Source organism: Schistocerca cancellata, chromosome 10, assembly GCF_023864275.1.
Source record: "Schistocerca cancellata isolate TAMUIC-IGC-003103 chromosome 10, iqSchCanc2.1, whole genome shotgun sequence".
NCBI classification, from domain to species: Eukaryota; Metazoa; Arthropoda; class Insecta; order Orthoptera; family Acrididae; genus Schistocerca; species Schistocerca cancellata.
Window position 1 is genome coordinate 85,899,912 of NC_064635.1, and position 60,948 is coordinate 85,960,859.

The 60,948-nt window shown below is 42.0% G+C and overlaps 1 protein-coding gene across 1 annotated transcript; it reads right to left on the reverse strand.

The window, feature by feature from the left end:
* Positions 1–27,983: 27,983 nt before the first annotated feature.
* On the reverse strand, positions 27,984–59,971 carry LOC126106562 (serine/threonine-protein phosphatase 6 regulatory ankyrin repeat subunit B-like). The gene is made up of 2 exons (XM_049912905.1): positions 59,839–59,971; positions 27,984–29,460 (listed from the first exon to the last, which is right to left on the reverse strand). Exon 2 carries the CDS (start codon positions 29,429–29,431, stop codon positions 28,433–28,435), a length of 999 nt encoding a protein of 332 aa, XP_049768862.1. The 5' UTR covers positions 29,432–29,460; positions 59,839–59,971; the 3' UTR covers positions 27,984–28,432.
* Positions 59,972–60,948: the final 977 nt, after the last annotated feature.

A 60,948-nucleotide genomic window follows, 5' to 3' on the forward strand; every position in this document is an offset into this window, starting at 1 on the left:
TTTGAGGTTCGTGTGGTTGCCTTCTCAAAGGGGCACGCTGGACAGAGAAAAGGCTGGCGGGAGTATAAAATGTCAGTAGGTAATGTAATGTTTAGAGATAATTTTTCTTTTCGTGTTTATTTATTTGCCGTTTGTAACTTTTAGTTATCTATAATTATCTTATCTGAAATGTGCACGTGTTAAATGTGTCTAAATCTTGTACATGAATCTGTTGTGTAATCCAAATTCCATGACCAGAGAAATTAAAAACAAAGTATAATACGCGGGACTGGTGCAGGGATGATAGGTGTGTGTGGAAGAACGTGTAATACCGTTTTTTAGGGCTGATTAGTGATCTATTCACCACAGAAGCAAAAAATATCATACGGGCTGGTCAGTCTGAATAGCTAGTAATAGTGGTACACGGCAGGTTATGCTGAGAGAGAAGTGTTAAGAAAAAAATTCGATACCTTGCTCCGTTTCCGAGTTAATTAGCATTGAAGTTAGCCAACCAGGCCAATGCGCACGCAAATTCAAGCGGCCTGCCAGATTTAGAGTCGATTGTTCTCATAGCGTAGAAGATGGGGCACAGGACTGGTGTATCTTTGGCCCGGGTTCAGTCCTTACTCCCGTCCCATGTGCAATTTTTGTATTGTTCTCTTGTTCGGTTTTAGGAATCCAAGCGGAGAACACGTTTTGCGACACCATCTCTGGCCGGCGCCATGGACTAATTGGCTAACTTCGATGCTAATTATCTGGCAAACGGCGCAACGTATCGAATTTTTTTCTCGTGATTGTTTTTCAACAGCAGCTGCGCAGCAACACCCTTTCAAGCTATTCAGACTTTTTCTGACACCCTGTAGAAACGGACACTAAGATTTATCTATGCCCAACATAGTTTAAAGTGAGTGTTCCCTGTAGGAGTAACGTTTAACAGGAACTGCTGAAGTGGGAAGAACGTTATTTAAAACGGGTGATTATTCGAGGGTGAGTCAAATTAAAACCTTAAATATTTTTTAAAATATTATTTATTGTGCAGAAGTGGTACAACGCTGTATCACTTTTCAATATAATGTCCCCCACGCTCAATGAAAGTCCTCGAGCGCTTACAAAGTGTATAAATTCCTTTAGAAAAAAATTCTTTTCGTAGTCCGCGCAACCACTCATGCACCGCATGGCGTACCTCTTCATCAGAACGGAACTTCTTTCCTCCCATTGCGTCTCTGAGTGGTCCAAACATATGGAAATCACTTGGGGCAAGGTCTGGTGAGTATGGTGGATGAGAAAGACACTCAAAATGCAGGTCTGTGATTGTTGCAACTGTTGTACGGGCAGTGTAGGGCCGTGCATTGTCATGTTGCAAAAGGACACCTAATGACCGCAATCCACGTCGCTTTGATTTCATTGCAGGCCGCAGACTATTTTTTAGGAGATCTGTGTATGATGCACTGGTGACAGGGGTCCCTCTAGGCATGTAATGCTCCAAAATGACGCCTTTTTCGTCCCAAAAGAGAGTCAGCATGACCTTCCCTGCTGATGGTTCTGTTCGAAATTTCTTTGGTTTTGGTGATGAGGAATGGCGCGATTCCTTGCTCGGTCTCTTCGTTTCCGGTTGGTGGAAGTGAACCCAGGTTTCGTCCCGAGTAACGATTCTTACAAGGGAGCCATCACCTTCTCGTTCAAAGCACCGAAGAAGTTCTTCACAAGCATCAACACGTCGTTCTCTCATTTCAGGAGTCAGCTGCCGTGGCACCCATCTTGCAAACACTTTGTGAAACTGGAGCACATCATGCACAATGTGATGTGCTGACCCATGACTAATCTGTAAATATGCTGCAATGTCATTCAGTGTCACTCGGCGGTTTTCCTTCACTATGGCTTCAACTGCTGCAATGTTCTGTGAAGTCACAACCCGTTGTGCCTGACCTGGACGAGGAGCATCTTCCACTGAAGTCACACCATTTGCGAACCTCCTACTCCATTCGTAAACTTGCTGCTGTGACAAACATGCATCACCGTACTGAACCTTCATTCGTCGATAAATTTCAATAGGTTTCACACCTTCACTACGCAAAAACCGAATAACAGAACGCTCTTCTTCCCTGGTGCAAGACGCAAATGAGGCGGCCATCTTTATACTGATGCTGCGACGGTATATGTGCATCTGCACTATGCTGCCACCTGCAAGCCACTCTGCACACTGTTTGTAGCACGCTTTCCAAATTACAGGATAACGGCACAAAATTTCGATTTGTTATTACAAATTTAAGGTTTTCATTTGACTCACCCTCCTACAAGCAGTATTATGGAGCGAAAACCATGCACGAGAAGTCAAAGTATGTCGAATTTAGAGGGATTTGTAATAACTGATTTGGTGAAATAACGGCTGAATGAGTCATGTATAGAAACCAAGCCGGTGTTTGGGTGAATGTAACTGCCATATACTGTGCTTTGTGAAATAATTCTATATAACTCACCGCGCTTATCGTAAATCCGTAAACGATTGCGTCCAATCGATCTATTACAAGCCGTTTGCTTCAAATGAAAACTGCTTTGTTCGTCATAACTTAAATTCTGATTAATATAACTTGGGACTAACGTAACATAACAGACACTTCAGCCACTACGCAGAACTGTTAGAAACTATCCGGTGGTTATCACAATGATCTTTTTTATTTATATTTGAAAAAAAAAAACTAGGTTGAAACAGGCCTCGGAAAGCCCAACGTACCGACCGACCGCCGTGTCATTCTTAGCCGATAGGCATCACTGGATGCGGGCGTGGAGAGGCATACGGTCAGCACGCCATTCCGCCGGTCGTTGTCAGTTTTCGTGACCAGAGCCGCTACTTCTAAGTATCTCCTCTACTGGCCCCAAGAGTGGCTAAGTGCACCCCACTTGCCAACAACGCCTGCCTAACCCAGAGGGACACCCAACCAATTGCTAGGCAGGCCCGACAGCGCTTAACTTCGGTGATCTGACAGGAACTGGTGTTGGCTGTACTTACATTTAGTTCGTCAGACTTCTTCATGTGCTTCAAATTTTTCTATTTGTTTTCTCTTTAAGAAACTAGCTCCAGATTTGCAAACACGTATTGGAAATCAAGACCTGTGACACAATACTTTTTGTGGGGGATGGTTTCCGGCAATTCATCCTGCCTTTTGAAGCAGGTTATGTACACCAATAAAATCTGGTCTGAGGATAAAAAATATCACGAATCTGACAATTACAGTGTTGGTGAAAATTAACTCCCTGTTATAACTGTTTATAACTTTTTTAATACAAGGTGTACAGCTTTGCTTCCGCCGTTTTTTCCCCAACATTTGAGGCTTTACTGAAACAAACTGGTTACACATGTATCATTCGAAGTGTTTTCCGTCGCTGGCCACTACTCTCTCCCATCTTTCGGGCAGTGTACGAATCTCGCGTCGAGAAAATTGTTCAACTTTTGAAGCGATCCACGAGTAGATCCAAATTCTGACTTCTTCATGAGATCGGAAATTGTGGTCAGCCAGGCCATGTGCCATTGATCTAAACAGGTGATAGTCGGAGGGAGCAATGTCTGGAGAATACGGCGGGTGGGGTATTGCTTCCCATTTTAACGTTTCCAAGTACGTTTTGACCTCTTTTGCAATATGGGGTCGAGCGTTGTCGTGCTGTAAAATCACTTTATCGTGCCTCTGGCTGTATTGAGGCCGTTTGTCAAACGCATTAATTGCTTTCGATAACGAGCACCTGTGATTTTTTAAAAATGGTTCAAATGGCTCTAAGCACTATGCGACTTAACATCTGAGGTCATCAGTCCCCTAGAATAACTTAAGGATATCACACACATCCATGCCCGAGGCAGGATTCGAACCTGCAACCATAGCAGCAGCGCAGTTCCGGACTGAAACGCCTAGAACCGCTCGGCCACAGCGGCCGGCTGTGATTCTTCACTTGGTTTTAACACCTCATAGTACATGACGACGAGCTGGTCGCATCAAATGCAAAGCATGGTCTTGGAGCCGTGAATATTAGGTTTGGCTGTCGACGTGGAAGCATGGGCGGGATATCCCCACGATTTTCTGCGTTAGGGTTATCGTAATGAACCCATTTTTCGTCCCCGGTCACAATGCGATGCTGAAATCCCTTCCGCTGTTCCCTCTGAAGCAATTGTTCACAAACACACAAACGCCGTTCAGCGTGTCTTGGTTTCAGCTCACACGGGACCCAAGTTCCTTCCTTTTGAATCATGCCCATAGCCCTGACACGTTTTGAAATGGCTTTCTGTGTCACTCCCACTAATCGTGCCAATTCTTCTTGAGTTTGACGCGAGTCTTCACTCAGCAATGTGTCCAATTCATCATCCTCGAAAACATTTTCTCTTCCACCACTATGCCGGTCTACGACGTTAAAATCACCGTTCTTGAAGCGTTGAAATCACTCACAACACGTTAATTCACTAATAACGTTCTTACCATGCGTACTTGAGAGCATTCGATGAGACTCAGCCGCTGTTTTCTTCATACTGACATAAAACAGTAGCACCTCCCGCAAAGGACGAGAATTAGGATCGTAAACTGACATTTTCAATCAAGAACAACTTTATGATGCAGACACAAATCGACTAATCTTTGAATGAGGTTATGTCGACCGAAGTCCAAGCTAACTGCCTGAAGTCTGCGATCTGTTTCTTTCGACCGCTACTTACCGTTGTCGCCACCCATCGGCAAACGGGGGAAGCAAAGTTGTACACCTTTTAATTAACCAGTTTTCATGAAACAAGAAAGATTTAGCCCCTTACACTCGTAGAGTTGTTATGCACTGGTAAAATTCAACGTAAGCACCCACATTATCTACCAGTTTCCGTAAACAAATGTGGAGGTTTGCGACAGACATTGTTCGACAATAACTTTGGATCCTCTGCTGCCCACTAGTGACAATAGTGCCGTCAACAACCCCTCCCCCCGCCCCTCCCCCACCCAACATGAAACACGCCTTCGTAAGGTATCATTGTATCAGTGAATATTTTTATTTTTTATAATTATATATTATATAAGAGCAGTTGAATGGAATGGACAGTGTCTTGAAAGGAGGATATAAGATGAACATCAACAAAAGCAAAACGAGGATAATGGAATGTAGTCAAATTAAGTCGGGTGATGCTGAGGGAATTAGATTAGGAAATGAGACACTTAAAGTAGTAAAGGAGTTTTGCTATTTAGGGAGTAAAATAACCGATGATGGTCGAAGTAGAGAGGATATAAAATGTAGACTGGCAATGGCAAGGAAAGCGTTTCTCAAGAAGAGGAATTTGTTAACATCGAGTATAGATTTAAGTGTCAGGAAGTCGTTTCTGAAAGTATTTGTATGGAGTGTAGCCATGTATGGAAGTGAAACATGGACGATAACTAGTTTGGACAAGAAGCGAATAGAAGCTTTCGAAATGTGGTGCTACAGAAGAATGATGAAGATAAGGTGGGTAGATCACGTAACTAATGAGGAGATGTTGAATAGGATTGGGGAGAAGAGAAGTTTGTGGCACAACTTGACTAGAAGAAGGGATCAGTTGGTAGGACATGTTTTGAGGCATCGAGGGATCACAAATTTAGCATTGGAGGGCAGCGTGGAGGGTAAAAATCGTAGAGGGAGACCAAGAGATGAATACACTAAGCAGATTTAGAAGGATGTAGGTTGCAGTAGATACTGGGAGATGAAGAAGCTTGCACAGGATAGAGTAGCATGGAGAGCTGCATCAAACCAGTCTCAGGACTGAAGACCACAACAACAACATATATTTTATGATTTTGGTTGGGGTGGCTTTAAATATTGTGGGCTAGCATGAGACTTTTAATTAACTTATACCGCGATAACACTCGTACGGACATCGGCTGCCCCAAAGTACGCACGTTATAATATTTTTTTAACACAGCTCGCAACTCACCGCCTTCTAATAAATAGTTTGCGTGAGCGCTGCTATTTAGAAAAGAAAATATGCGTATTCTTACGCAAACTGTAATTGTTAATATGGGTCTCAGGAGCTACTGGTTATTCATGTACCAAATTACACAAAGATTAACTGAGATATTGCGTAATTTAGTGATTTTAAATATTTCTTTTTCATTATTTGCAAGGCAAAACTGGAGAGAATCTCGTCTGGCGTTATGCAGCCAAAATGAAACATACTGAACTCACTCAGTATTCTAAATATTAATAAATTAATAAACCGAATCAATTAGACTCTTTTTAACTTTGAAATCAATGAAAGATAAAAACTGAGAAGTCTCTCGCATTTACATTTAATATTATGACATGATATTTTAATTAAATAATACAGTCAGCGTAATGGCCGACTAAATCCTGCTAGGGGAGATGAACTCCCGGCACTACGAAGTTTTGTAAAAATTTTGTTAATTATAATTAATGGTTGCAATCATGAGAGGTGACAACTAAGTCAATAATACACACTTTATAATGACAATTTCTATTATATTTTTCAAAATACAGATATAACTTACGTTAATTATCAGAGAGCACTACAATGGCGGCCTACCGCTAGACGAAACAAAACAGGAGAGCTGTTCGATCAAAGCATTGTCTCTGATCTTCATGGCCTATGTTACACAGAGATTATACCAAAAACCTGTGTTTTGTTAATTACGTCGATATTTGTGTTTTGACAATAATAACTTACGTTCTTTACTATTTGTTATACATCACGCGCACGTACACAGTCTTAAAATAATTTATAATTCACACGTCTCATAACATAAACTTCCTTTCCCTTCCTCCAAATGTCCATTTATGTGACGTACCGTCACAAAGGCCACAAGATATTTCCGTAAATATGGGACCAGACTTCATACCATTCCCCATATTCCGACGAAGTTCGCAGTCTCGCGGCGATATTTCCCGGCAGTAATGTGGTTCCCTTCGACGAAAATTCAGCAGTTCGGATAGCTTTCGCGAGATGCCTGTCTATGTGACTGCCGAGGACTGCGAGTCAACGTTTCCTGAACCACTTGTACATTTCCTCCGTCCTCGGTGTTAAGGGTCGACCACTTCTCCTAATACATGATACAGCACCAGTCTCCATTGGTTTAGAGAGGCAATTCCTTATGGTCTTTGCGTATACCGAGACACGAGGTCCTTTCACGTGTCGCTGCTTGTACCGCAGATCACCATACTTCGTTGCGGGATGGCAGTTGCATCAGCTCAGGCAGAGTTCGCCACTGCTATTTGCGGTGACATGAATGACATATAATGTTTTAAATTCTACCATTTTAGGCAACACAATGTCTATTGTTTCATGAACATTAGTTAATTATTAAAAGAGGTATGAATAATTTCAGTAAGGAGTTAATTCTCGCCCACCCAGTAGTTGCACTTAAAAGACGATTTTTTTAAAATTCTTGCTCATTAGTCGAATTATCGATAAAGTTGTATCCACAACTTTCGTAATAGACTTTGTAAGTAGGCTGTTTAGGTTTTTATATTGGTAACGACATGTAGCACTGTATATGAAAATCAAATCACTGGCTGTGCTGTGTACAGTCTGTGGCTGGGTGGCATTGTTGTAATATTCGCCATTGTAGTGTTGGGCTGTTGGCTCTTAACAGCGCGTAGCGTTGCGCAGTTGGAGGTGAGCCGCCAGCAGTGGTGGATGTGGGGACAGAAATGGCGGAGTTTTGAAATTTTTAAGACTGGATGTCATGAACTGCTATATATATTATGACTTTTGAACACTAGTAAAGTAAATACATTGCTTGTTCTCTATCAAAATCTTTCATTTGCTAACTATGCCTATTAGTAGTTAGTGCCTTCCGTAGTTTGAATCTTTTATTTAGCTGGCAGTGACGCTCGCTGTATTGCAGTGGTTCGAGTAACCAAGATTTTTGTGAGGTAAGTGATTTGTGAAACGTATAGGTTAATGTTAGTCAGAGCCATTCCAGTTCCATCCACAAAAAAACAAGTCCGCCGTTTTCTAGGTCTCGTAAATTTTTACCGTCGTTTTCTGAATATGCAAATTCTAGTTACAGCAAAACTTTGTTCTCTCACTGGAAAAAATACTATTTGGAACTGGGACGAACAAGCACAGTTGGAATTCAATTCTTTGAAAGAATCGCTACTTAACGCGCCAATACTAGCACATCCAGTCTTACAAATTTCAAAACTCCGCCATTTCTCTCCCCATATCCACTTCTGCTGGCGGCTCACCTCCAACTGCGCAACGCTACGCGCTGTTAACATCCAGCTGCCCAACACTACAATGGCAGACAACAATGCAAACTAGCCACAGACTGCACACAGCACAGCCAGTGATTTTCATACAGAGCGCTACGTAACGTTGCCAATAAGAAAACGTAAACAGCCTACTTACAACTTTAACACAAAAGACGACGTATCGTGTAGGAATTTACCGAATGGAGCGGGAATCGGTAGATAAGACTTCAATGTGTAGACAAACGACTACAATTTCACTAAAATTCGATGATTTACTCAATAGAAATAGCTTCCGAAACTGAGCAAGTCCATAACCCGTTCGTACACTTCTGACACTTATGCAACCATTTATTCGGCTTCGCGTTGAGGGGTGATTCTGTCCACCTGGCGCTTCAGATCGCCAGGATCACGGGCTGGTTGGAGGGTCCTGCCCGAAATGCTCCAAACGTTCTCGATTGGGGAGAGATCTGGCGACATTACTGTGGATGGGCACAGTACTGCCCGACACAGAAAAGATGTACAACAACATACTTTGTTGTTCTTGTCAGAACAGTTGTTTTGTAGAATAACACCATTTTATTTAATACACCGAAGCTGGATGCCAATGTAGGAGAGAAGGGCAATTTGTATGTTTAATTATTCAGATGTGCACTTCCTTAAAATAGATCCCTGAATCCAGTTTAGTAATGCTTGTGAATTGAATGAATGGTTGGTCGTCTGCTGACCACAGATAGTGAAGGTGAATTCTATAATCATCTTTGAGACGGTTCTCTGGTCACCTTTGGCCGAACCAAAGAGAGGAAGTATACCAGAGCACCAGAGGGCCTGGAATGTAGCTGACCAATACGGTGGCAAGGTCCTCCCCCACTTCTGCGCAAGCGCGGGATGTCCGGATGAACGGTCATGTTTCAGCACTCTGTCGCTGGTTCCTGAGGTGTGAAGACGTACTCTATGTGTGCTCCAGAAAAACAAATTGAAATGAAAATGGTAGGCATGTGGAATATTTAGGAGTCGATGAACTAATAATTTCTCTTTTCAGAAACTATTGGTGGGAGGCTCATATAAATTGTTCGGGAAAAGGTAGGCACGTAAAAAAATTCATAGGGAACATAGGATTCTTCGGAAGTGACAAAGAAACCGCGTGTTGTAATTATACTAGCGTGTGGTAGTATTAAGATGAAATATTTGAGTGTGTAAATCTAAGTTGAAAATAATTAAGATTTCCGTGTGCAGAACTTGATTTAGAGACAAGCACTTCCACGTGGTGAGTACGGTGTGAGTCTCAACCTATGAGACAATAAAAAGAATTAGAAGAGCTTGTCCTAGCATTCGGTTGAGGATCCGTGTATGAGACAGATAAGATACCAAAACTTCCATTATGAAATACATTCGTGTGACGCCAGCTTGATATTTAGGTACTCTGAGAGTGAATTAACGTGAGTCAGCCATCTACCCGGCAATTCCATGCATTGCACAGGGAGATGTGCATAAATCCTCCAGAGTCTGGGGTACGAAAATTATTACGTGGGTCAGTGACGTGTGAATCTGGGATGACTATTGTTTGATGTGGGAAAGCAGAACGAGTAGAAAACCAAACATTTTGTTTTTAGAGATGTGTTTTGTACTGTCAGTTTGTAAGTAGGCTGTTTATATTTTCTTATTGGCAACGTTACGTAGCGCTCTGTATGAAAATCACTGGCTGTGCTGTGTGCAGTCTGTGGCTAGTTTGCGTTGTTGTCTGCCATTGTAGTGTTGGGCAGCGGCAGCTGGATGTGAACAGCGCGTAGCGTTGCGCAGTTGGAGGTGAGCCGCCAGCAGTGGTGGATGTTGGGAGAGAGATGGCGGGGTTTTGTAATTTGTCATGAACTGCTATATATATTATGACTATTAAGGTAAATACATTGTTTGTTCTCTATTAAAATCTTTCATTTTCTAACTATCCCTATCAGTAGTTAGTGACTTCCGTAGTTTGAATCTTTTATTTAGCTGGCAGTAGTGGCGCTAGCTGTATTGCAGTAGTTCGAGTAATGAAGATTTTTGTGAGGTACGTGATTTCTGAAAGGTATAGTTTAATGTTACTCAGGGCCATTCTTTTGCAGGGATCTTTGATAGTCAGATTGCGTTGCGCTAAAAACATTGTGTGTAAGTTTAAGCACAGTCTTGTACAATTGTTCAAAGGGGACGTTTCATATGTCGATCCTTAGCCGAGGATACCTCACTGGAATCTTCTGATTTTTTCTTGTAGTTTGTGTAATTAGTGTAGCTTTTGTTTATTGCTAGCGCGTAATTATAGAGAGAATTTCCTTGGTAGTTGTGGTTTTTCATTGTTGCACAGTAAAACAGTTGTGGCATGCATGTAGATTTGCACCAAGTATTTCGCAGCTGCAATTAACTAGATATTATTTTCAGCGCTATGTTAATGTGTTCTCTTATTTTTGCTCTTCAAATTGTGTTTTTCTGTGTTATCGTGTGAAATATTGTCACAATAATGGCGTGTGAAAAACGTAACACTAGGCTGCAAAGTAAACTGAGAAATAATAGTGACGACGAGCGTAGCTTATCAGCACCACTGTGTAGTGAATTAACAGACATTCCAAGTAGTAATTTGGTAATTGTGCATAGGGAAATGGAGCGGGCGGCAAACAATGGCGTAGGCAGTGAAACAATTAGTGAACAGGGAAGCATTATCGATCGATCGGTCGGCAACAGCTGGCCTCAGGAATCCTAAATGACAGGACACAATTTTACAAATACTGTAGATTCCGGTTTTGCGTCCTCACCGTTTTCTCAAATAAGTCAAGCCACATTTTCAGCTTGTCAAAATGTGAATGTTGCCGGTGCAAATGCACTGCCGAAAAGCGTAGAGGAACAGATTCCAGACACTAATGCATTGTTATTACAACTAATGCAACAAATGGAACAAAATCAGAGACAAACACAGCAAAAGCTTCAAAAGTTAGACACAATGGAACAAAATCTTCAAAAGTTAGACACAATGGAACAACACCAGAGACAAACACAGCAACAATTAGACGCAATGGAACAAAATCTTCAAAAGTTAGACACCACGCTTGAACAAACACGTGAAGATTTAACTACTGAGTTACATAACATTGAATCGAAATGTCAAAAAGTCTGTAATGACGTAAAAAAACAAATTTGTGAGCATTTTCAACCTATTTTTTCGCGGCATGAAAATGCATTACAGAATCACGAAGCAGCCATAAAGGAACTGCAAACTATTGTTCATGAAAATCATGAGACCTTGCAAGCTAAAATGGACTCAGTTGCATCTACCAATTCGGTTACGCAACTTGCAAAAACTCAGGAAAACTTAAAGGACACAGTAGATACTCTGAAAATTGGTTCAGAAAGACACATGGGGGAAATTAGTTCATTATCAGAGAAAGTAGTTGAACTTTCGGATCAGCTAAATAATTTGTCTACGAAGGTAGATGATAAACTGAATGACACAAAACCGGTAGTCTTTAATAACACAGAAGAGTGCGAACAAATTAGGAAACTGAAACAAAATCTGAATCAAATTAATACGCAACACCAAACAGAAATCCGGGAAGTACAAGATCAGCTGACACAGGTAATACAAGAATTACGTATTTCAGAGGACACTCGCGCTCCAATACGGGAAGAGGGACATAGAAATACGGAACAGCCACAAAATAATAACACAGGGCATTTCGGAAGTTATGAAAGAAATTGCCAATGTGCACCGAATTTTGAGATCGAACCGCCGACACGACGTAACAGTGATCGACATGCTACTCGCCGACACGATGATTTTGACTATAAGCTGTTCATTACTACACGTAAATTCAAAATGTTTAAGAATTCTGCCAACGACATTCATCCACAAGCGTGGCTCCATCAATTCTCGTATTGTTTTCCTCCCAACTGGTCATTGGAGCACAGGTTAGAATTTATGTGTGGCTACTTGGAGAATGAACCAGCAGTAAGAATGCGATTGGTTATTCACGATTGTCACAGTGAAGGAGAATTTTACCATGCATTCCTCTCAGCATATTGGTCACAAGCTACACAAGACCGAGTAAAACATAGCATCATGATGATGAAACACTTTGAACAATCTGAATTTTCCAGTCTTGTCAAATATTTTGAAGACATGTTGTACAAGAATCAGTACCTGTCAAACCCATACAGCCCCTCAGAACTCATCCGCATTTGCTTAATCAAATTACCTGAACATTTACGGCATATTATTTTGGCAGGACGTTACAAAGACGACATTGAAGCTTTTCAGGGACTCTTACAAGAATTAGAAATTGACACAGACAGTCGCGGGATGCGAAAACGGGAAAACAATCACTACAGGGCACATCCGTCACAATTCCGTGACGACAGAAACAATAACAGGACACGACAAGTCTATTCTTACAACGCAAATCGTGACCAAAACAGACACCACCCATATGACAACCAGTGGCAGAGTAATAGTTACAGAGAAAAATCGCATTTCCGTAGTAATGAATATGACAGAGACAATCATAGAAACAGACAATATGGCAACCAGAACTATTATTATCACGGGAGACAGAATAACTTCGGACGCAACGGTCCACCGTGCAGTGATAATTCAGGGAGAAATTCTCCACCACTTAACCGACAAGAAAGAAACTATGGAACCTACCGACATGACGACAGACGATATGATCGTAATGACAGACCTGAACTGCATCAGAACTGGCGGGATTCTCGTCACGGTGAATTTGTAGAAGTTAGGTCTCCAAATCCCAGTAACGGCGCGCGCCAACAAAGAAACAGACAATGACTCGCACCGCAGGCAGCCACCTGCGCCCGCTGGCTCGGGGAAAAATAACATTGACGCTAACCTTGAGCAAAATTCCAGTATTCTTTACGGACGAATACCGCATGATAATTGCATTCAAGTTGGAATTCTGCGTACTAGGAAGAGTAAAGGTTTACACCACATTTCACATGTAAAACCATTTATTGACAGATAATCTGCTTTTTAACTTAGTCTTTGCAATTTTCACTTTATGCTACTTGTACAATTTGTCACATTGAGAAACTGTTAACATGCAACAATGTTTGAAGTTCAATATCCACTCAAGAACCAAGAGAACTTATTTAAATAGAAATTACGAATGCATTATTATTGCGAACAGACGACACAGTGTTCTTGTGTGTGTACATTCTTGCCTGTTAGTTGCACGATTACGTAACGAGTATAAGGTTCACATACTTAGAACATATACTGGTACTGCTAATGAGATTCTAATGCAACATTTTGGTACCTTTGTTATTGTATTTTTATGTTATAAAATTGTAATTGATACCAGTTCATCATATTATTAACTTGTTAGTTACATTTCACCGCACACTTCTCTGTTGGTCATAGTATATGGACAATATGTGAGAAGTAGGGACTGTTAGTGTTTGCATGTGTGTTAATAATTCAGCAAGGGACTGGATAACAGCATTGCTGGTTCTAAGGACAATTCCAAAAACTTTGTGAGTGCACAAGTGGTGGTTTAGGGACTTGCTATATTGTCTGCAAGACTCTTCAATGGTGATTGTGCACCTGCACAGTCACAACAGATGGCTGCTGGCCATCTCTACAAGGACTGCAGTGGGTCTGCATCTTTGATGACCCACCAATGCCATTATTTCTACAAGGACTACAGTGGGTCTGCATCTTTGATGACCCACCAATACCATTATTTCTACAAGCACTGCAGTGGGTCTGCACCTCTGGTGGCCCACCAATACTGTAATCTCTACCAGGACTACAGTGGGTCTGCTCTGTGATGACCTACCTACCAATCTTCTTCAAAACGTCGAATGACTCTGCTGTGGGTTTGCTCTGTTGTGGCCCATTACCTGTCTGCATGTCAAGAGTCAGCACAGTCTTTCCGTTGGAAGGACAACACTACTTCTTCACGACTGCATGGAAATCCACTACTTCCGTGTACATTGTGTTTTACTGCTCAGACTTTGAGAAAACAAACTGCAGGTTGACTCTTATGATGAATGATCAGGACTATCTTTATGGACTGTGAGAAAATTTTAGCTTTTGACCAACATTGTATCAATAAGTGTGTGCATTTGATTTCTTTGTTATTGTATTTATGAAAAATTTTATCAAATCATTATTGGCCACTGGCCAAACCAATTTGTAAAAACTTTTTTTGTGGGGAGCATGGGGGCTATGTAAGTAGGCTGTTTAGATTTTTATATTGGCAACGTTACGTAGCGCTCTGTATGAAAATCACTGGCTGTGCTGTGTGCAGTCTGTGGCTAGTTTGCATTGTTGTCTGCCATTGTAGTGTTGGGCATAAAGTACTTTCTGTGAGATACCAGATGAGACAATGGTTAGTTTATGTGACAGCTACACGATTTTATCATGACACTACTAATGAGTGACAATTTACAATGTTGCTTTTGCGGAGTATCTGTTTTATATCTGCACGGTTTTTCTGAATTCTTCTGGAAAGCAAAACATGGTTTAGTAGTAACTTTTGTGGTATAGCTACAAGGAGACAGCCTTTTCTGTAGCACAACAATACGTTACAGCACAGTACTTTCTTCATCACAGCAATAAGCGTAATAAGTATGATATCTACACGCAAAGCATTTCACTTTTGTTTATCATGTCAGTACATTGACTTCTGCAGAACTTAGCTTTTGGAGGACGATAACTACGACACTTCCACAGAGATTATCTTACAGCAAGACGCACATTTAGCGCTACAGGACACGTATTTGAGTGATTAATTTTGTACTTAAAACATTTATTTTTAAAAATTTTTGAATTACAAAGAAAGTTTTCCGTGATACATTTCATTCCATTGCTGTAATCTGTAACACCTGAGGGTATAATTACATTAATCCTCAGGGGGGTACATGCTTACTTTGTGTATCATGTGTTTGGCAAGCACAAGCAGCCCTAGCTAATATGGTATTTGCTTATACAACTTTACACATCGGTACCATATTTCTCTAACACACAAATTACACAGCTATCTGATCATTTAACTGAGAGATAAACATTTTTTTTACTACGTCAGTGACAGATGTTTACGCAATTACACCGTAGGATAACTTCACACTTACGAAATTGTATTTTGTCTGTACTTTGTGAACTGTTCATGTTTTTTTGGAACCATTGTGATACTATGAGAGCTTTGAATGATGTATTTGGTATGAGATCATGATTTTTAAAGTACGTTTGAGGTAGATGACACTACTGAAATGAGCAGAGAATCTTCTTTATGTTTTGAAATTATTGTAGAAAGCTACTACGTTTTTGAGATTTGACTGAGGTGTTATGATGTTATTTTTACGACGACGATGTGTATTATGCTGCTGAGGTATGTTTATGATTAATAGGTTGAGGCTATATGAGTTATTTGATTATGCTTCATATTTATAATGATGAAATACTGAAGAGTGTCGATGAATACGTATATGTGTAATAAGGTAAGGAGTAATGAATAGTGGGTAGGGACTCTTGACTTGTGAAAAAAGGATGTTCAAAACCAAGAAACGTACTTTAAGAGTTATGAAATGTGTGTAAATGTGTGAATGTATCACAATGCTGGCGAAAATTTTTTGGACACTGGTATATTTATAGGATTTTGTTTCTACAGATTTGTAACACAAATTCTTGACCTGTGAAATATTTTTATATGAGACTGCCACTGTAGCAGAAACTGCTGTCGTAAATATTTCAGTAAGAAAGGTAAGTGACCACCTGCACGTAATGCGTTTTGGGCGCCCAGCTGAGAGGTAGTCGTCTGACAAAAGAAAGCCATTAGTGTGTGCGCCTTTCAGAGGCAGAGGTGAAGAAAAAAAAAAGAGACCATTAACCTCGCTATTGACATTCCTTTGCAGAAAGCATCGCAAATATTACACGCTCATTACTTGAAAACATATGATTACTCGTACTTTGTGCTAATTACTGAAATGCTTATGAATTGATGGGAAATATTCGTACATCTGCACACCTGATTATGACAAGTGTCTTTCTACGAGAGTTGAGAGCTACTGACTTACGAAATGCCACATAGCTATTGAATGATGTTTTTATGCTTTGGTTTGCATAATTGCTTATTTCATTTGATACCTGTTTTCCAGCTGTGTTGCAGCATTGGTTTTATAAAATAAATTTAAATGCATCTGCTAATGTGAACACTTTCTGTCAACAGATCTATTAAATAATAATTTTGTAATCCACATTCTTTAAAAAAGGAGCGCTTGGAAAGGAAAGAACAATAAGAAGGGACTAGTAACAGTAACTGGACACATAATTTTCTTTTCAAGTACATGGTAATATTTTTTTTTACAGTAAGTGGTTGTGGTGCACCACTTTAATTACATAGACATTAAGATGTGAATATACATTTCCCTTATCTGCATTGTTGTTTTTACTGTAGTATTTTTTCTGCTTGAGCTATGTTATGTTTAGGTGTAAGTTACTGCTGTTTGCCAGGCATAGTGTTACTGAATTTGACTTTGTGTTACTCTTCTAAGCTAGTTTTACTACGGTTTTATTTTTCTTGTTTGCTGCACAGTGCCTTATATTAGTTGTAGTACTGCAATTGCTTTGCCAATTTGAATTTTTTGTCATTGATGTTTGTGTTAATTATTTTGTACTGCTGCATTGCCTTGTCCCTTAGTTTAGTATCTGAGCTCAGTAGATTTAAGTTAGCTTAAGAGGGGGTAGCCTATAAGAGAATGAGTTGCGATGAATTTGAAGAAATGCACTGACAGGCTATACGAGAAAAGTACAGAAAACAGGTATAGATAGGACTTTTGGAAATAATGAAGAACAAAGGGAGATCTCCGAGAAGTAAAGAAAGTTTTGTTTGCAAAATACTGCAGTAAAACAAACCCTGTCCTTTCCTTGTATTATTCCACTATATGTTTGTGTGCCCTTGTGTATTTATGTTCTTCCTGTATTTATATGTGTATCTGATACGATTTATGTTGTAGAATTTTTCTAATACTCAGCTACATTCACTATGATGAGGAATACTGTTATCCTCAAATATAATTGGCATTAATAATATGTTATTTACTTTGTAAAGATGTTTAGACATTATTTATTCTGTTTTGTTTTAATGCTCATGTGTGAAGTTGATGTTTCAAAAGTTATTCTGATCTTTTATGTATGTACTCATGTCATAATTCCTGTAACACTGATGTATATGTTAGTTCAATTCTTTTGTAAAGCCCATATTACCACAAATGTTATCTGTATTATTATGTTTTTAATGGTGTATTTTGTATCTTTGTAATTGTATTCTTATGTTATAATATTGTAATTGACACCAGTTCATCAAATTAAGTAACTTGTAAGCATTCATTTCCCTGCACACTTTTCTGTCGGTCATAGTATATGGACAATATGTGAGAAGTTGGGACTGTTAGTGTTTGCACGTGTGTTGATAATTCAGCAAGGGACTGGATAACAGCATTGGTGGTTCTAAGGACAATTCCAAAAACTTTGTGCATGCACAAGTGGTGGTTTATGGACTTGCTATCTTCTCTGCAAGACTCTTCGATGGTGATTGTGCACCTGCACAATCGCAACAGATGGCTGCTGACTGTCTCTACAAGGACTAAAGTGGGTCTACACCTTTGATGGCCCACCAACACCATTATTTCTACAAGTACTGCAGCATGTCTGCACCTCTGGTGGCCCACCAATACCATACTCTCTACCAGGACTACAGTGGGTCTACTCTGTGATGACCTACCTACCAATATTCATCAACTTCGACTGACTCTGCGGTGGGTTTGCTCTGTTGTGGCCCATTACCTGTCTGCATGTCAAGAGTCAGCACAGTCTTTCCGTTGGAAGGACAACACTACTTCTTCACGACTGCATGGAAATCCACTACTTCCGTGTACATTGTCTTTTACTGCTCAGACTTTGAGAAAACAAACTGCAGGTTTACTCTTATGATGAATGATCAGGACTGTCTTTATGGACTGTGAGAAAATTTTAGCTTTTGACCAACATTGTATCAATAAGTGTGTGCATTTGATTTCTTTGTTATTGTATTTATGAAAAATTTTATCAAATCATTATTGGCCACTGGCCAAAATAATTTGTAAAAATTTTTTTGTGGGGAGCATGGGGGCTATGTAAGTAGGCTGTTTATATTTTCTTATTGGCAACGTTACGTAGCGCTCTGTATGAATATCACTGGCTGTGCTGTGTGCAGTCTGTGGCTAGTTTGCATTGTTGTCTGCCATTGTAGTGTTGGGCAGCGGCAGCTGGATGTGAACAGCGCGTAGCGTTGCGCAGTTGGAGGTGAGCCGCCAGCAGTGGTGGATGTTGGGAGAGAGATGGCAGAGTTTTGTAATTTGTCATGAACTGCTATATATATTATGACTATTAAGGTAAATACATTGTTTGTTCTCTATTAATATCTTTCATTTGCTAACTATCCCTATCAGTAGTTAGTGCCTTCTGTAGTTTGAATCTTTTATTTAGCTGGCAGTAGTGGCGCTCGCTGTATGCAGTAGTTCGAGTAATGAAGATTTTTGTGAGGTAAGTGATTTCTGAAAGGTATAGTTTAATGTTACTCAGGGCCATTCTTTTGCAGGGATCTTTGATAGTCAGATTGCGTTGCGCTAAAAACATTGTGTGTCAGTTTAAGCACAGTCTTGTATAAATTGGTGAAAGGGGACGTTTCAAGTTTGATTTATTATGTGTATTTAATCTGTGTGATTTCCATAAGACAGTAGCGAATTTAGTGGGTCAAGCATGGTTTTTCCTAGTAGAGCACGAAAGTCAGTAAATTCGTTATGTTGCTAATGAATGAGATTACGGGAGTGTGGGAGAGGATGAAGTAGCGAAAGATTCCTTACCAATCCAGAAAGTGCACTGTAGCAATAGACAGAAACGGTACGAGACCATAGAATAGTAAAATATTTATGTTATGTCATGTCAATTGGGTGGAGAATCCCTTGTTTAACTATTGTGTTTAAGAGTAATGCAAGAAATTTTGCAACATTAACGTGAAAGAATTTATTGTAATAAAAGAGGAGATATGTGAGACAAATGGTTCAAATGGCTCTGAGCACTATGAGTCTTAAAATCGGAGGTTGTCAGTCCCCTAGAGCTTAGAACTACTTAAACCTAACCAACCTAAGGACATCACAATCATCTATGTCCGAGGCAGGATTCGAACCTGCGACCGTAGCAGTCTCGCGGACCCGGACTGAAGCGCGGCCGGCTTATGTCAGACAAATAGTGTTCTTGATTATTGAGTTGTGGGTAGCCATTTTGTTGAGGTATTTTACCATAACCTCCATTTTATTGCTGGAATGTCCAAGCTTTGGATAAAATATATACCACAGGAAGGAAATATGGCCTAGCCAGCGAGGAGTGAGTCCATCAGAAACGTGTACTAGCTATTAGTCAGAAGCGTTATCCATTCCGCTGCATTAAGAAGTTAGGACGAGAATAAATTATAGCTTAACTGATAGGCACTAGGGCTCGTATTTCAAGCATAGTTGCAGTGGGTATGATAATCATGAAAATATTTTGTGATGTACGAATAATACACTATTGGCCATTAAAAATGCTACACCACGAAGATGACGTGCTACAGATGCGACATTTAACCGACAGGAAGAAGATACTGTGTTATGCAAATGATTAGCTTTTCAGAGCATTCACACAAGTTTGGCGCCGGTGGCGACACCTACAACGTGTTGACATGAGGAAAGTTTCCAAGCGATTTCTGATACACAGCAATTGACTGGCGTTGCCTGGTGAAACGTTGCTGTGATGCCTCGTGTGAGGAGGAGAAATGCGTACCATCACGTTTCCGACTTTGATAAAGGCCAGATTGTAGCCTATCACGATTGCAGTTTATCGCATCGCGACATTGGTGCTCGTGTTGGTCGAGATCCAATGACTGTTCGCAGAATACGGAATCGGTGGGTTCAGGAGGGTAATACGGAACGCCGTGCTGGATCCCCACGGCCTTGTACGAGGTGCATTCAAGTTCTAAGGCCTCCGATTTTTTTTCTCCGAACTGGAAAGAGATAGAAACATGCGCATTGTTTTAAAATGAGGCCGCGTTCATTGTCAATACGTCCCAGAGATGGCAGCACCGTACGGCAGATGGAATTTTACCGCCAGCGGCGAGAATTTGAACTGTTTTAAATACTTAAAATGGCCACGTTTTCCTTACTTGAACAGCGTGCAATCATTCGTTTTCTGAATTTGCGTGGTGTGAAACCAATTGAAATTCATCGACAGTTGAAGGAGACATGTGGTGATGGAGTTATGGATGTGTCGAAAGTGCGTTCGTAGGTGCGACAGTTTAATGAAGGCAGAACATTGTGTGACAACAAACCGAAACAACCTCGGGCTCGCACGAGCCGGTCTGACGACATGATCGAGAAAGTGGAGAGAATTGTTTTGGGGGATCGCCGAATGACTGTTGAACAGATCGCCTCCAGAGTTGGCATTTCTGTGGGTTCTGTGCACACAATCCTGCATGACGACCTGAAAATGCGAAAAGTGTCATCCAGGTGGGTGCCACGAATGCTGACGGACGACCACATGGCTGCCCGTGTGGCATGTTGCCAAGCAATGTTGATGCGCAATGACAGCATGAATGGGACTTTCTTTTTGTCGGTTGTGACAATGGATGAGACGTGGATGCCATTTTTCAATCCAGAAACAAAGCACCAGTCAGCTCAATGGAAGCACACAGATTCACCGTCACCAAAAAAATTTCGGGTAACCGCCAGTGCTGAAAAAATGATGGTGTCCTTGTTCTGGGACAGCGAGGGCGTAATCCTTACCCATTGCGTTCCAAAGGGCACTACGGTAACAGGTGCATCCTACGAAAATGTTTTGAAGAACAAATTCCTTCCTGCACTGCAACAAAAACGTCCGGGAAGGGCTGTGCGTGTGCTGTTTCACCAAGACAACGAACCCGCACATCGAGCTAACGTTACGCAACAGTTTCTTCGTGATAACAACTTTGAAGTGATTCCTCATGCTCCCTACTCACCTGACCTGGCTCCTAGTGACTTTTTGCTTTTTCCAACAATGAAAGACACTCTCCGTGGCCGCACATTCACCAGCTGTGCTGGTATTATCTCAGCGATTTTCCAGTGGTCAAAACTTCGCCTTCGCCGCTACCATGGAATCATGGCGTCAGCGTTGTGAAAAATGTGTACGTCTGCAGGGCGTTTACGTCGAGAAGTAACGCCAGTTTCATCGATTTCAGGTGAGTAGTTAATTAGAAAAAAAAATCAGAGGCCTTAGAACTTGAATGCACCTCGTATCACTAGCACTCGAGATGACAGGCATCTTATACTCATGGCTGTAACGGATATTGGAGCTACGTCTCGATCCCTGAGTCAACAGATGGGGACGTTTGCAAGACAACAACCATCTGCACGAACAGTTCGACGACATTTGCAACAGCACGGACTATCAGCTCGGAGACCATGGCTGCGGTTAGCCTTGGCGCTGCATCATAGACAGTAGCGTCTGCAATGGTGTACTCGACGACGAACCTGGGTGCACGAATGGCAAAACGTCATTTTTTTGGATGAATCCAGGTTCTGTTTACAGCATCATGATGGTCGGATCCGTGTTTGGCGACATCGCGGTTAACGCACATTGGAAGCGTGTATTCGTCGTTACCATACTGGCGTTATTACCCGGCGTGATGGTATAGGGTGCTATTGGTTAGACGTCTCGGTCACCTCTTGTTCGCATTGACGGCACTTCGAACAGTGGAAGTTACATTTCAGATGTGTTACGACCCGTGGCTGTACCCTTCATTCGATCCCTGCGAAACCCTACATTTCAGCAGGATAATGGACGAGCGCATGTTGCAGGTCATGTACGGGCCTTTCTGGATACAGTTAATGTTCGACTGCTGCCCTGGTCAGCACATTCTCCAGATCTCTCACCAGTTGAAAACGTCTGGTCAATGGTGGCCGAGCAACTGGCTCGTCACACTACGCCAGTCACTACTCTTGATGAACTGTGGTATCGTGTTGTAGCTCCATGGGCAGCTGTACCTGTACACGCCATCCAAACTCCGTTTGACTCAATGCCCAGGCGTATCAAGGCCGTTATTACGGCCAGAGGTGGTTGTTCTGGGTACTGATTTCTCAGGATCTATGCACCCAAATTGCGTCAAAATGTAATCACAAGTCAGTTCTAGTATAATATATTTGTCCAATGAATACCTGTTTATCATCTGCATTTCTTCTTGGTGTAGCAGTTTTAATGGCCAGTAGTGTAATTGGACTCGCTTGGCAAGGCACTCATCTAGTAGGCCTCACTAGTGGATGCCACTTCTGGGGTAGGAACCTCCCAACTGGCCAAAATAGCATTTAGCAAGCACGAGGAACAGCAGCAGGAACAGTCCTCGTGAGCGGACGGGTATTATCTTACTGAAAGTAATCCCAGTATGTGTTGCCATGAAGCCTTACAAAACGGGACGTAGGATGTGGTCGAGGAACTGGGGTGATGAAAACTTTTTTCGATGTGTGTAGTAACCAGAGTACGCCATAACCATGAATGAACTTGGTGAGGTGTGCTCTGTTACTTACCTTTGCATTATAACATGATTAGTAAGGAAGAAGGAAGGAAGGAAAATAGGGTTTAACGGTCCGTCGACATCGAGGTCATTAGAGACAGAGCACTAACTCGGATTTTGTCAAGGATGGTGAAGAAAATGTGCAACGTCCTTTAAAAGACCCCATGCCGGCATTTGCATGGAGAGATTTAGGAAAATCACTAAAATCTGGATGGACTGACGCAGATTTGTACCGTCGTCCTCCCGAATGCGAGTCCAGTGTGCTAACTGCTGCGAACACGATTTGTAGCGCTTAAGTTTGTGCATATAGTGATCTGTAACAACTGGTTCTCACTCAAGCATTTGTCTCTACTTGCATGGCAGCCGACAGCTCGCAAGTCTAGGTGTCCAAAACTAATGAACACACATTTTCAGTAACTCGCCAGCAGCCATAAAAGCTGTCAATAAAGTTCAGTTTAAAAGGAAATGTAAGTTTTTATTGGCAGCCAACTCCTTCTACTCCACTGATGAATTTTTAGTGGAAACCAGTTTAGTTGTACGTATTGTTAATGAAATCATATAATGTGTCATGTATAATCTGATTTCTGCACATACGTACTGTAATGTGATCAATGTAAGTAAGTTCTATGCTTATTTTCTACTTGCTGATGGATGGCCACGCTTAAGGATTATCATATGCACCCACAGTGTCCAGACTGAACTCGTGGTATGCCCAGAGGCCAACCAATGGGCCATGGACATTGGTGTAGTTGGGTACACGTTTTTAAACAGATTTTTATGTATTATTATGGTTACAATTTTTACTAACACAATAAAGTTAACTACTACTGTTGATACTGCAACTATTAGTACTACGACGACTAAGCGCCTGCTAATGCCGCCATTAACAATACTCAAACCTGCCCCTAACCAAATAAAAAGAACAGCAGTAAAAAAATACTTTTATAAAAGTGTATCTTATTATTTATATTTTCTTGAGGATCTCTCTGCATTAAGACCAGAATTCTTTTTAAGAAGCACACTGTAGAAACCTTTACATATGAGTCTCAAATACATTTGAACACATCTCGAGGCTTTCACAAGTTCAACGGGCATTCTGCTACTAGCATCCGACCATAACGGACTCATTACACTAATCGCTCGTTCAAATAGTTCACGACAAGAACTGTACTATCAGGAATTGCGAGGACATGCTCCATATTTTGAACAGATTTGGTGCATTTGCTTTTCGAAAAGCTCACTGGACACTTAACAAAAACTATTATCCTTCCCTTCAAGATCTGATACTACCGATTTCAAAACAGAATACTCTTGACAGAGTTCGATTACATCGAAACTAATTTTCAATTTCTTTCCCACTTCGGCCAAGTTATTAAATGAAAATAGTTCTGGTTGAGGTAAATCAAACAAGGACACAATTTTATAACATATTTTCATTTCCATAAAGGTTGTACCATATATTAAGATGATTTGATCAGCGGTCGTAAACAAATGTACAGTTTTTTATTAGAATATTGTTTTATTCATCTGCAAGGTGTTCTAAAGACATATTAACGTCAAATCCGTAAAACTTATTCTCCTTGTGACCTTCTATTTGTTTCTTCACTTCCAGCAGAACCTCGTGAACATGTGTGGAAAGTCCGTCCTCTTTTCCCAAAAGTCTAATTCCTTTAGAAAATACAGCTTACATTGCTTTTTAAAAAATGCGGGAAACAGTCTGGTAATGTTGGTGATTACCCGTTTATTTGGTTTTGTTGAGAACTACTTAATTTCGAAATTAGGGCGTTTGTATTTTCTTCACCCTGTGCTACCTAATACATCTTTCAAAACTCGCCACATCTTAACAAGACTCTCCACAACAATCACACGACAGTGTGTAGCAATTTTTCGCTGTAGTCATGCTGAGTGAACTCGCAAAATGGTTTTGTTTCCTTGGCATTTTCTGAGGACGGAACGTCTGAGGATATTTTAAGAACTAGACTTTTACATCATGTCTTAGAAGCTTGAATAGAAGCTTAGCACAATTGTGTTACATCTGACAACAACAATTGACTTTAAGTTTGTGTAATCTTCTTTTAATCTAATAAAGACTGAATTATATTTACCGAAATTAACTGAAGCATTGTTGGCTGAATAAGAAACTACAGTACATTCTTTAGTGTTAAATGCTTTTCCAATAAAAGAGATTTTAGCTTGATGTTTTACACATTTTGTGGCTGTGCGCTCAGCAACCGTGTATGCAGTTATACAAAATGTAACAGTCAGCACACGGTTGCTGTGTATGTGCCGGTCTTAGCCGGCCACAGCAGTAAACTTGTGCCGCCAGTTGCAACCATGATTTTATCATTCTGTGATAACTTTCTGTCTTTTTCATTATGACCTGACATGGAACACGAACATGTCATTTGACGATAGCACTGTTGCTGGAATTTAAAAGTTATGTGATTTCATGCAACTCTTACCATTCCGATAAAGATAGTCTTAGAAGTATCAAAACCTGGTTAATGTGTTTTTTAAAAAAGTTGTGTGCAACCGATTGGCTGAAGATTTTAGTTTATTTGAAATGGCCTCTGCAGACTCGTGTATATCTTCATGGAACACAGAACTTCGTTGCGTTATACCTTGTGTTTGGAGAAGTGTGTCACAACAATTGGATAATATTTTTTATTGTTCATATTTGAAGTGTCTGAAGCTAATGAAAACGGAATTATTTGTTTTTATTCGGTTAGTAGCTTCTCTTTAGCCTAACGTTGAATCGCATCTTTCAGTAACGCCACACTTTCAGTTCGGCCGCATCTTGCTTTCGTTACGACAAAGGAGTCTGTGGAAACATGTGAGTATCGCTTATCACCACAATATTGAGAACTGTAAGAATGGTGGTGTTTCACACCATGATGAGTCAAAGATAATTATTACCGTGATTTTGTCGTCTTCTGCAGGAAATTGTTTTGGCAAGAATTTAAGAAGAGTCTGACTTCTCTCTTGTGTCATTATATTCGCTTTGTGCCTTTCTGATTGTGTTTATTCACATCCTTCACAACGACAGATTTAACGGTAAGTGAAGTACTGCTTATTCTGCACTTACACATACACTAATAATTACCAACTTTTTGTAACCATTCCTTGCAATTTTCGTCCTGTAACCATTCTTCATTGAACGAATTTAGATATTGTCTGTTCATTTCACTCCTAGCACTCAGGATTCTAAATTATGAAAACTAGTCTATTCGCGCGCAGTCCAACAATTGACAGTAAATTGATAACTAACAATGAACAAACCAAAAAAAGAAATAGACGTTGTCAGTTGACATGTTAACGCGATTTGTCAGTGTTCGTTTGATAATGTGCTAGTCGAATGCTACAGACGTAACAGAAATGTAGTGTTTGACTACAATAAGAGCTTAATATTCGAAAATTATTCAAAATGATTGATTTCAAGCTCTTCCTTTTGTAATAAGGGAGTTCTAACTCCCTCTCTCTTAGCCCAACTGACTATTCCCCTTCTCTCAAATCTCGCCTCCCAAGCCAAAACAACACTCACTTTTGGTAATGCAGCAACATGCCCTATAACCACAGACAAACTTGAAGGGAGTTACACGATATTATTTGCACTAAACAGAAGGACATGCAGACGAGCACCAAATGCTGCTAATGAGAGGGAACCATTATTGTATAATTTGTTTAGGGATTTTCTGTAGTTGGAGGACTATGATTGAGTGCCCGTTATATGTCCAAAGGAGTTACGTATACCAAGGACGTCGTCTTGAAAGTTTTGAAGACAGGAGTCATTAACAGTTCCAAGACAGCTGACAGGATAGTTTTATGGTATGGAGTGGGAAACTGTTAATTGTTCAAGAAGATGGAAAAACATGAGATGGTAGAGACACGTGGATTTTTTTTATTTAAACAGTTTATTAACACTTCATTTCGTTTACAAAGGTATTTTTCACACAAAAACTTTAAGTAAAAATAAAAAGCTATTCATACTACTATGAAACAAAAAGCAAGTACAAGTAATAAAACAAAGAGAAGCATATTTCTTAACAGAAAGTAATAATCGTCCCTCTTAAATAACTAGCTCTCGCAAGCGATTGGAAATACTTCTTATACAAATTAAATGAAAATTTAATAAGAATAAACAAAATATACCAATAAAATTGTGGGAACTGGAAGTATGTATCGTGGATAATATGATACTACACAGCGTTTATGGTTCTGAACTGAGAGTCTATGTACTGCTATGATTCCCACAATACATAATTCCATTCCTTCCTTGCAAAATGCTATTTTTAGCATGGACAGAGACAGAATATCGCAGTTGCTGGATGTGTCCAGTGGTGGTGAAAATGTGGAGAAGGGTGGAGAGCAGCAATAAAAGAAGTGTAAAAATGAATGGTGAGCAGCCATTTGAACAACACAAAGATACTGCTAGGTTCTATCTGTATTACACGAGAGGGGTTGCTTAGAAAATAGCAAGGCCTTGTGGGAAACTGCTTAACGTAGTGAACATGAACTGAATAGGGTTTTTGAAAATTTGGTAGATTCGTATGTGCAGTGAAAAGTTGAGTGTTGTTTGCTAACGGGACAATGAATCCATCTGAGTGAAAGAAAAGTCTCATTTTGTAGTCTAGGGGCGGATCATGTCTAGCTGATACTTTCTCTACAATTCACCGACCCAATGAGAAACCCACGAGCCACCGAGGGTGAAGTGGTCAAAGAGTCTGCGAAAATGTAGCATATTGACAGCCATTGTTCCATGACGTTTTGAGTGATGAACGAAGCCAGCTATCACAGGATATAAACTACCAGGGGTGGAGAGAGCAAAACAGCATAGCATTATGTGGATGTTTAATGAAGTCTTCGGTTGTGTCTCAAGTGAAGACGTAACTCATGACTGAATAACGGATGAGAAAGAATATATTCATTGGAACCAGTTGTAGTTCACGTTTTGTAACGTTGAACCCGTTATTAGGCCAAAGTTTTTAATTACATAATTGACTTAGGTGCTTTTACTTTATCTATGATAGGATATAGGGTCGTGGCAAAGCCACATTACCGGAACATGCCTTTATCGTCAGAGATATTAACACACTAGAATTTTCCGTACATGTAATAAAATTACAAATGTTGATCCACGTCTAGCTTATGAAAGGTAAAAACATAAATACATGTAAAGTCAATAAAAATTTCATTGTCCTGCCCTGTTCACCATGGATTTTAAATATGACCCATCAACACCTGTTATTCAGCATTTTTTCACATTTGTGTGTTTCTTTATATTTTTTTTACCTTGAGTACATTGATATAAGAGCGACGATTTTTTGTGGATGGACGTTTATAAATGCGTTCATTGCAATGAAGGGTTTTGTGTGTAGATCTTTTCGATAGCCAAGGAACATTCTTCTGAAAAGTGATAATCATGTCTAGCTTGGCATACATTTTATTTTTCAGCTGAAGCTTGTTTTTCAAAACCATGGTGCAACAGTGTGGGTTGTGCTATTGAAAATCGTATGACCTTGCCCTGTCAGCACTGGAGAATCAATTCATCTTTGCACTGACAGGGAGACTTACACTGGATGTTCTTAGACTATGGAAAACTGAATAGATCGTCTCTGTGGTCTCACAGTCATTATGTTATCCCTGTTAAAAGCATGTTAATTGTGGTCCATAGCGCAGATTCCAGCGTTTCCTTGTGCATACATCAACATCGTAATGAGGACTTCATCACGATTGGCAGTTGCCAAGTCCAAAGGTGTACTCTGCCACCTATCCCACAATGTAGCATCAGCTCCCATGCACAGGAGGTTCAAGACAGCCATATCTTTCCCATTTATTACTGCCAGATGCAGAGGCGTCCTCTGCCAACCATCCCTCGCATTAACATTGGCCCCAGATCGAACCAGCCAGGGGATGCTCTGCCCAGAGCCTTTCTTCGCTGCCAAGTGTAGAGGCGTTCGCTGCCAGTTGTCGACGACGCCGAGGTCGGCCCTCGCCGACAGCAGGCATTTCCCACACTCCACGTGGCCATTCTTGGCTGCCAGGTGGAGTGGAGTCCGCTGCCAGCTGTCGCGAGGGCTATGGTTGGCACGCATGTAGAGGAGGCACCTGACCGTCTGCTCGTGGCCCTGCTTGGCTGCCAGGTGCAATGCTGTCCTTCCCCAGCTGTCTGCAGCACCGGAGTCTGCCCCGCAGTGCAGGAGCCACCACACGGTGGGTTCGCGCCCGTCCTTCGCCGCCATGTGCAGAGCCGTCCTCCCCCAGTTGTCAGCGACCTCGGCGTCGGCCCCTGCCTTCAGCAGGCGCCTGACACACTTGTCATGGCCGTTCATGGCTGCCAGATGGAGAGGAGAGCGCTGCCACGAGTCGACCGCATTGACGGCTGCCCCAGCCCTGATCAGGAACCTGAGAGCACGCTCGTGGCCCTCCCTGGCCGCCAGGTGCAGTGGCGTCCTCCCCCAGTTGTTGCAGAGACTGGGATCTGCGCCAGCTCTCAGTAACAGCACGACGGCCTCCTCGTGGCCTCTCTCTGCAGCCTTGTGGAGTGCTGTCTGCCTCTGCTGGTCTTTGTGGTTAACATCAACCCCCGAATCCAGCAAGCCCTGCAGTTCTCTCACGTCCCCAGACGCTGCTGCCTTGTGGAGACTCAAACCCATGATGTTGTTGTAAGCTGTCAGACTCGTCCCTGAAGAAAACAGAATAAATACTGACATTGTAATTATGTGTAAAGAAACTGTACAGGGAGCTATAGAGAGTAAGTAAGATTGCGAGGAGTACTACTCTTTAGTATCCTATCAACAATGAAGTCATTAGAGATGGGGGAAAAGCTCAGATTAAGGAATGATCAAGAAGGAACCATACTTTTGCCTTAAGCGATTTAGGAAACCATGGAAAACGAAATTAGTATGGCTGGACGTGAATCATCTCCTCAAATACAATTCCAGTGTCGTAAAAAGTGAAAGCTGTAACGGAAGACAGAAATTGGAGCTGGAAAACGAAATCAGAATGGCTGGACGTGAATCGTCCATCAAATATGAGTCTAGTACCGAGTAAAAGCTGTGGCAGAAGGCAGAGTTTGGAAAGCATTGAACAAATAATCCAGAATGTAAGGTGCAAGTGCTATTCTGAGTTGAAGAGTGGGCACAAAAGACGAAATCATAATGGACCAAACTGAACTAGTCAAAATAGTGATGACTATAAAAAGAAGTTATCTGCAGTTACAAGGAAATAAATGGGAGCCAACAATTGAAAGCAAACTGAGAGAGGGTCATACCCTCATTGCTGATGTTGCTCAACCCATTAGGAGGCAAGAGAATGTTCTCATTAGGAGAAACAAAACTGACCTTCTGCTATTCAGAGCACTAAATGTTACATCCATTAATTGGTTAGGTAGGTTACTGAATATAAAAAGAGATGATTAGCTTGTAGTTAGATATTGTGGTAGAGCTGAAGTGTGGTGTTAGGAAGAACGGGAGTTCTGGTCAGGTCAGTACATGATTATCAGTACAAAAAAAATAGTGATAATGAAGGAGTATAACATTGAATGAGAAAACCAGAATGCAGATAAGCTAGTACAAACAGCATGGCGAACACATTGTCATAGTACTTACAAATACAAAACTAACACCCACCATAATAGTAAAAGTTTATATGCTTGATGAAAAAATTGAACCGTTGCATGACGAGATAAAACAAAATATTTAAACAGTTAAGGAAGATGAAAATGTAATTTTGGTAGAAGGAAGGAAAAATAGTACGGCAATGTTCATGGGAGGGGAGAATAGAATTGAAAGCCATGAAGTAGAACGCAATGTAAACATTGATAATACTTCCTTTAAGTATCATGGAAGAAGGTTCTGTACATGGAGGAGATCTGGAACCACCAGAAGGTTTGAAATAGGTTACATAATGATAACACAGAGATTTATTAGTCAGATTTTGAACTGCACACATGTGCCGGAACAATTGTTGACCAGAATTTATTGTTAATGAGCCGCAATTAGAACTGAACACATTACAGAAAGAAAGAAAATTCTGGAGATGGATACTGGAAAAATGAAGGAACCAGAGTATACTGACAGTTTCAGAAGTAGCATAAGGCAACGTTGGACCGAATGAGAGAAAGGAATACAATAGAAGACGAATGGATAACTCTGAGAGATCAAAAGGGAAGGCAACATCTAGTAGAAATTCCTGGATAACAACAGCAGGTATTGCATTTAACTGACGGAAAGAGACAGTATGGAAATGGCACAAATAAAGGAGGCAAAGTGAATACAGGTATCTAAAAAATTAAATTGACAGGAAGTGTCAAATGTAAATGCAATTATAGCTACAGGACAAATGCAAGGCTGTAGAAGCGTGCACAGCTAGGGGAAAGATAGATGGCGCCTAGAGCAAACTACAAGTCTTTTGTAGGAAAAAGAAGCAACTGAATGAATATGAAGAATTCAGATGGCAAGCCAGTACTAAGCACAGGAGAGAAAGTTGAAAGGTGGAAAAAATGTACAGAAGGTCTATACACTGGAGACAAGCTTGAGGAAAATGTTATAGAAAGAGGAGAGGAAATAGGTGAAGATGAGATGGGAGATATGACATTGCGACAAGAATTTGACAGAGCACTGAAAGACCTAAGTTAAAATCAGACCCCTGGAGTAAACGACATTCTCTCAGAATTATTGAGATTGTGCAAGATATACGAGATATTAATCCTGTATGGTTGTGATTCCTGAGGCTTAGTAAGTTGCACCTTTATCTACGATAATAATGTAGGCCAAAGCAATTGATTAAAATTTGTACTGGCACCAGGATTCAAACCTGGAACGCCTGCTTACTAAGCAGGTATGCTATTTACTATGCCACACTGGTACTTCATATACCACAGATGCATGTCTCCCTCAAGGATATAAATTCCCCTTCTAAACTCTCCAATACTGGAACAGCACTTTAGCAATTAGCGAATTGGGGTTAATCCTGCCAGTACCCCCTTTTCACTCATTTCTCAGGTGCTATTCCATTATTGGAGAGCATTAGCAGCACCGATGCTTATTTAGAAGGGGAACAGCAATGGGCTGAGGTGTGAGTTGAAATTTTTATCAGTGCGGGAGACGTACTGGGACAGTATGTGCGCAGGTGTGGTGTCTGTAGTGCCAATGTTGCATAACAATATCGCATCTACCCAGTAAACAAGAGACCTGGCATCGATTCCTGGTACAGGTACAAATTTTAATTCATTGCTTTGGCTTACATCATTATCATAAGTGAGACAGGTGAAATATCTCCATGTTTCAGACAGAATGTAATAATTGTAGTTCCAAAGAAGGCAGGTGCTCACCAGATTGCAAAATACTGACAGTTATTTACAGAAAGATGGAAAAACTTGTAGAATCCGCTCTTAGTGAAGATCAATTTTTATTCTGGGGAAATGCAAGAAACTACAGGGCAATACTGACTCAACGACGAAAAGATAGCCTGAAGAAAGGCAAGTTCACGTTTATTCCGTTACTAGATTTAGATAAAATTTTTTGATAAAACTGATTGAAATACAGTGTTTGAAATGATGAAGATAGCAATGATAAAATACAGGGAGTGAAAGGTTATCTATAACTTGCAGAGAAACTGCACTGCAATATCGTAAGAGCTGAAGTACGTGAAAAGGAAGCAGTTGTCAAGAAGGGAGCGATACAGGATTCGACCTATCCTGTATATATATATATATATATATATATATATATATATATATATATATATATATATGTGTGTGTGTGTGTGTGTGTGTGTGTGTGTGTGTTGAGCAAGAAATGAAGGAAACCAAGGAGAAAGTTAAGTAGCTAATAAAAGATCTGGGAGAAGTAATAAAAATTTTAAGGCTTATTGATGTTATTGAGAATCTGTAATCAGAGATGCCAAAGTACCTGCAACATCAGTTGAAGGGAATGGATACTTTGTTTGAAACATGTTCGAAGATGAAAATCACCCAAAAAAAGACAGAGGTAATGAAGAGTAATTAAAATTGAGGTAGGTGATACTGAGGAAATTGGGTTAAAAATAAGACAGTGAATGAAATAAACGAGTTTTGCTGTTTGGGTAACAAGACAACCGACAAAAGTCAAAGTATAGAGGACATAAACTACAGACTGGCAGTAGCGAGAAAAGAGTTTGTGGAAAAGAGAAATATTCTAGCATCTGAAGTACATTTGAGAACTCTAAAGTTCTTTCTGAAGGTATTTGTTTGGAATGTATCATTATCTCGAAGTGAAAAAAAAATGGGCTCTGAGTACTATAGGACTCAACATCTGAGGTCATCAGTCCCCTAGAACTTAGAACTATTTAAACCTAACTAACCTAAGGACATCACACACATCCATGTCCGAGGCAGGATTCGAACCTGCGACCGTAGCGGTCGCGCGGTTCCCGACTGAAGCGCCTAGAAACGCTCGGCCACAACGGCCGGCATCTCGAAGTGCAGTGTGGACGATAAGCATTCCAGACAAGGAAAGAATAGAAGCTTCGATAAGTGCCGAAGTGATAAGGAATACCACTCAATCGATGATAAGAAGATTGCAGCACTGCATTGATACCAATGGTCATCATTTCGAACACCTTCTGTAAATGGACGTTCATGCCACCTTTTTGACCCTCGCTGACCTTCAAAGACCTCACTGTTACACATCATTGGATTAGTCTCAATAGCCGCTATCAGAAAATAAGAACTAAACTATAGCATCCCACTTAAGAAAGTAAAGTTGACCTTCATATCTCTGACGCGCCCCCACCTAGCAATAAAAAACCAACATCATATTATGGCCCCCGTCGTCCCATGCAAAATTTGTCCCACCAACTTTGCAGCTACTATCATACTTTCGGTGTTGTTCTCGGTGGCAATAGTTAATGACTCACCCGGTATATTACAGTATGTTAATAATTTTTACTTTTGGACCATATAATTACAGCGAATGAAACAGTTTTTGCACCATATGCGTTACGCCTTTATACTTTGCAAGACGTCTGCAGTGGCCTGGAATGTGTACATATCATTATTTACACTATTTAGTTTACGTTTGGGACGTTGTATGTACAGGTTATCAACGGTTCTGGCAGTTTGCTTTTCTATGATCAGTATTTTAAGTTCTGCTTGCATGTTTCGAGGATGTTGTTCTAAACATTATGTTTTTATTTCCTTGCTTGCGCTGTTCTTCTCCTTATAATTACCATTCGAAATTTGTTTTCAGACTTCACAATACCAGGAACTGAACATTCGTTTTGATGTTAAGTTTCGGTTGGTCTTGCCAGCTGTCGAATGTTATTGACAACGATCGAATGTTACTGCCAGCTATTGAATGTGTTTTTATGCTGTTTATGGACGACGTGACCCACCAACCGCTCTGAGGGATCTACGCCGAATTGCCGTTGAGGATTGGGATAATCTGGACCAACAGTGCCTTGATGAACTTGTGGATAGTATGCCACGACGAATACAGACATGCAATAATGCAATAGGACGTACTTCTGGTTATTAGAGGTACCAATGTGTATAGCAGTCTGTACCACCACCTCAGAAGGTCTCGCTGTGTGGTGGTACAACATGCAATGTGTGGTTTCCATGAGTCAAAAGGACGGAAATGATGTTTATGTTGATCTCTATTCCAATTTTATGTACAGGTTCCGGAACTCTCGGAAATGGGGTGATGCAAAACCTTTTCTGATATATAACTTGTGTCTGAGGACAACAGGAGTACCAAAGTTAAAGGTATTACTTATTCGTTTAGGATTTCCACTATGTTCTATTTAATGCAATAATATGTCCTATATTTTAATCCTCTTGTACCTCATGCACCGCTATTCCCAAGTTACAAACATGGAAAGCAAAAGAGTTCATTGCAAACATCACACTCACATATCCAACTCTCTTCATCACTTTCATACTAATTTTCCTTGTATACTCGCGTATTTTACTATCATCTGTGGCGTTTTGATTTACGAGGTAATAGTCCTACCGAGATTGAATCTCATAATTTTATGCATATAAATGAAATTATTTAAATATATTTAAATGATACAATTAATTGTTTAAAACTGTGAGAAATAAAATAAAAAAAAGAAGAAATGAGCTAGCAGCATGAATCGCACACGAGCCAACGAATTTTCAGTTTGCGTGCTTGACCACTACCCCACAGCACCTATACGCCGAGTACTGTTAAAAAAAGTTCCACATACTTACTCATAAACACGTAGAGAGCACTTTAACTGTTCCTATGACCTACTCAAGTGAAATATTGTGGGAATTTGGAAGGTGCATCTATCTGTTTCCACTCATTGTCTAAGCCAAAACAGTGAGCCCCATCCCATTCCCGCCCCTTGTAAGATTTGTATTTGAATTAAGTCTATCTAAATCTTTTAACTCCCACATTCCGCTGCAAAGATCTATTGGAAAAGGACCTCTTTAGCAAATCTTCTACAGAGTCTGCACAACAGTTTATCCGCACATTCAAACAAAAATACTGGCCTGATGCTGTGAGCAACGTAGCACCCTAAGTGACGACACCAATGACGTCACATCGGAGCTTGCGCAGTGGGAAACAGACAGCTGCAACCCTTCTCTGGGTTCATCGTTGCGCAGCTGACCATTTCGGCACTCGTGACAGGTTTCTAGATATCGCGGAGGGATCGCTACAAACACGTTTTTGTCCGTTTTATTTGCATACCAGCACACATTCGAAGCGAAATGGCGTGGTTTTAGGGCGTTTTCCGGTTCGCATTCGAAGAGAAATCGCATAATTTTAGTGCGATATTTACAGTGTACTGTAGCACGTTAGCAAATGATCACCGTTCATCACACCCAGCGGCAATATGCGAGACGTATGAGGAAAATAATGAGGCTGTTTTTTTTTATCTACCAAAGTATTTAATTTTTTCGAACAACTACATTGTCCCCTTCAAAGTGATTCCTTTTGGCAGCTGTAAAGTCGTTGTTCCAAGTCTTGGCTGCGACGCTGACAGGCTTTATCTGGGAGAGCCATTACACGTCAGTCACATTCTTTGAATGTTTCCCAGACTCCCAAAATGACGTCCTCTGAAGACATTTTCCAATTTCGGGGAAACAAAAAAGTCAAAAGGACTCAGGTTAAGTGAATGGGAGGCGAGAGGGGCTGTGAGACAATAGGAATGCCTTTCGAGGTCGAAAATTACCGGATGGAAGTGGTCGTGTGGCATGGGGCGTTGTCGTGATGCAACATCCACCTCTCTGTAATGTCTGGTCCCAATCGATTCACACTTTTCTCGAGCGTTTCCAGGTCATCTTTGTAAAACACTTGGTTGACAGTTTGTCCTGGATGAACAAATGCTTTATGCATGATAAGCCTACTACCAGAAAAGCAATCTTGCTACTTGAGCGAGGCTCATCTTCAACGTGTTCCCCGCCTTCCAAAAATGATTGCATAACTGTTGTGTCTGGCGCCACTGACTCAGCGTAATCTTGCGGCCGCATCTATAAGGTAGTGTTCTCAGAAGGTCTTTTCTTGCCGATATATATACAGGGTGGTCCATTGATCGTGACCAGGCCAAATATCTCACGATATCAGCGCCAAACGAAAAACCTACAAAGAACGAAACTTGTCTAGCTTGAAGGGAGAAACCAGATGGCGCTATGGCTGGTCCGCTAGATGGCGCTGCCATAGGTCAAACGGATATCAACTGCGTTTTTTTTAAAAAAGGAACCCCCATTTTTTATTACCTATTTATGTAGTACGTGAAGAAATATAAAAGTTATAGTTGGACCACTTTTTCGGCTTGTGATAGATGGCGCTGTAATAGTCAGAAACATATGGCTCACAATTTTAGACGAACAGTTGGTAACAGGTACGTTTTTTAAGTTAAAATACAGAACGTGGGTACGTTTAAACATTTTATTTCGGTTGTTCCAATGTGTAACGTGTACCTTTGTGAACTTATCATTTCTGAGAACGCATGCTATTACAACGTGGTTACCTGTAAATACCACATTAATGCAATAGATGCTCAAAATGATGTCCGTCAACCTCAATGCATTTGGCAATACGTGTAACGACATTCCTCTCAACAGCGAGTAGCTCGCCTTCCGTAATGTTCGCACATGCATTGACAATGCGCTGACGCATGTTGTCAGGTGTTGTCGGTGGATCACGATAGCAAATATCCTTCAACTTTCCCCACAGAAAGAAATCCGGGGACGTCAGATCCGGTGAACGTGCGGGCCATGGTATGGTGCTTGGACGACCAATTCACCTGTCATGGAATATGCTATTCAATATCGCTTCAACCACACGCGAGTTATGTGCCGGACATCCATCATCGCCATTCTGTCATACAGTGAAACATCTCGTAGTAACATCGGTAGAACATTACGTAGGAAATCAGGATACATTGCACCACTTAGATTGCCATCGATAAAATGGGGGCCAATTATCCTTCCTCTCATATTGCCGCACCATACAGTAACCCACCAAGGTCGCTGATGTTCCATCAGCGAGATGAAATGACAGCAGCTGAGTGCTCCACCTAATGGGATGCCATGGGTCTGATGATGGTCATGTGATATGACCGAAAACGGTCACTTATGTTGTGGTGTCACCGCCAGACACCACACTTGCTAGGAGGTAGCCTTTAAATCGGCCGCGGTCCGTTAGTATACGTCGGACCCGCGTGTCGCCACTATCAGTGATTGCAGACCGAGCGCCGCCACACGGCAGATCTAGAGAGACTTCCTAGCACTCGCCCCAGTTGTACAGCCGACTTCGCTAGCGATGGTTCACTGACAAATTACGCTCTCATTTGCCGAGACGATAGTTAGCATAGCCTTCAGCTACGTCATTTGCTACGACCTAGCAAGGCGCCATTACCAGTTACTATTGATGCTGTAAAACATGTACCGTCAAGAGCGATGTTCACCAATTATGGATTAAAGTTAAGTATTCCAGAAGATACGTACGTTTTTTGCTAGTCTCAATTCCTTGTCCTGTTCCAGACCTCACGCCAGCCTGCGTGAGTTTAAACGCGTGCCTTTCGGCTTCCTCATAGTGGGTTGGCTGTCTTGCCAATTCACAACATATGTTCTTGTCTGAATTTTGAAAAGAATTTTTTTTAAATATTTCATTGAGACTGAGAGACTTGAAAACGGAGTTTGGAAAGAGACATTAATGCGACAACTGTCATGGAATCAACGTACCAGCTCACGCATCCAAGTCGCGGACCGGCAGTCTATACAAGGAAACTGGAAAGAAAATTGGCGGTGTGCTGGGTGACAGTCAGTTCGCGTGATAAAGAGCATCGCTACTTCGTTCACGTACGAGCAGTACAAGCCCGGACCAAAGCGTCACTTGCTGGCAATGTGTTTGCATCATTCCAGCCCATGGCAGACAGGCGCCTACAGTAGACGTCGCCTAAGCAGCCTCGGACCATACCACAACGGCTACGGATATCAACTTCCGGCGCGCGAGGTCAGCGAGGCAACGACCGTGCAAAGCTAGTCCACATCTACATCTACATTTATTCTGCAGAAGCCACGATATGGTGGATTGGGAACAGTAGCTTGTACCACTGCCAGTCATTTCTTTCACAGTGCCACTCGCAAATGGAACGACAGAAAATCAAGAGCTAATTTCTCATACCTCTTATAGCGGTCCCCGCGCGAAATGTATCAGGCGGTTATAATCAAAGTGCATCTAGTCACAGGGGTACACTGTGGGCTGTAATTATCGTATAGCACCGAAAAATTGAACATATTCTGATGGATAAATGCGGAACCGATTTACTCTGAAAAAAAGACCTTATTCTGGCCACCAGGTACAAATACGGCGTTATGAATGCAAGGAAGATGTATAGAAATGTTTCCATATGTAATGGATTAGGAACGGAACGTAGGCAGAGCAGGTCAGATTTTATGTTGGCAAGTGCCTCTACCAGTGGGCATTTATTCTATAGTACGCTGAACGTAATCTGACTATTTCCAGCCATGGCATGTGATAATTCTTGTTTTTATGTCAGTTTTATATACAACAAGAGCCGCCGGGCTTCAGCTAATCTAATTTACCACCATGTGATGTAACACGTGAGTACAGTTACCTCACAAACGTTTTTCTCTTAAGAACATTTTGTTATGTTTGTAAAAATAATTTTTGTAACCGGTTGTATACAATTTTAGGGCCCACTCCTACTGAAGAAGATATTTTTAGAAATATCGAAACTTAGGTCAAGGGCTGATAAACCTTTCTTTTGCAACTGGTTGCCTGATTTTTTTCAACCTCTTTAAGTGGGAAAGGCATAATGCTGACTTTGGTATTAACTGTCGCTTACACAGTTTGTTCAGTACGAACACCAGAGAAGTCGACGGGATGCTGCAAGCGCCAATTTGCAACTGGTGGCCAGAAATGGAACTAATTTTTCTTCCAGCATAAATCGATCCCGCATTAACGCATTAGCATATCATTCTTTTACCCAAGACTCTTCGAGCCAGTCACATATCTAAGAAAGTATTATTTGTTGACAGTCTGTAGTGGCGCGATGTGTAGAACGCTCTCCGGAAAATCTAGGAATATGGAATCTGCGTGTTGCCCTTCATACTCGGTTCGCAGGACATAGTGCGAGAAATGGGCACTCTTGAGCTTTGGACGAGTGGTGACTTCCAACTCAGTACTAGTTTGTGGGCGCTAGGTTTTTGTATTAGGTAAATGTATTATATTCGACCGTAGAAAATGCTCAGGAATTCACAAGGAAACCAATGTTGAGGTATTGGTCTGTAATTTTGCAGGCCTTGATTTACACTTCCTGTATACACTGAAGCGGAAAATAAACTGTTGTAAGCATACGCATTCAAATACAGAGATATGTGAACAGGTAGAATACGGCGTTGCGGACGGCAACACCTGCGTAAGACAAAAAGTGTCTGGCGCAGTTGTTAGATCGGTTACTGCTGTTTCAATAGCAGGTTATCAAGATTTAAGTGAGTTTGAACGTGGTGTTATAGACGGCGCAAGAGCTATGGGACCCAGCATCTCCGAGATAGCGATGAAGTGGGGATATTCCCGTACGATCATATCACGAGCGTGCCGTCAATGTCACGGCCCCGCAAAAACATCAGTTCTCCGACATCGCTGCGGCCGGAAGCAGAGATTGCAAGAATGGGACCAACGACGACTTGAAGAGACAGACAGAACGGCGACCCTTCCGCAAATTGCTGCAGATTTCAATGCTGGTCCTAGTGTTAGCGTGCGGACCATTCTACGACACATCATCGATAAGCGCTTCCGGAGCTGAAGGTCCGCTCGTGTACCTTATGAGACAAAGCTTTACACCTCGCCTGTGCCCGTCAACGCCGACATTGGACTGTTGATGACTGGAAACATGTTGCGAAGTCGCACGAGTCTCGTTTCAAATTACACTCCTGGAAATTGAAATAAGAACACCGTGAATTCATTGTCCCAGGAAGGGGAAACTTTATTGACACATTCCTGGGGTCAGATACATCACATGATCACACTGACAGAACCACAGGCACATAGACACAGGCAACAGAGCATGCACAATGTCGGCACTAGTACAGTGTATATCCACCTTTCGCAGCAATGCAGGCTGCTATTCTCCCATGGAGACGATCGTAGAGATGCTGGATGTAGTCCTGTGGAACGGCTTGCCATGCCATTTCCACCTGGCGCCTCAGTTGGACCAGCGTTCGTGCTGGACGTGCAGACCGCGTGAGACGACGCTTCATCCAGTCCCAAACATGCTCAATGGGGGACAGATCCGGAGATCTTGCTGGACAGGGTAGTTGACTTACACCTTCTAGAGCACGTTGGGTAGCACGGGATACATGCGGACGTGCATTGTCCTGTTGGAACAGCAAGTTCCCTTGCCGGTCTAGGAATGGTAGAACGATGGGTTCGATGACGGTTTGGATGTACCGTGCACTATTCAGTGTCCCCTCGACGATCACCAGTGGTGTACGGCCAGTGTAGGAGATCGCTCCCCACACCATGATGCCGGGTGTTGGCCCTGTGTGCCTCGGTCGTATGCAGTCCTGATTGTGGCGCTCACCTGCACGGCGCCAAACACGCATACGACCATCATTGGCACCAAGGCAGAAGCGACTCTCTTCGCTGAAGACGACACGTCTCCATTCGTCCCTCCATTCACGCCTGTCGCGACACCACTGGAGGCGGGCTGCACGATGTTGGGGCGTGAGCGGAAGACGGCCTAACGGTGTGCGGGACCGTAGCCCAGCTTCATGGAGACGGTTGCGAATGGTCCTCGCCGATACCCCAGGAGCAACAGTGTCCCTAATTTGCTGGGAAGTGGCGGTGCGGTCCCCTACGGCACTGCGTAGGATCCTACGGTCTTGGCGTGCATCCGTGCGTCGCTGCGGTCCGGTCCCAGGTCGACGGGCACGTGCACCTTCCGCCGACCACTGGCGACAACATCGATGTACTGTGGAGACCTCACGCCCCACGTGTTGAGCAATTCGGCGGTACGTCCACCCGGCCTCCCGCATGCCCACTATATGCCCTCGCTCAAAGTCCGTCAACTGCACATACGGTTCACGTCCACGCTGTCGCGGCATGCTACCAGTGTTAAAGACTGTGATGGAGCTCCGTATGCCACGGCAAACTGGCTGACACTGACGGCGGCGGTGCACAAATGCTGCGCAGCTAGCGCCATTCGACGGCCAACACCGCGGTTCCTGGTGTGTCCGCTGTGCCGTGCGTGTGATCATTGCTTGTACAGCCCTCTCGCAGTGTCCGGAGCAAGTATGGTGGGTCTGACACACCGGTGTCAATGTGTTCTTTTTTCCATTTCCAGGAGTGTATTTCCGGCTTATTCAGCCATCATATTAGGCTCCAGGAAGCTATTCCAAGGGCAGAGGAGATGCAAGAAGCGTAGAGATGACGCAATGTGGGATGAGGTACCGGTGACAGATGTTAGATTCGGTACCATTCCCGTGAGAAAGACCGCCTGCATGATGCTGCTGCTCTGTGATTGGCTGCTGTGTTCGGCGGTAGGGCGCCAAAACGTTAAACTTTAGTTGCTATTATTAATTAAACCTGTCATCCAAATTACTTCATTTTTGTAAATAAACATCTCTCGACAGTCAGCTATCAGTCAGTCATTTCAAAATTATTAAAATCAAAGTATTACTAAAACAAAAGACTGACGATATTACTCCCGATGCACTTCGGTGGCGTTCGGGTCACGCCTTGCTGGCTTGGCGCGCGAAGTGTCTCGGGCGGTCCGGCTCTCCAGTTCTGACCGTTCCAGTAGATAGACATGTTGTCTGTTATAGCAGTATTTGTTTCATGCAGTTTTATTTACTACAGTTCCGACCGTCGCTAGGTACAGACATGTTGTCTGTAATAGTAGTATTTGATTCATGTAATTTTATTCTCCAGTTCTGACGGTTCCAGTAGACAGACGTGTTGTCTGTGGCAGGATGTATTTCATGTTATTTTAGCCAGATATAATGACTGTGGAAAGATATGTTCAATACGTTGTGATCAAGAATATTTTCTTGTGTCTATATCAATAAAAACGCGAGTGGCATCCCAAATGAGTTATAGTTTATTCGTAGCAGCAGCTCCTTGCGAAGTTAATATCAGCCTCAAGAAAAAGAATCCACGACCTGCGTGCTGTTTTCTGCGCTGGGGACCTCATCATCATGAAGACAGCAGGGTAGTGATGTGTACAAGAACTTATGTATTCCACACAGGGCAGTGGAAACAACTAGGCACATCGTGTACTGCATGCACAGTACAGATGTGCTCAGTGACACGTCATCTGCAGTAATGCAGAGGGGGTAGAGAAGGATGAAAGTATTAACAGTATCTCACTTTTATTCCTTTTTCTTGCCGTATTGTGTCTAACTTTAACGTAAGATTTCACACTGCAGCACCAAAGAAACTTCTATAGGCATGTGTATTCAAATACAGAGATATGTAAACAGGCAGAATACGGCGCCACAGTCGGCAACGCCTACATAAGGCAACAAGGGTCTGGCGTAGTTGTTAGATCGGTTACTGCTGCTACCATGGTAGGTTATCAAGATTTAAGTGAGTTTGAACGTGGTGTTGGTCGGCGCACAAGAGATGGCAAACAGTACCTCCGAGGTAGCGATGAAGTGTTGATTTGACGTGTGTACCGGAATACCAGGAATCTCCGACATCGCTGCGGCCGGCAAGAGGTCCTGCAAGAACGGGATCAACGATGACTGAAGAGAATCGTTCAACATGACAGAAGTGCAAACCTTCCGCAGATGGCAGCAGGTTACAATGCTGGGCCATCAACTAGTGTCAGCGTGCGAACCATTCAACAAAACATCATCGATATGCGCTTTCGGAGCCGAAGGCCCACTCGTGTACGCTTGATGACTGCACGACACAAAGCTTTACGCCTGGCCTGGGCCCGTCGTCGCCGGCATTGGACTGTTGATGACTGGTAACATGTTGCCTGGTCGGACGAGTCCCGTTTCAAATTGTACCGATGGTCGTGTGCGGGTATGCACACAACCTCGTGAGTCCATGGACCTTGCATCTCAGCAGGGGGCTGTTCAACCTGGTGGAGGCTCTGTAACGGTGTGGAGCGTGTGCAGTTGGGGTGATATGGGACCTATGATACGTCTAGGTTAGGCTTGGCCACTGTTTCTATGTTTCGACACAGTGTATCGATACGTGGAACTGTTTCAGTGTATCGGAACGGCTGTGGTTCAATCTTTCGAAACAGTGGTGTTTCATTACGCCCGCGTCTCGGATAACCGGACCAGATTCGATCTCGAGCCAGACACAGAAACTATATCGTTGTTTCAGAATAATGCTGTTTCAGTCCACCTGTGCTTGGAACGGACTAATTGTATCGAAACAGTTATGTTTCATTCCGCTCTGTGTCGGACGAGATTCGGGCTCGGCACAGGTACTGAAACTCAACATACCACTTCATGAAAGACAGCAATAGCATGAAGCTTAAGGTATCCGAAAATAAAGCTTCGTTTCTAGCTGACTGTTCTATTCCGAAATGGCGTAACATCTCCTTTACAAACACTAACCAAACAATAAAACAACGCATACTATTCACATTCAAAATAATAAATATGTGAAAATCATTCAGTTAAATTACACCTTTTTATAACATACGCTTCTCTGTTCATGTACAGTAATCATATTAAGAAACGCAAGTAAGCCTACAACATTGTGAATAAAAAAAAGGCGTAGAGTGACAGTTATTAGACATATATACAAATTTGATGTAGGTATAATTGCAAGCAATCTGTTTGACATATCACTGATAGTGTAATGGTGAACGGGAAGGGCTGGAAAGCATAGTGAATTTATAGTAACGGTTCGAAACACCTTGAAAGACAAAATTTTTTTCTGTTATATTTTCTTATTTATTCGAATTATTTGTGAGTCCATAGTCACTGTGGTTATTATCCACAATGATTCCCTTAGTGTGCATGGAAATTAGCAGGATGGGTATATTACCCATACTAACGGAATGTGGGAATCCCAGTAGCATATCCGTTGTTTCTGCAGTTTGCTACCACCTCCAGATCCGTTCGTGGTGATTCTTTCGTCTTCAGCTAGGGCTGTCCTCAGCCAATTGAAAAGTATGAAAGTCACACGACACAAAAGTAACGCATTTGCTGCAGGAAATACGAAACTGCCAAGACGCCTAAGTGATAGTTTCATAATTTCTGCGATATGATTAGCGCTCTCGCACCTCATTTGTGTTTATATGGACATACTTACACAGTAGACATTCAAGATAATAAAATGTGTATGTTTATTGGATTACAAAACACAAACTGTTTCACTGTTTCGAAACAGCGTATCGAAACATTACATTGTACTGTTTCATTTGTTTCGAAACAAATACGTGTTTCAGTTTGCCCATCTCTAGTCTAGATACGAATCTGACAGCTGACACGCGGGTAAGCATCCTGACCGATCATCTGCATCCATTTATGTCCATTTTGCATTCAGATGGACTTCGGCAATTCCAGCAGGACAATGCGACATCCCACATGTCCGTAATTGCAACAGAGTGGCTCCAGGAACACTCGTCTGAGTTTAAACGCTCCCACTGGCCACCAAACGTTATTGAGCATACCTGGGATGCCTTGCAATGTGCTGTTCAGAGGAGATCTCCACCCCTTCGTATTTATGGGCAACCCTGCAGGATTCATGGTGTCAGTTCCCTCCAGCACTACTTCAGACATTAGTCGAGTCGATGCCACGTCGTGGTACGGCACTTCTGCGTTCTGGCGGGAGCCCTACATGCCATTAGACAGGTGTACCAGTTTCTTTGGCTCTTCAGTGTATTTCTTAATGAGTAGATTACAAAAGCATTTTAAATTTTTAAATTCGATCAGTAATTACCAGCGGAAAAATGCACCTGTTGGCGCACAAAGATCGCAAATATACTCCTTTTTAGAAGACTCTCGGACCGGATTTTACGTACAAAAAAATTTGGCATGTGCTTCAGTACTACAGCACGGGGTTCCCAGAATCCTTCTGATGATGACGCAGACAGTTAACAGCATATTTCCCCGTGTTAAATCACTTTATAAACTACGTTTTCACGCCACATCTGATTTAAGGTGTGTGTTTTACACGTACAAGTAGCGTAACATCGAACCTCTGTATCGCGGTAGTGGATAAAGATATCAAGAAAATTTTCAGTGTTTTTCTAGATCGGCATCTTAGGAATATGTACGAAAAATTACACCCATTTGGTGTGTGTAGCCGTCTTGGAATCTCCTACTCGGTTTTGGTACCTAAAAGCTATGTTTTTCAGATGTTTCTCGATTACAGATAAGGATTTTTGAAAACGGGAAGACGGTACTCGTAGATTAATTTCTAGAGAATCTAATGTTACCATTTGAGCAATGTACTGAGGTTATTTGTTATTTACATTTGGAGTAACATCGGATTTTAGGTACGTATTTTTCGTGTACATGTAAGGTTACTTTTATCGTCTGTATCTCGGAAACGGATAAAAATATCAATAAATTTCTCCAGGTTTCTCGAGATTTGGATCTTGGGGACATATTGCAAAAATTGCAGCCATTTGGTGTGCGTAGCCATCTGGGAAATTGTGGCTCGGTTTTCTGTATGAAGAAATGGTGCCTCCATAAGCCCCTTAAGGCCCACTGTAGACCTAAGCAAATGCAAAAAGAACTAACTCCAGATGCAAAAGTAATGAATCGATTTTCTCTGTTTGCCTAAGCAGGAGGAAGTGTGTAGTATTCATAGTTTGAAGCAGGATTGTAGGATAGTGGCACTAAGAAGATTCTACTGTTAGGCATACAAATGGCCCAAGTGCTATCCACAACACTTGGCTCTACCTTTTTGTCACCAATAGAATCCGAGGTATCAGGGCCAGAAGAATCCAGTTTTTATGCGCGGCGTTTTCTAACATATTAGGTAGTATGAAAAGTAGTGAAAATTGAATTTTTGTGTCCTTGGAAGCCCTTATAAAGGCAACCTGCGAATGGGTTCGTGAACCATGAGCCTGGTTAGCCATTTATTCATATGCGGTAGACCCTGTGTGCCGATTATTAGCGCCAAGAAACATGAACGCATCGTTCGTAGTGTAATGTGTTTTTGTTCTCCTTTAAAGTTGTTGTGGTGGTGTGTGTTATCGTCTACCCGTCGGGTAGACCTCCCGGTGTAAGTCTTCCGAGTTTATGCCACTGCGGCGACTTGGCGCGTCGTTGGGGATGAAATTATGATGATAAGGAAAACAAATGGCTCTGGGCACTATGGGACTTAACTATTGAGGTCATCAGTCCCCGAGAACTTAGAACTACTTAAACCTAACTAACCTAAGGACATCACACACATCCATGCCCGAGGCAGGATTCGAACCTGCGACCGTAGCGGTCGCGCGGTTCCAGACTGTAGCGCCGAGAACTGCTCGGCCACCCCGGCCGGCAAAAGGACAACACAACACCCAGTCCCTGAGTGGAGAAAACCTCCGACCCAGCCGGGAATCGAACCCGGGTCGTCAGGTACGACATTCCGTCGCGCTGACCACTCAGCTACCAGGGGCGGACAACATTACAAATAAATATTGAAATGCTGTCGCACTAATTCAGTAAGTGACATTAAAATGTATGCACCAAATAATTAATATATCACACCACAACCTCTTCCCATAACAACAATGGTGTCGTAAATATTGTTATTTAATGTCACTAACAAATTACTCTGAGAAAAATTGATGTTCTGCACCGGCCACAAAAATTATTTCATTTACACAGTCTAAGGTTGTTCTATTGAATTTTATTTTCACTGTCAGAATAGAAAAATAATAAATTCCTGTGGGTTCTTGTCCTCGGAGTTCAAATATTGTAATATCAATCGAAAGAATTAATGTCTGATTATTTCTGCAGTTTGAAATTTCCGCTCCATGCGCTCACGTAATGGCGGCAGACAATGCACAGTCTGGACTGCTGGAGACGTGAAACTTAAAACATTCATTCTTTGTTATTTATTTACAAATTAAAGTTCGTACACTAAAATTCCATTTAGTAAATTTTACGTTATATTTTTCTTTTGATCATTTATGACTACTTCCTACAATTTTTGAAAGAACAGACCTCAGCTTATCTTCCATTTCATCCGCTTCACACACGACAGAGAACAATGGAAGAAAGGAAGTTTCACAGACAATACAATGCCAACACATTCCTTTAGTGGTATTATATGATTATTCTTTGTAGAAAACTGGCTATAAAAATAATAAAACATATTGTTGTTTGAAATTATTTACATTTCATAATATAATAATAAGTCACAATATCTACATCTACATTTATACTCCGCAAGCCACCCATCGGTGTGTGGCGGAGGGCACTTTACGTGCCACTTATGTTAAGGGTCAGTTGCCACTCCCTGCACCAAGTGCCTATCTGATGCGGATCTTCCTGCATTTCGCTGCAATTTTCTAATGCTGCAACTTCTCTATATACTACAGCATCATCCGCGAAAAGCCGCATGGAATATAATAATAAGTCTTTTCTCAGTTTTCACATATAGGCTTAAAAGTCATTTCTGGAAAAATATTCATCACTTCATAAATCTCGAGCACTGTCGCATACACTGGTGACACAAAATATTGGCGTTGACATTACAGTAGACTACGTTCGTTAACTCCTATTTTCTTCTGTTGCTTCCAGTGTAAGCGCTTGTTTTCAGATTCAACCGAATGTTAGAGAACACTGACGAATTATCTACGAATGCTTATTCAATGTGTCCACTCCAGTTCGCTCCGGTGTAAACCAGAATTAACATAAATGGTACGGTCATTTTTCCTTGCATGTTACTAGATTTGTCCAGAGCCCAAACTGATCTTCCCCGTGGTAGGCTTCTACTAATCCTTCCATTCCTCTGTCTATAATTCAAGTTAGTAGTTTACAATGTTAACGAGTAGTTATAATTAAAGCGCAGCTATTGACGGTGGCCCAGTGTGGTCTGTAATTACCGTATGACAGCGAAACTTGGTAGATATGGTAATATATTAACGCAGGAGCGATTCATGCTGAAAAAGAAATAGTTCCAGTTATGGCCACCAGGTGCAAATCTGCCGCTGTACACTGTGTTTATGACGGTATGATACCGATGCTGTCATTTGACAAGCCATAATCTGAGTGAACAGAATGACTATCGAGGAGAGAGACCATAGGCTGTTAGTGAAACTGTTATATGTGAACGGCAACAATTATAGTGCGTCACTGAGAAAGTATCGCCAACGTAAACGTCTGAGGAGAGGCACAATGTCTTTAAACGGTTTAAAGAAGGCGATAGTGAAATTCGAAAAAACTGTTGACCTCGGTGTGGCACCCGGAAGATGAAGGGGACCTAGCCCGGTGGAAGTTCTTGACGAGGTTGCTGTTGCTGTAAGTGATCACGCAGTGTGTGCCGTGGGTAGAGCTCAGTGTCACAAGAATTGTCCATACCATGATCAACAGTACTAAAAGTTTCGCAGTCTAGTTGACACTGGTATCCGTGCAAGATCCAGATAGTGGAGCAACTGAAACCTCATAATCCGCAGCAACGTTCTGAATTTGCTCTTCTGTTCCTGCCACCTATCGATGTTGATGACGTGGCCACACAATATTCCATGGAGTGACAAGACACATTTTACAATACAGGTGCCGCGAGTACACAGAACTGCCGAACTTGGGGTTCTATGAAACGAAGTGTTGTGGACGAAGAGCCATTGCACTCGTCGTATGTGACTGTGAGGTATAGATTCACAAGCACCTTTATTCTGGGTCCGTTCTTCTATGAAGAGAATACACCCCGAGGACATGTCAGGTGCACTGTGTCTGCACGTTATCGAGACCTCCCTCCTTATACAGCTTGTGATTCCTGCTTTGGGAGAGCGCAGTGGGCAACACCCCAGGTGGTTCGCCTAGGGAAAGTTCTGCCACCTTCCACGAACCTGTTATCTCCAGAGGTTTTCCAGATACATGGCCTGCAAGACCACCAGATCTGAATCCAAGTGACTTTGGGGTATCTAAAAGAACGTGTTCAGCAGGGACACTTTGAAATAAAACAACCCTTTTTGTTTTTACATACCTATTATGAAAGTTCTGTAATTCCAATGATATCTAATAAGTGATTTCGGTAATACACTACTGGCCATTAAAATTGCTACACCAAGGAGAAATGCAGATGATAAACGGGTATTCATTGGACAAATATATTATACTAGAACTGACATGTGATTACATTTTCACGCAATTTGGGTGCATAGATCCTGAGAAATCAGTACCCAGAACAACCACCTCTGGCAGCAATAACAGCCTTGATACGCCTAGGCATTGAGTCAAACAGAGCTTGGATGGCGTGTACAGGTACAGCTGCCCATCAGCTTAAACAAGATACCACAGTTCTTCAAGAGTAGTGACCCGCGTATTGTGACGAGCCAGTTGCTCGGCCACCATTGGCCAGACGTTTTTAATTGGTGAGAGATCTGGAGAATGTGCTGGCCAGGGCAGCAGTCGAACATTTTCCGTATCCTTTCTGTATACGGAAAGGCCCGTACAGGACCTGCAACATGCACTCATGCATTATCCTGCTGAAATGTAGGGTTTAGCGGGGATCCAATGAAGGGTCCCACGGGTCGTAACACATCTGAAATGTAACGTCCGCTGTTCAAAGTGCCGTCAATGCGACGTCAGTGGCACCCCATACCATCACGCCGGGTGATACCCCAGTATGGCCAAGAGGAAGACACGTTTCCAATCTGCGTTCACCGCCATGTCGCCAAACACGGATGCGACCATCATGATACTGTAAACAGAACCTGGATTCATCCGAAAAAATGTTTTGCCATTCGTGCACCCAGGTTCGTCGTCGAGTACACCATCGCAGGCGCTCCTGTCTGTGATGCAGCATCAAGGGTAACCGCAGCATGGTCTCCGAGCTGATAGTCCATGCTGCTGCAAATGTCATCGAACTGTTCGTGCAGATGTTTGTTTTCTTGCAAACGTCCCCATCTGTTGACGCAGGTATCGAGACGTGGCTGCACGATCCGATACAGCCATGCAGATAAGATGCCTGTCGTCTCGACTGCTAGTGATACGAGGCCGTTAGGATCTAGCCCGGCGTTCCGTATTACCCTCCTGAACCCACCGATTCCATATTCTTCTAACAGTCATTGGATCTCGACCAACGCGATAAACCTTTATCAAAGTCGGAAACGTGATGGTACGCATTTCTCGTCCTTACACGCGGCATCACAACAACGTTTCACTAGGCAACGCCGGTCAACTGCTGTTTGCGTATGAGAAATCGGTTGAAAACTTTCCTCACGTCAGCACGTTGTAGATGTCGCCACCGGCGCCAACTTTGTGTGAATGCTCTGAAACGCTAATCATTTGCATATCTCAGCATCTTCTTCCTGTCGCGTCTGCAGCACGTCATCTTCGTGGCGTAGCAATTTTAATGGCCAGTAGCGTACATTAAATCTCATAAAATTTATTATTCCATTTGGTTACTAGTAGGTCATGCTTGTCCAATATATGTTCGTAATATTTTGCATTTACAAATGAAGCCATAATTAAGAAAGTTTAGGTTAGCGTTGTTCTCTTTCAGTATTTTATATAATATGATGTTTTTTACTATGTAAAAGTCTTTTCTATTGTATTTGCCAGTTTCAGCATAAAATATGCAAGGTTTTGTGAATAGTTACTCATAAAAATGTTAAACTTTTAATTGTTAATTTAATAAATTTACACTGTAATTTTGTTGATTGTTAACAAACGCATAAATAGGAGGAGCACAAGACTCAAGAGTGGACAGTTGGAGACAGTTTTGAGACACAACCACTGTGTCACACATCAGTGCAATAATGTAATTGTTGTAATACGGTATTGTGAATATGTAGCCTGTTGTGTGGAGTGGGCTCCTACTAAGAAGAAATGGTGCGTCTTGTCATAAATAAACCACGATAAAAACGACTTGGTACCTGGATTATTTCATGGAATCCACATAACTAGATCCAGTTAGCAGATGAAATGGACCGAGGCAACGACTACTTCAGCAGCAGCAGCAGCAGCAGCAGGTAGCAGATTACTGCGAGTTACGATTCCGTAGAAATGTTGGAACACGTGAGGCAATACTGACCCTACGACTTATAAAAAATAGATTAAGGGAAGGCGAACTTCTGTTCTAGCATTTGTAGACTTAGAGAAAGCTTTTGACAATATTGACTGGAATACTCTCTTTCAAATTCTGAAGCTGTCAGGGGTAAAATACAGGGAGCGAAAGGCTATTTACAATTTGTACAGAAACCAGATGGCAGTTATGAGATCCGAGGGGCATGAAAGGGAAGTAGCGGTTGGGAAGGGAGTGAGACAGGGTTGTAACCTATCCTCGATGTTATTCAATCTGTATGTTGAGCAAGCAGTAAAGGAAACAAAAGAAAAATTCGGAGTAGGAATTAAAATCCATGGAGAAGAAATAAAAACTTTGAGGTTCGCCGATATCGTAATTCTGTCAGAGACAGCAAAGGACCTGGAGGAGCAGTTGAACGGAATGGACAGTGTCTTGAAAGGAGGATGTAAGATGAACATCAACAAAAGCAAAACGAGGATAATGGAATGTAGTCGAATTAAATCAGGTGATGCTACAGGAATTAGATTAGGAAATGAGACGCTTAAAGTAGTAAATGAGTTTTGCTATTTGGGGAGCAAAATAACTGATGATGGTCGAAGTGAAGAGGATATAAAATGTAGACTGGCAATGGCAAAGAAAGCGTTTCTGAAGAAGAGAAATTTGTTAACATCGAGTATAAATTAAAGTGTCAGGAACTCGTTTCTGAAAGTATTTGCATGGAGTGTAACCATGTAGGGAAGTGAAACGTGGACGATAAATAGTTTAGATAAGAAGAGAATAGAAGCTTCCGAAATGTGGTGCTACAGAAGAATGCTGAAGATTCGATCGGTAGATCACATAACCAATGAGAAGGTATTGAATAGAATTGGAGAGAAGAGAAATTTGTGGCATAACTTGACTAGAAGGAGGGATCACTTGGTAGGGCATATTCTGAGGCATCAAGGGATCACCAATTTAGTGTTGGAGGGCAGCGTGGAGGTTAAAAATTGTAGAGAGAGACCAAGAGATGAATACACTAAACAGATTTAGAAGGATGTAGGTTGCAGTAGGTACTGGGAGATGAAGAACGTTGCACAGGATAGAGTAGCATGGAGAGCTGCATCAAACCAGTCTCTGGACTGAAGACCACAACAACAACAATAACACAGAACTAAGATACATATAAGAAATCAACTGAACTATATAAGTGTCACTGCAGAACTAATTACTAAAGTGTAATGTTTTGGAAACTGTTCTAGCAGTAAACATTTGCATTTGTCTCAAAGTAATTCTTTGAGTGGTGGAGGCCAATGTGATCAGTAAGAAACACCCCCATGATGACACGTTTTTTTATGTCTATGGAACACAATAATAACAACAAATTTAAGAGATTTTTTGTTTAAATCAAATAATCTCTTTGCGATGTTGAAAATTTTCGCCCCCAAAAAATTTCACTGTCTTCCCCACGTAACGTAGCAATAGTAGTTTCGTTGCAACTTTCGATCTATACTTCACCTGAAGCCCAGTTTACAAGAACACGTTGCTCACATTCCATCGGAGCCGCTGCGAACAACTGTTGATAACGTCGTTCTACGGATGCAGCATCACGTCGTGCTCATTTTGAACAAACTGCGTAAGCGGCTGTTAAAAATACAATCAACATTATGGCTTTCTCACTTGTTTGACCTTTTCTCCCCACATCCCACTGCTAATCCGTCACGTACGGAAACTTTTCTAAACGTCTGCTTGCATTCACATCGCTAAAGTTGCACCTGTTGCTCAAAATTGGAACTACTTTTTTTCTACCGTAAGTCTGTTCCGCATTAACACATTACGATAACTGCGGCCTACACTTCACATTTGTGAGCCTTTTTTTATTCAAAATGTTGTAGGCTTACTTGCGTTTCTTAATATGATTACTGTACATGAACAGAGAACCGTACGTTATATAAAAAGTGTAATTTAACTGAATGATTTTCACATATTTATTACTTTGAATGTGAATAATATGCGTTGTTTTATTGTTTGGTTAGTGTTTATAAAGCAGATGTTACGCCATTTCGAAATAGGAGAGTCAGCTAGAAACGAAGCTTCATTTTCGGATATCTTAAGCTTCATGCTATTGCTTGCCAAAAAGATTTCGACACTCTTGAAAGTGTTTCATGAAGTGGTATGTTGTGTTTCAGTACCTGTGCCGAGCCCGAATCTCGCCCGACACAGAGCGGAATGAAACATCACTGTTTCGATACAATTAGTCCGTTCTAAGCAATGGTGGACTGAAACAGCCTTATTTTGAAACAACGACACAGTTTCTGTGTCTCGGTCGAAATCGAATCTGGTCCGGTCATCCGAGACAGGGACGGAATGAAACACCACTGTTTCGAAACAGTGAACCACAGCCGTTCCGAAACACTGAAACAGTTCCACGTATCGATACACTGTATCGAAACATAGAAACAGTGGCCAAGTCTAATCTGCAGGTTTTGAGAAACGTAATTAGTCCATCTAACACACAAAAAAAAAAAAAAACTTTCGGTAACCGAAGAAATTTTGCAGAAATTGAGCAGTTCTTCAAATCACATGTAAAACTTTAATACCACGCTCTCACTTTTCTTAAACGGAATATGTTACACTGGTGTAAAGGAGTCTGTGATGTTAAGTTCTTTTTGAGTTGTGTTTCATCGCCCTACACTTAATGCGATGAGTGAAGAAGCACCAGAAATTAATCTTTTCTAGCGTAAGTCTGTTCCGCATTAACACATTACGATAACTGCGGCCCACACGACATTTGTGAGTCGGCATAATGCAAATATTGTCAACCAGTAAACATGCAAATTGATCAGTTGTTTAGCGGCATCTCGTGATATAAATTCTTTGTACACTGCCGTTACAACACTTTTTCACGGATATGAACACACCAGTAAGATCAGAGTTTTCTCATACAGACGGGAGTGAGTTATATCGCCATTAAAAACACAGTCAACGTGTGTCGCACAAAGTACAGCAGAGGTGGAAGGTCAACACAGTTACGTATACATAGCAAAAACTGCAAAACAACGGCACAGTTACACTAACGAGTCGCTCTGGCGCGCGTATAAATAGAGCACTGATAAAGCTCTCCGGCCAGCCAGCGAGCAAGTTGGGACCTGAAGCGGCAGCAGGCTGACGCAACGACGCGATATCGCACACCGATGACGTCATTATAACGGCTGTTATATGAGCCTCCAGAAAGGACTATTGAATGACGTCGAACACGACACGAAAAAAAAATGGGAAAATAAAAACCGAGAAATTAACGAGACATGCACGCGAACAGGTGGCGTACTTGCTTGTTATGGAAGCTTACAGGCGTATTAACGATATCAAAATACACTCCTGGAAATGGAAAAAAGAACACATTGACACCGGTGTGTCAGACCCACCATACTTGCTCCGGACACTGCGAGAGGGCTGTACAAGCAATGATTACACGCACGGCACAGCGGACACACCAGGAACCGCGGTGTTGGACGTCGAATGGCGCTAGCTGCGCGGCATTTGTGCACCGCCGCCAAGACCGTAGGATCCTACGCAGTGCCGTAGGGGACCGCACCGCCACTTCCCAGCAAATTAGGGACACTGTTGCTCCTGGGGTATCGGCGAGGACCATTCGCAACCGTCTCCATGAAGCTGGGCTACGTCTTCCGCTCACGCCCCAACATCGTGCAGCCCGCCTCCAGTGGTGTCGCGACAGGCGTGAATGGAGGGACGAATGGAGACGTGTCGTCTTCAGCGATGAGAGTCGCTTCTGCCTTGGTGCCAATGATGGTCGTATGCGTGTTTGGCGCCGTGCAGGTGAGCGCCACAATCAGCACTGCATACGACCTAGGCACACAGGGCCAACACCCGGCATCATGGTGTGGGGAGCGATCTCCTACACTGGCCGTACACCACTGGTGATCGTCGAGGGGACACTGAATAGTGCACGGTACATCCAAACCGTCATCGAACCCATCGTTCTACCATTCCTAGACCGGCAAGGGAACTTGCTGTTCCAACAGGACAATGCACGTCCGCATGTATCCCGTGCCACACAACGTGGTCTAGAAGGTGTAAGTCAACTACCCTGGCCAGCAAGATCTCCGGATCTGTTCCCCATTGAGCATGTTTGGGACTGGATGAATCGTCGTCTCACGCGGTCTGCACGTCCAGCACGAACGCTGGTCCAACTGAGGCGCCAGGTGGAAATGGCATGGCAAGCCGTTCCACAGGACTACATCCAGCATCTCTACGATCGTCTCCATGGGAGAATAGCAGCCTGCATTGCTGCGAAAGGTGGATATACACTGTACTAGTGCCGACATTGTGCATGCTCTGTTGCCTGTGTCTATGTGCCTGTGGTTCTGTCAGTGTGATCATGTGATGTATCTGACCCCAGGAATGTGTCAATAAAGTTTCCCCTTCCTGGGACAATGAATTCACGGTGTTCTTATTTCAATTTCCAGGAGTGTATTTGACTACAGTGCGAAAAGAGGTTTTCATCAGGGACGTCAGTGTAAGTATGGAATGCATACTGCATATGAAAGACTTTGAAAAATCTTCGAAAGGTTTTGTCTAAAAGTACGAAATAAAATAGATCAGAGAAACTTCCAACGCGCCATTCCGTGATGCTCGAAGTCATGCACTGCAGCTGAGATTCTCGTACATTAATGACGTAAAGAGCCCACTCAGAGAAATTCCACCAGACAAAAATCCTCTAGTACTCTTTAAAATTCTGTTAAACAAACAACTTTAAATTCTTAATTGAAACCATATTTACTGTACACGACTTCGAGCAATGAAACGGCACGTCAAATCTTTCTATAATCTGTTTTATTTCTCCCCTTAGACATCGTTTCACAAAACGTTTGCCGGCCGGGGTGGCGCTACAGTCTGGAACCGCACGACCGATACGGTCGCAGGTTCGAATCCTGCCTCAGGCATGGATGTGTGTGATGTCCTTAGGTTAGTTAGGTTTAAGTAGTTCTAAGTTCTGGGAGACTCCTGACCTCAAAAGGTAAGTCCCATAGTGCTCAGAGTCATTGAACCATTTGAATAAAACGTTTGACTGTTTTCTGAACATATTTTATTTTCAAGCCTTTTTCAGAAAGCATGAAATATAGTTTGTTAAATACCGATCGGCTTTCTGTTACCATTAACACCGTGCAGATCAAGAGAAAACAGAACAGTTCCAATTTATGCTGTGAGTTGATACTATTTGATACTTCATTCACATAGCTAGCAGCAGCTATTCGCGAAATATTTCACTTTCTCCTCAAATCAACAATTTTTCTGTCTTTGCCCGATTAGTTTCAATTTCTTTGTTTTTCTCAATTCAATCAGAATCAGAGGTATCAATTTGATACCTCTTTTGTCCATTTCCCACTCTTCGTTTGCCTGTGAAAATTCGGACAATAATTCACTGTGTAACACCTAGGGAGTCCCCCGTTCAAACATCTGACCACAAACGGTTGTCATAATACTATCGCTCGCTCTGTAAGTCACGACTAAACTCACCTCTCAGCCTGGCCCAGGCATCAGGCTGCGCTACAGAACATCACTTAAAAAAATATTGATGGTCATCTCATTTGTCTGTGAAGGGAACATTAGCACAGCATTTCTTTTGTAAACACATATTCAAAAAATGGTTCAAATGGCTCTAAGCACTATAGGATTTAACATCTGAGGTTATCAGTCCCCTAGACTTAGAACTACTTGAACGTAACTGACCTAACGACATCACAACCCATCCATGCCCGAGGCAGGATTCGAACCTGCGACCGTAGCAGCCGCGCGGTTCCGGACTGAAGCGCCCAGAACCACTCGGCCACAGCGGCCGGCGTTAACACATGTTATGAATTGTTTTCCTGACATTTTCCATATCTTCAACAAGCTTTTCACTAACGGTCTACAGAACGAACATTATGCTCGTAATCCAGTTGACAATAGGTATGTGAACTATGTGTCATTTTAAATCCAGTAGTCCCTAGTTCCAGCAGATAATGTTGATACAACAGAAAAACTTTTACACTCGCCGATGTGCAACTACAGCGCAACATTCTCGCACTTTGTTTTGTGCTGGAAAGAGTGACGGATACAGAAAAATCTCAAGGAGGGGGTGCTAAGGATATCTTGAGCTACCTTTACATTTACCGTAATAAAAACTAGTTAAGTCACATGCAAAGTTTAAGAAAGTTTTATTTAAACTGATTATACACATGTATAAGACACATATGCCAGACAGAACAACGTGTCGAGATCACTAGAATCGTCGCGTCTTTTCTCGTAGGTATGTGTCAGCTATGTGCCAGACAGAAACGTATAAAATACGTTGGCGTAGACTGGCGTGCTGCATAGGAAAGCACAGCTACTCGATAACTCGATTCATTCGAGTCGACTGACGAAAGAAACGAACGGATTAGCGTGCGGGCTGACTGGCGTCGGCGGCGTGGGTGGAAATGCGGTGGCAACGAAAGGGGTGGAGGGAGGGGGCCCTGCCCCGGGCGTCCCCCACAAGCATCCGCCACTGGCCGGAAACCATAAAATTGAAGACAACTTACAATTTTCACAGAGTTTTAGAAAGTACATTTGTAATCATTTGAGGAATTAAACTAAACATTTACGATCTTCAAATTTAAACAAGTGTGTGTGTGTGCGTGAGGGAATGAAAAGGTCATGTTATCTATAGTGCCACACTGTGACTGGAAAAAAGTCATGCTACCTTCGCTCTCATTCTATCTACCGTGCCGAGTGCGGCTAGCTTATTTTGAAGTTATTAATCATCTAGACATGGAATGGTAGTAATGATGTGTCGTATACAATGGCCTACTACGTATATTTTAAAGTACACTTGAAATTATTCCACAAACACTAGGCAAACGATACTGTAGAGAGAACATTCCCAATACCGAACATTTCGCTCGCCAGCTGAAAACAAAAAACGCGATAACACTGCTGAGCACTAGCAGATGTGATGATAGAACTATTCATGTCACACAATGTGAAACATTTTTTGTATTTTTGTAATGCTTACAAACTATCACAGTGAGTTTAAGAGGCTGCGAACTCAAATGAGTAGGGTTCCATCCCCGTTTCATTCCAGGACTTGTCCCGTAACTTGCCGCTTACGTCATGTCTAGCGATGATTTCGTAACGTGAGAAATGGCAGATTGCAATGTGATTCTATTTTAAACTGTAAGTCCTCCTTCAGTTAGTGGGGTAAGTCAGTTTAGAAGTCGTAGATCGTGTATATGTATACAGGGCGTTCAAGGAGGAATGGTCAGTATTCTGGGATGTGACGGGTACGACCATTCAAAGAGGAAAAGACTCTAAAACACTATGAGCATATAGCGTTACAGCCAAAATTAAAGGAATTTTCCTTTGTTTCTTATTGAAATTATTAACGTCGTCATGAAAGCGTCAAGTACGCACGAAATAATAATTAATGAGCAAGATATTTGTTGTCTGCGGAACACCAGTGATCATTATAAACATTGTACTAGTATCTCTGTAATGAGAACGAAGAAGACAAAGATCCTCATGCATTACGGATTGTATGAAGACGAGACAGTGGCGAAATCGGCCATTGCTGTATTGTCTCGCTATTAGAGTGTTGCCGTCGAGATTGCTAAGTCATGTGAGTTGTAACAAAGAGAAAAGTTCATAACAGTAAAACAAAGATGAAATATTTAAATACGGAAGCTTTTCGTATGGTATAGGAATTAACTTTAGTTAACAAATTCAGATATATTATTTTTCAGCCATTAATTACAATAGAACATACAATCACTTTCCTTTCCTTCGAAGTCCGATCGTCTTTTTTAACTTTAAGATCGACAGAGTTAACGCAATATTATGCAGTCAGAGAACTGAACCAACGAACTGTTTCCAGGTACACTGTGGGCCGCTGCTATTTTGAAAATAATAGTAAAGTAAGCCTTGAGATTATCTGTAATTCTACATTTTTATTAATGGTAAAATTTTACAGCTAAGTTAAAGATAAATTTTGCCTGTAGTTCTTGTGTTGGTCGTTTCCGCAACACAAGTGAATAACACGAAATAACATTTTACGTACCAATTGATAATTTAATTTATTAAATCACGAACAAATAAAGAAATTGAAACCTCAGTTTGTGCATGGCGACGGTAAATGCACTTGCTCGTTTTTCCCTGCTGTGAAGCACATATCTTGAGGTAGAAAATCGGTTGAGACCTGTGTGAAGAAACCATCCTAGCATCCATGTTAAGCGGCTAAGCGAATCCGCTGTGAAGTTAACCTTGTATGGTAGTTTCAGGGGGCACTTCCTCCTAATGTCCGGTGCTCTTGTGTACGTAAGTAACCACAGCATCGCTCTTTTCTCGGTTCCTCTCAACAAACCAACGGCCAGCTGACATTTACAAACACAAAACATAAGACCTACCTGCTTTACGACTGAATTAAGAACGTGATCCGTGGAGTAGGAGTCAGACCTTCACGCACTCGCCGACAGCTGGTCGCAGAGTGATACATTTTCGCGCCACAGTTTGACTCAAGGCCGATCGGGTGTGACGCGAAGTCCCTTACGCAGTGTTGCCAACCGAGAAACCAACGTTTAGCTGTCGACACATTGCGAGTAATGAGGACGCGTATTGTGTGAGACAGTTGCAGGCTCTTACCTTCCTTTAGTATCACTGGCACACGCCTTATCTGCTGGATCTGCACTTCTGCACGCTTGGAGAAACGTAATTAGTCCATCTAACACTAAAAAAAAAAGAAAAAAAATTAAAACCCTCTCGGTAACCGAAGAAATTTTGCAGAAATCGAACAGTTTTCAAATCTCACGTAAAACTTTAATACCACGCTCTCACTTTTCTTAAACGGAATATGTTGCACTGGTGTAAAGGAGTCTGTGATGTTAAGTTCATTTTTGAGTTGTGTTTCATCGCCCTACACTTAATGCGGTGAGTGAAGAAGCACCAGAAATTGATCTTCGAATTTTGCCTACCGCATTCAGCTTACACATTAGTTCACACTTGCAAAAGACCGTCTTTAACATTTCACCTTGGATAGTTCTGTGGCAAAATGTACAGATTCTGCAGCAGCTTCGAGAATTAATTTCTGAAAGCGACCGATAACCTACATAAACGTAACATGAAACACCAATAACCCTTCAAACATCAGCTGAAATGTAATGGATAGTTAAGTGGCTAATAATCTTATGACACGATTCAGCCGACGTTACTGAGAGTTTTAATCATACCGGTAAACAAACTGAAGGTTTCCACCTGCTCACTTATTTAACTGTACCCCCATGTGGCGAATTCGGTAGTAAAAATAACTGACAGTTATAAATAGTTGTTAAAAGTAACTCATAAAAAAAACCGTAACCGTTATAACTGATATTTCGAAATAATCATTTGTCCCACCTCTAGTGCGGCAGTTGTCATAGATACGACTAAGAGAGAGAGAGACTAGGGAAACAGGTCTCCATATGCTGGGTCCATATGCGAAAATTTTCGCCTTAACCAAGACCATTTATTTTTTTCTGTTA

What these genes read in the sequence shown, in the direction of transcription:
- LOC126106562 (XM_049912905.1), bottom strand. Translation starts at nt 29,431, where the DNA reads ATGGGTTTGAGTCTCCACAAGGCAGCAGCGTCTGGGGACGTGAGAGAA.